Source organism: Pezoporus flaviventris, unplaced genomic scaffold, assembly GCF_033815535.1.
Source record: "Pezoporus flaviventris isolate CSIRO_AGI_PZ_B2104156 unplaced genomic scaffold, CSIRO_AGI_Pfla_v1 ptg000008l, whole genome shotgun sequence".
In the NCBI taxonomy this organism is placed as follows: domain Eukaryota; kingdom Metazoa; phylum Chordata; class Aves; order Psittaciformes; family Psittacidae; genus Pezoporus; species Pezoporus flaviventris.
In genome coordinates, this window is record NW_026892556.1 from 3735265 (window position 1) to 3805938 (window position 70674).

At 45.9% G+C, this 70674-nt stretch overlaps 2 protein-coding genes and 1 long non-coding RNA gene across 4 annotated transcripts; 1 reads left to right on the forward strand and 2 right to left on the reverse strand.

Moving 5' to 3' along the window:
* Positions 1-2987: 2987 nt before the first annotated feature.
* Positions 2988-22594, reverse strand: MATN1 (matrilin 1). Of its 2 annotated transcripts, XM_061449930.1 has the most exons (8): positions 22054-22594; positions 21075-21231; positions 16475-16821; positions 10786-11008; positions 8323-8448; positions 7654-8067; positions 5675-5827; positions 2988-3164 (listed from the first exon to the last, which is right to left on the reverse strand). In XM_061449930.1, exons 2-8 carry the CDS (start codon positions 21118-21120, stop codon positions 2998-3000), a joined length of 1476 nt encoding a protein of 491 aa, XP_061305914.1. In that variant the 5' UTR covers positions 21121-21231; positions 22054-22594; the 3' UTR covers positions 2988-2997. The 2 variants fall into 2 exon arrangements, with proteins under 2 accessions (XP_061305914.1, XP_061305915.1); XM_061449931.1 differs by lacking the exons at positions 21075-21231; positions 22054-22594 and adding an exon at positions 19909-19996.
* On the forward strand, positions 19189-24776 carry LOC133267576 (uncharacterized). Its single transcript, XR_009742803.1, has 3 exons — positions 19189-19300; positions 19845-20054; positions 24639-24776. It is a non-coding gene; the product is annotated as an uncharacterized LOC133267576 (long non-coding RNA).
* A 2643-nt stretch (positions 24777-27419) lies between these two features.
* LAPTM5 (lysosomal protein transmembrane 5) lies at positions 27420-48169 on the reverse strand. The gene is made up of 8 exons (XM_061449932.1): positions 47986-48169; positions 41033-41126; positions 33642-33718; positions 32810-32938; positions 32189-32314; positions 31539-31634; positions 28717-28809; positions 27420-28413 (listed from the first exon to the last, which is right to left on the reverse strand). The coding sequence occupies exons 1-8, from the start codon at positions 48070-48072 to the stop codon at positions 28339-28341; spliced, it is 777 nt and encodes a 258-aa protein (XP_061305916.1). The 5' UTR covers positions 48073-48169; the 3' UTR covers positions 27420-28338.
* Between the last annotated feature and the right edge of the window lie 22505 nt (positions 48170-70674).

Here is a 70674-nt window from a genome sequence, read left to right on the forward strand (position 1 = left end):
CTCTTCCCTGCGAGGGTGCTGAGGCGCTGGCACAGGGTGCCCAGAGAAGCTGTGGCTGCCCCATCCCTGGCAGTGTTCAAGGCCAGGTTGGACACAGGGGCTTGGAGCAAGCTGCTCTAGTGGAAGGGGTCCCTGCCCGTGGCAGGGGTTGGAGCTGGATGCTCTTAAGGTTCTTTCCAACCCAAACCATTCTATGAAATGAGATGGAGGATTTCCTACCCGCTGTGAAGCCGAAGGGGAGGTGGTGTTGTGAGGCAGCTGCCTCGACGCTTACACAAATAAGTTAAATTCCCTTTTACAGCTTTCAGCAGACGTTTATTGCTGACCCGTGCTGTGGTGACAGCTCTGACCAGGCCAAGTCATCCTCAGAAGCTGTTCACATGGCTCAAGTATAAATATTTTGATACAAAAAATAAGACAAACCCCCTCCAAACCCAAGCCCTTGTGCTTGCCATCAGTGATGCTCCATGGGGCCATGAATGAACACGGCCTCTTCCCTTCACCCTTAGCCAGGCTACAGCTGTAGGAGACAGGCAGCGTTGGATGCTTCCAGGCCACTTTGCTTTCTTGTCTTGCCAGTGCTGAGAATCCAGGAACAGAAGAAGAGTCTGGAAGTTCTTGAGGTGAGCTTACTGGCTTTGAAGGTGCTTAGAGGTGAGGGATGAAGAAGGAGCTAGGGAGCCTCAGGTCAACGCAGTGATGAAGGCACCACATCCACCGGCAGCAGTTCCCTGTGTTTTAGGTGCTCCTGATGCTTTTTAGCTCCAGTTGAGGATGTAGAGACCAGAGAGTTGAAGAGCAGGGGCACATCTCCTGGGGTTGCTGTTGACAGCACTGCCTTGTGCTATGCAGAGCCACGGCTGCTCGCCCATTGCACGTTATCAGGGCTTACCTAGAACAGTTTTAGCTCAGGTGCCAGCTCTCTGAGACCTTGTGAGGCCATTGGCAAGGGAAGCCGAGCTTTTCTTCTTCCTACATTGTGCAGCAGCTATGGATAAGCCCACCTAGCAGCAGCACCCTACCCTATGTTGTCTGCAATGCACACTTGGAGCTCGTTACTATATTTCACCTACAAATGCATCATGCTTACAATAAGAAGCTGATCAGCGGCTCTGGCATTTTACACTCAGCATCTGAGTTGATTTTAAAGTCACTTTGACTTTTAAATTAAATTATCTCATGCATAGAAACAAAAGATGCAGAAGAACACCGCAAGGATTCACAGAACTCGTAATCAAGTACTTATTAACACACATATATATATATTAAGCTTTAAATCAAAACCAAATCTTTCACTTTTTTCATATATGAATTTTGTATGATATAACACACATCAGCATGGTCTAGCTCTCAGTCACACACAGTGCTCTGCCTGTTATACAATGTCTGCTCTACTGTCCTACTTCTGCCCTTTTAAACAAATACAGGTAGACTAGACTCTCTAAAGGAATAGAAGCTGCCATAGCACTGTGGCTGTGCTGCTGCCCGTTATGACTTGAAGGAGTTCTAGTCTTCATCCGTTAGGAAGAGGGAAATAGAGTGTTTTGGGATCTTAGATGATCTTGTTCTCCAGGGCTTCGATCCTTTTTGACACAGCTTCCAGTGAGCAAGAGTTAAGGGATAAAAAGGACAGTGCACAGCAGTGATTCATTGCTTAAGTCATCCCCTGGCCCGCAGAGCAGGTAACCAATGGAGTTACCTTGCAGGTAGCAGGTAGCACAGGGATGCTGCCATCATCTGCTCTGGTATCTCCAGAGATGATGAGGCTGAACTTTTATTGAAGGTAGAAAAGGTTCCTGTGTGCACAAACACTCACTTGCACCTTTACATCTACTATGGAAGGAGGAGTAAAAATGGTGAGCCTGATTGGAATGTGTTTTGAGTGGCTGACAGAGGATTCCTGACCTTGAGCAGCATGGGTTGGGTGATGAGTGGAGCTTTTCTTAGAGCTCTATGGTGTGTCACAATTTTCTGCTCTTTTCACTAATTGCTGTTCTTGATGTGCCAGGGAGCAGCAACCCACTGGGTGAGAACTACTGATTTACTCTGACCTTTTGCATAACAGAAGTGGTGGTTTTCACTCAATTTGAGTAAAGAGGAGAAAATACACAGAAATGTGTGAATACATTAAAACATTGCTTTTAAAATCGTATTCTTCCCTTATTCTCAGTAATGCAAAATCTCGCCAGCCCTGTGTGAGCCACCCTGAGGGTTCACTAATTCCTCTCCCTGTGAGAACTTAGAATCTCATACTTGTTTAGTGGGAGGTGTCCCTGCCCATGGCAGGGGGGTTGGAACTGGATGATTTTAAGGTCCTTTCCAACCCTAACTATTCTATGATTCTATACACAATTTTTCCTCTTTTCCTTGTTTCTCTTTCAACCTCTTATTCATGGTCATTGTGCAATGTGACAGGACCCAACATGCAGAATGCAGCCCCACCAGCTCAGGTCAGATGGGATCCAACTCACCTCACTGGACCTCTCCACCTGCATCTATCCAGACCACCACCAGTCAGAGGTGGTTTGCTGTAGAAAACCCTCTTCCTCTCCAGTGTTGTGCAGGGATTTAGGCAGCCAGCTCAGATGTTTGCCTTGCAGACATTAACCATCATAAACAGGATCCCACCCATGGGGCTTTAATGACTGGGTGATCAGCTGCATGTGTGCACCAGTGGTTGGTCTGCTCACAGCCCAGTGTTAGCTCTCAGCTCTCACATTCCAGCCTGCTTCACAGGACCGGCAGCTTGCAGAGGGAGCAGCAGCATCCCATGCGTGATTAAGCATCTGCCTAGAGCCTGACCTAGGTCTTGGTGCCTACAGCTCATTGCTGCCTTTCAAGGATTTGCCATATTCTCCTTTGGGTCTGTTTCTTTTTGGTCTACTTATTCTGTGTCAGAGCATTCACTCTGGTGCAGGGACTCTTCTTGTAGGCATTCATAACCTAAGTAAGTGCCTTGTTTCCCAGCTTCCTGAACACGTACCCAACCCCCTTCCTTCATGAGTAGATTTCCCCCACTGGTCCCTCCAAAAGGCACATCCCAACCTGCTGAATTCTGACCAAACACAGCTTCCAAAGGATATATTTCCTCTGCAATGAATTTATGAGGTCTTCTACTTTTGTCTGGAACTTCACAATGGATTTACATTCACATGGATCTTCCTCTGTGGATCACAATATCAAGAAGATGAGTTAAGTGGCAGAGAAAAGGGCTTAGATCAAAATCACTGAGACATATGAAATAAATCAATTTGTATTTTCTTTATCAGAAGCAGGAAGGAAATCAAAAGGTTATTCCTGTTATTTGGGTGATCACTTCTGGCTTTAAGCTCAGATGACTAGAAAGAGCTCACATTTTCTTGTTGTATAGGCCAGAAATATTGCTATATTGTTATATAGTGCAGAAATCATCCTTCCTGGATTTCCATTTTCCCCAAATCCCACTGAGTTCTACCACTGATGTTTAACGTTTGCCCCCAGCATTTGAATCTGAGTAGACACAGTGCTCAAAGCAACCTCTGTCCTCTCAATAGCATCACCATGCTGGGCCATACCCTTAGTCCTGTTCGCCGTTTGACAGTCGAGACTTGTTTGAGCTTTGCTCTCAGTGCTCCATCTCTTTAGCAGGCAGAGCAATGTGCATGCATTGGTTTGCTAATCTAGGTCAATAATTTACATATGATCTTCAAGGCAAATTAACTTAAACTGGAATAGAAGTAAAAGAGGGTACGGAGATGACTGGGAAAGGAGAGGAGATGTTTACAAGACCACAGTGAGTCAGCTCAACTGCTTAGCAAATGGAAGGGGGAAATAGGAGAAGGACTTTTTGAGGGAAAGGACATGACTTGCACAAAAGCACAACAGGATTAAGCCAGCTATGAGTAAACTAAAGCTGGATATTAAGAGGAGATTTCTAGCCATCTGTTGATAAATACGAGCTGGCACTGGAAATCAAACACACACAAATATTTCCTTTCCTTCTCTTTTTTTAACTCAAATGTTAAGCTCGTCACCAAAACTGATCTTTTGGCAAACAAACACTTTCCCCGAACTTTATTTGAATTATTTATTCATTTATTTGTTTGGATGCTGAGTCTTTGAATGTATTTGCTTCCTCAAAAGAAGTTTCAATGCAATATGTTGGGGGTTTTCATTGAGCTTCCATCACCTTGTTCTTGGGTCCACTCCTACTCTTTAAAGTAGCCATGACAAAGCGAGGTTTTATCTTGCAAGCCTGGCTTCCAGGCTCTGCAGACACAGCACCCTGGAGGGAGTTCTCCCTCAGCATTCCCCAGGAAGAAAGGGAGGTCCCGTCTTTAGGGATCTGGAGAACAGGGGATGTGCCCAGCATGACCCAGAACATTTGTAAGGGTGTAAGGAGCAGGATCTTATTTTCCTGAGGCAAAGCCCTCAACTTCCCAAGTGTTTTTTCTCCCTAACATACACCTAAGGACAAACCCGGATGAGTCACCTACTGCTACCCACTAATATTTACTTGGATGTCTCTTGGGTTTGGCACAAATAACAATGTTAGAAATAGCAAAAAAATAGGGGGGAAAAGGGGAGTAACATTGGGCAATGTTTATCGTTGAATCCGGTTCATGTTGTGGAGTGTCTCCATATCCCATGCCAGCAGCTCATATGGGGCACTCAAGCAGGTCTACCCGCTCATGGGAGCTGGAGCTGAGCTTGGCAGAGCTCTCTTGGGAACTGAATGAGCCCCATCAGAGCTGGGTGCAATAAATCTCGTTGGAAACTGGAAGGCAACATTTGCCTTGTGGGATAAAACACTCGGAGCACCTGGACTTGACAAGTGAGTGCCAGCTTCCTGGTGGGCCTGGCAGTAGAGCTCTCAGACGTGCTGCAAGGTATTCAATGCCTGGCATGAAGCTGGGGTGTTTGGGATTCGCTATGATCTGCCTGGTGGAGCAGATGCATTGCAAAGGGCCAATATTTCATAGGAGGCATTTGATTCCTTCAGAACAAAAATATAACTGGTAGTTCTTTTCAAAACCATTTTTAGACTCAAGTTATTTACAGGTCAACACTCCTTAAATGTCAAGTTATTCTTTGCCTTCTCTTGTCACGCCTGGCTCCCACTCACTCCTCCCTCAGCCTTTGTTTCACGAGGCTGTCCAAACGCGAGCAAGGTAGAGTTCATGTTACCCAAATTTATACACCCACAAGTCATGTGGAAGATATTAGGTCTTATTGCAAGTTGAAATGTGTCACCCCTGGGGTGCCTGTTTGACTGCAGAAGCAGCCAGTGGCTGGTGAGCTTCAGCTCAGATGTCCAATTTCGTGATGATCTTCAAATTAAGCTGGAATAAATCAACCCTTAGCTTCTCTTTTAAGAGCATCTCTCCTTTCCTTATGTCATTTTTGGCTGTTCTCAGGCCCTGGTACATTCTGAATTCATAATTTCTGAGTAAGGTAGAGAGGGGAAGGAAAGGAGAGAAAAAGGGAAGGAGAAGGCAGTTTGTGAGAGGGGGAGAGGGTTGAGGTGCATGGTGGCTGTGGTTCAGGTATCCACCTGAACTGTTGATGTCTCATGGTTCCATGTACCCTGCCAACTGTACATCCATCTGAAGAGGCATTTTTGTCCTTCTGCTTCCAGCCTTTCCATACTGGGACTGACCCCCCCCCCCAGTTCTCCCCAGTCCCCCGCTCTCACCAATGCAGATTTCCATTTGTAGCTTCTTCCCGATGTTGCTGATGGTTCTGAAGTCAGCCGTGTAGAAGTAGTGCTCAGCTACTGGTTCTGAAGCGATTTCCCTCAGCTCATCCTCGACGGCATTGCCAACTCCCACAGCAAACATCCTAAAGCCTGGGAGCAATGGGAGCCTGTCAGCTGGACACCTATGGAGCATCTTGCTGCTGTGGTACCCAGTTTGTACATCCTTGCTCACCTTCTGGACCCCTGGTCTCCACAGAGCTCTGCAAATGTTAACTGGAAATCACCCCCTTACCCTCTACTATCATAGACTGCTTTCACCCGGGGTTTCAAAGTAGGTTTGCAGGCAAAGTCCTACCAGAATTATCCGGACAATGACCACTGTCAGCACAAGAACAGTGCTCTGGAGCTATGAGGAAGGACAGATGATCATAACGCCCTGACAGGATCATCCATCCAGCTCACATGGAAGCAATAACACAGCAAAAGTAAAGAGTGGAACTTTTCAAAGCAGCCTGCAGCCACCATTCATCAGCTCCATCCTCTGTGCCACAGAGACCTTTGGGTCAGCGAAACTGCAGCTGAATCTCCTTCTGAAATTGCAACTTATGGAGTATGTCAAGAGAGACCCAATACTGGGAGGTGAGAACATGCTTCACTGCCAGGAAACTGATTGGCTACCTCTGCCTTAAGCTTGTTTCTGTTGAGCTGAACTGCAGTTTTCCCATTGATTTGAATGGTGATACAGGTTAACCCCTGTTTTGAAATAGTTTCTCCACTTGTCCATGTCTAGACACGGGTAATGCTTTCCCCTCCTCCCCTTTTTGCCTTGTTTTTCTGCCTCTGGATATATACAACAGTTGTGTTTTTTTTCCCCTACTGTCCTACTTAATTAACATGTTTGGAGTCTTGTTATAAGCATCTTGTTATTTATCCCCCTTGAAGAACTTCTGAACACGTTGGAACAGGAGAGGAAGAATCAAGAAGGCATAAAGTTTTATCATCGGGGAGGACTAAATTCTATAGATACAGTTGATAAGGACCTTTTGTTTTATAAGAGCTGAACATCCACACAACACACCAGCTTGCTTCGTAAACAGCAGCTTTTCATGAGCTCTCACCTGAGCTTTATTATCACATGCTAGCCCTTAGTCCCATCTAGTGGCGGAGCCCAGAGTTAAAGGGAAAGAAAGGATTTAGCAATTCATGAGCCTGTTCACATGGGCTGCATCCATTTACCACAGAGATGTCAAGACTGGGAACTTGCTCAGCAGGTCAGCAAAGGGGCAGATCTCAAGCTATTTATACTTCACTCTGTTTAGACGTATACATATATCAATATATGGACACTGTGCTCTTTTAGTGTTCCAGCAGAAGCTGGAGAAAGTTCCTTATTAGTGTGCCTGGGATTTGAGCAGGGAGTGCATGGATACCCTCTTAATCCATGTTTCTGCTTTGTTTGTTGTTTCATCTCTTCTTTTCCTTCAGCTGATACAGCTGAGCCACTCTTGGCCCTACAACTCCCATTGTTCTCTAAGGGGTTCTCTGATGGTTGGCTTGGCCTCACCACGAGTGCCACTGCTGCTGACCTGACTTTCATTACCAACATCAGACAAACCCTCAGCTTCTCCCTGAGGTTTCCTTCACATCTGTGTGAGGCATGCTAGACCAGTCTGCATCCCGTACCAAATGTGTGAAACTCCATCCTGCCCAGCACAGAGACCTCCAGCAGGCTTGCATCGAAGACACAGAGGGGCTCTGGGAACAAAAACAGCTGCTGGCAAATCAAGATCACTCTGAACTGCAGGTAGAGTTGCTCCAAGTTCTATATGAACATGCAACCACAGTCAGGCAGCATCTCAACAAAGTCACTCTATAGTAACATGTTTCTACCCTACGACATATCTCCAGAGAAAGATGCATACCTAGGATTATGCTAGGTGCAGTACTTGATCCAAGGGAGAATTCAAGACACCTACCTAAGTCTTTGGCTTTCTTAGCAGCATCAGTGATGTAGTCTTGTGACCGTCCATCTGTGAAGACTATGCCCACCTTGGGGACCCCGGGCCTGGCTCCATTGATGATGGAAAAGGAGCTGTCAATGAGATACTTGAGAGCCTGGCCCGTCATCGTTCCTTTCTCCATGTAGGCCATTTTCTTGACTGCTGCTTTGATGTCCTTCTTGTTCTTGAACTGCCCCAGTGGGAACTCCTGTCTGACAGAACTGGAGTACTGAACCAGGCCAACCTGAGCCTGTTTGTCCGACACCTCCAGCGAGTCCACAATTTGGTTGATGAATTTCTTCACCAGCTCAAAGTTCTCAGGCCGCACGCTCTTGGAGCCATCGATGAGGAAAACGAGATCCAGAGCAGATCCTGACCCACCGCTGCAAGCTGAGAAGAGGGCAAAAGGAAACGGCAACCAAGACCCCAATTAATTATGCAGGAAGATGTTACCTGAGTGCCATTTTATTGCTAATGGAATAGGTTTCATGAATCAGAACTCAAACCACAGTTCACACTCAGGGTTTCAAAATAACTCTTGGCTTGCTTTTCTGAGCAGAACACATCTACCATGTCCCAGTCCTGTCCCCACCATGGCATTGCAGATCACAGCTCGGCTCCGTGCGCATGGAAAGGATTACATACCACTGCAGGTCTTCCCGTCACTGTTCAGTGTGAAACCTTCTTTACAGGCACAAGTGTATGCTCCTGGGGTGCTGATGCAGATCTGCTCACAGTCGTGGTCTCCAGTGGCGCACAGGTCTGACACCACTGTAAGCAAAGGTGGAGATTAAAATCAGAGGCCATGCCAAGGCTTCTCAACCCAGCTCCTGCACAAAGCATGGTATTTGTCCCGTACACCAAGCGTAACTCAATCCATTCTGCAGCAAGACAAGACAGCAGAGGATAATGACTGAGATACAAGGAGAAGTTTACACAAGGCTCAAAGGCACAGCCAGGACTCCGTTCTGAGGGCAAAACCCATCTGTCTGTTGAGAGCACCACAATATACTTCACTCTCCAGAGCTACTGGATGAGGTTTGCTACCTTCTGGGCTGGCCAATACCCATGTTTTCCAGCTGTCATACAAATATGACTGGTGAGATCAGCCCCATGTACACTTGTCTTTCCTGGCTGGGATCCACATGCATTCACTTCAGAGCCCCCCTCACGTGCAGCTTTCAGATTCACTCTACAAACACTTCTCCTGCTGATCTCAACCTGGATCCGACTCCTGAGATGCTGAGCAAGCAGAAGCTGGATCGCAGCAGTTTGAGCCAGCAGCATTCTGTGAGTGACAACACTGTCACAGCTACAGCAATGGCGATGGAAAACGAACTCAGCAGTAAACAGGCCTGGTTGAAGCAAGTTCATTTACACATACCAGGGAAATCTGTGCGGAAAACCAAGCATTGAGGCCTATCAAAAGTCAAGGGGCTTCCATTTGCTATTTCAAGTTGTTTGTGTTTTGCACTTCTGGCCTTCCCAATCCACATGTCTGCAGATTGTGCCAGGGCTGGTAGATCATTCCAGCATATATGGAGCTCGTATCATTGGGAATATCACTAACCATGCAGCTGGCTGTAACGCTGGACTCTCAGGTTGAGTTCTCTGAAGCCTACAGGGATCTTATTAGTCAAGCTAGTGGTTAGATTGTCCCTTTTCCCATGGGTTTTCTGAGCACTATGGGAAACAGCTCGGACACCGCAGCACAGTCCTTCCTGCTGTCAGTACCCACAAACCGTGCTTTGCAATAGCAGGTGGAGTTTGGGTACATCTCCAAGGATGGTTTCATGCAGCTGCTTGCATAGCACGATAACAGCCCACTTGGCAGCTAATGTGCTGCTCTTCTCTGTTAGCTGTAATAATCCTTAGTGCAGCTCTTCCCTTGGATGCACCTCTGAGGGTTCGTACCATGGGGAGCACTTTGTCATCTGCACGTTAGGAATTGGAAGAGCAAGGCACAGAAAGGGGCTTTTTCCTCTTTATCTTTTGGAATGGCATCAGTGCCAGAGCTTCAAAATGCTTTGTCAGCCCTCTCTGTGTCAGGCTGACTCCAGGGCAGCCAACACCAACTCCCGCAAGCATGGCCTGGATCCCACCTACTGAAACCTTGTCTCTGTCCCTTTAGCATGAAGTATTTGCTCCCCTCTTTCATGAGCTTCTGGTGCAGTGACACCTGATTACAACACAGGACTCTCTTTATAAGCAGAATTTTCCTCCTTCCTGCAGAGGAGGACATTTTCCTCCACAAGAAGCTGCTCTTCCCCCCATCATTTCCAGCCTGAGTCATGAAATCTTACACCTCTGGAAGGAACTGGAGTTTCACAGGTCCATCTGTATGTGTTTGCAATGCCTTGCCATAGGCACCGCGGCGTATCACACCTTTTAAAAGGTGTTGCCGCACGAGATGGGCGCGCGATCTCCCCCAGGCCTCTCTTGCTGACACAGTAAATGGATATTTATAGGCCACCTCCTACAGCCTTGTGGGTACATTTGAAAGTAATAAAGCTTTCTCACTCCATTCACTGGTTTATGTAGGAGTATGTGTTTGCAGGAGAGCCAGGCTCTTTATATGCCGTGCAGAAAGGCGTTGGATACCGCACCAGCCGGGAGAGCCTCCTGCCTCACAAGGCTTGCAAAGCCAATAGCGTAGTCAGCAAAGGCAGTTCAGCCTCTAGCAGGGTAATGAAACCATTCCTTGCTGAAGTGGGAATTCCAAAGACAATACTGGGGGGGGAAATTACAAAACCAGATTCTCAGAACTGCCCAGATAGGCTTAAACATAAGGCCAATTATTTTTACTCTATAAAGAACGTGTTTTCCAGGTTCTCTTTCAAGGCCTCAAGGAGCACGTAGGTCAAGTTTACAAACTGGAGGCTTCCTTAACTGAACCAGGCAATTCCCTAACCCAAACTTGAAATACTTCAAAGGCAACTTCAGAGGTCATCTGTCTTTCATACTGCTTCATGCTCCTGCAGACCCAAGTCCTTGGAACGAGGAAGCGGATGGATGAAGGATGCTCACACCTACAACACCCATGTGAAAAGCTTGCAGCCCCTCGCAGCTCTTGGCTAGGACCCCAAGGGTTGTGTGGCGAGGACTTACCACAGAAGGCTTCTTGAAACTTGTGGGTCAGCTTCTCTATGACGCTGTAGCTCTCCACGTAGTCCACGTGGTCATCCTGGGGCTGGCTGGCTATTTGCCGCAGCGTGTGCATGTCCACCCGGCCGACCCCGATGGCAAAGATCTCGATGCCGGCTGCTCTGGCCCTCGCTGCCACATCCCTCACTCCATCCTGGGGACGCCCATCGGTCACAACGATCGCCACCTATGCAGAGGAGGGCAGAGGCAAGGTGGGTGCTCGAGCAGGCGTCGGTGGCACTGTTGCTTGTGGAGCAGGCAGGGTTAGGAAAGAAGGTTTCTGTTTCTAAAATGAAGGAGGAAGGAAATGCCACCCTCTCCTCCTCCTCCTCTTCCAGTTCTGCCTGAGATCACACAAGTCATTCTTTTATGTGGGATTTGTTTCTTTTTGAGCTGGAAAGGTTAAGCTGCCAGGGACCCAGCTGATTTAGTCAAGGGATAACTGGTGCATCTCGCCCCTAAGGAAACTAAAGTAAAGGTTACGTTCTGCAATGGCAAACTAACGCTCAAGCCAAACTCAAACTATGTTCATGAACCCCCTGCTGACCTAAGGACAACTTTAACTCAGAGTGGGACTTTAAGGAGTCTCAGGAAATGTCATGGAAGCATCATGAGATGAGGACTTTTCCCTATTTTATACATGGAGAAGCTGAAGCAGATGAAGGGGAAGAGATCTGCTGAAGGTCCTGCTGTGTGTCAGTGCCCAGTTACCTTGTTCTGCAATAAACAGCAGCGATGGAATCCTACCTCTACTAACATCAGCATTAAAGTGACAGCTGATTTAAGTGGAAACTGGTTTTCACCTTGGATTAGATGGAGCCCTGAACCGGTGGAAAACCTCCAAGAGTCCTGCTTGTTTGTCCATTTTCCTCTTTATTTTTCTTCTGGTAGGTGACATTGTCACAAAACCTTAATTTTTGTTCTTTGCCTATTCGTCTGCTCCTGCCCCTTTTCCTTACAGCTGTTTTATTGTGACACCGCTGCCAACTCCAAAGGCAGTGATTGGGTTGTAATGCAGTGTGGAGAAATACAACCAGCAGGAGCAGGTGAGCTGCTAAGCAAAAAAAAAGCTTCACATTCCAGGCAAATGCCCTCAGAAATACAGAAAGTAAAGAAAGATGAGATGAAAAATCCAACTGGCAGCAACGGTGAGTTCAAATGAGCCATCATCTGGTCATTAAGGCAGTATTTGCTGTTCTCCTCTATCTAAATCAGACCCACCAGCTGCTCAGTGTGATGGCTATTATACATCCTCAGATGGATGGTCAGGAGTGGGGTTCCCTGCCCTACTCATCCAAGGGGTGCTGACCATGCAGATGAAGTGGCCTCTTTCCCTCTCTGCCTACCCTTCTGCTGAGGGAGTGATGGATGGATGGATGGGTGGGTGGAGGATGGATGGATGCTGCAGTCATCTGTCCCAGAGTAGCACTGCAATACTAATCTGTTGCCCTGTTCAGAGCTTTCCTTCTATGAAAAACTTGGGTGAAACAGCAATAACGTAGAGCTTTTCATTCTGGTGCAGGACTGTAAGTTCAGGTGTGTATCTGTGCTTCCTAAGGGCTACGAAATCAAAAATTCCTGGTAGCATCACAGTTCTGTAACTGCCTGATTCCAAGGGAATCAAGAAATAAATTCAAGTATTTCCCTTCTGCTTGTGGCAGAATAAGGAGAAGCGTCACCTGTGGCAGATGTGAGTGTGTGATGTGAAGGTGGAACGAACATGAGAATCGGAGACTAGAAGAAGTTCTCGGGTTGATCCTGGACCACCGGGCAAGCCAAGGAGCAGAGCCAGCCGTGCAATCATGCTTTCTGCCAGGAGAGAGAGCCCTCGACTCAGCAGCTCTGCTTCCTGCATGCACCCAGGAGCTCCGAGAGAGGAGCTGCCAATTAGAGCTTATCAAAAGCCAGCCTGTCAGGACACAAGATGTATTATCAAGCAGCTTCTGCGAGCAACACCACCCTGTGAGCAGGTTTCTGTCAGGAGCTGCGTGTCTTCCTTGTGGTGTTTGTCACAGGATGAGGTGTTGCGTGTCCTTCTGGTGTTCCTCTGTCTAAACAAAGTGATTCTCCAGGTTTAACCAGTTCCTTTCATTCTTCCCATCAGGGTGGCATCTTGGCATAGGCGTGAGCCTCAGGTATGACCCAGGGGTCTGCTAGCAGACGTGCATCGGATGGAAAAGATCTTCATAGTTCATCTATGTGAAAATCTGCTATCGAACACTCAGAATTCATGTTGCTGTTGGGGAAAACAAAACTTCTGGGTGCAGAGAGTCTGGACCAGGCATCAGGAATTCATCAGTGAACCCCTGGCTATAATGAATGGAATAGTGATGCAGAGCCAGCACCGACCAGCCAGGGAGCCTGTCTATGACCAGGCCCGGGTGCTTACAGAGTAAGGAACAGAACAAGGACAACGTGATCTTGCTGTAGTAATCTTGATAACCAGGAAATCCTGATTTTTCCCTTGCATTCCCCCTCCAGACGCCTGCCCTCCCTGCCAGCCTGAGGCAGGGAGTTCTAGTGTGGAAACCTCCAGCATCCTGGGGGTTTTTAACATACCTCTGCATCATTTGCGGTCACAGGATTTGTGTAGTTCTCTCTGTTGTGACCTTGTCTCATTTAAAAAGCTGGGAGTCCTGGAATGTGCCTTGTTTGGTAAAAGGAAAAGGAGCAACCGCTGCACCCTGGAGAGGCTGACACTGCTCTGCAGCAGAGGGCTTGTGCTGGCCTCAGCAGGAAGCCATGGGAGAAGAATCAAGAAAAGGTGAACACATTTGCTCCCTCAAAGGGCTGAACAGGATCTTCAGTTTTTTCCTAAGGGAACTCAGAGCATTTTGCTTTTCAAGGTCAAAACTTTGCTCACGTTAACCACCACCTTTCCGCTTCCCTTCAATCCCTATCTGGATCCTTCATGTGTTACTTCTGGCATAGAGAAATCCCCCCTGGTCTCATGACACAATTTATTCTTGGTTAACTAAGACACCAGAGTGTTCCCAGGCATCCCTAGGTATTCATATTTCAGGGTAGGCAACCCTGCAGCTAATGAGCTAGCTGTGTCTCATTATGCAGTGGGTAATGTGAATGGTGCAGCAGCACTGAAAGGAGAACTGGGCAGAAAGTTGAATAAGGCCTTGATTTTCTCAGCAATTTGACAATCTATTTGCTGTCCTTCCTAAAGAAAGATAAAAGTATTTGGGCACCCCTGTAGTTTTTGATGAGAGTGTAAACAGACTCTGCTCTGAGCTCCTGCAGAGGGAAATGGTGCTTTTCCTTGTCCTGGGGTGACATTGGCCACACAGAACACAGCAAGATCAGATGAGGATCTTGTGATGTTTTGACTGGTGTCCCACATGGTTGCAAACATAGCACAGATTTTCACAAGGTCTTGCTGCATTTCTGCTGTGTGAAGGAGCAAGAACCATGTCCAATGCTTCTGGAAGCTTCATCTCCCTCAATTACTGCATGACCCCAGGCAGGCAACTGAGTCACCTTGGGCAGCATGAGGATGACAGAAGGGAAAAGTTTGCTGGACTTCAAGACATCATAGAAAAAGGCAAAAAATAAGCAGGGAACCAAGGAATGCAAGTGGTTGTGGAGGCTTCCACCTTGGAGATACTCAAAAGCCATCTCAGCATCACCCTGGGCAACAGCTCTAGTTGGCCCTGCTTGAGCATGGTCACGATGACTTTAGAGGTCCCTTTCTGTGATTCTGCCTCTTGGATCAACTCCAAAGTGGAAGGGAAGAGGGAGAAGCAGATGGTGATTTTATTTGCTTCTTTTTTAACACCAGAGATAAATCAACCCCCCACTATTCTGCTTTTTTTGGATGTCCAGGAAGTAAGGTTTTAGGGAGGCAAAGCAACTTCAGAGGGCTTTGTACCGCCGTCCCCACAAGCACTGATGCTTTAGCCATCCACAGAATAAATGAGATTTGCTTTTTAAGAGTTCAAATACTTAAGCTAAAGGCTTGTTTAATATGTTAGTAGGACATAGCAGCTCTTATGTGCGTTGAGATGACAGGAAACAGCAAGGATTGCAGGAGCATGTTGGATGAGTTGTCTGGCAGCCCAGCTGCGGAGTAGACAAGAGCAGGAAGACAGTCCATGAGGAAATGGTTACTTAAATGGTGTGGAAGAGATGAGCTGGACAAAGATCCAGGCATTTGCACAGATGGCTCAGTGAAAATGTCTCTTCAGCCTAGAGTAATGGTCAGTGCTGCATGGAAGGGGTCAGACTGTAGTAAGAAAAGAAGTATTAAAAGAGTATTGTATAAATCAGGGCTGTGCCCAGTCCTGACCTAAACATGATCTCCTGGTCTTAAAATAGACATTGGGGAATTAGGTGGAGACAGGAGAGGATAAAGAAATATGGTGAGAGGGGCATGAAGGGATTGCATAGTGGTCTTAAAAGAAACTGGACCAAAAAGATCCCATTTGAACGATAAACAGTAAGAAAACCAGAGAAGTCAATGGGAGCAACAGGACTGGAAGTCAGGCCCCTCTTTTAGGATCCTTCATTCATAACCCAGGTACCATCCCAGGTGCAATGACTGGCCACAGGTTTCCCATTTCTTGACTTCCCTCATCTACTGATTTAGGGTATCAGCTTAGTTGAGGGTTCTGGGGGTGCTGCAGGAGCTGAGTCAGGGTTGTGATTGATGCGGGATGACTGCTGCCAGGGAGGCCACTGGAATTACTGGAATGCTGAAAAGAACAGCTGGTTTTCCCTACAAGTAAATCTATTGGATGGATGAGGGTGGAAGGGATGGAGCCTGGGAAAGAACTACCTGGAGGTGTCAGATCCCACTTACTGGCAAATTAGCAACTGCCTGAGATTTCTGCTGGTGTGCAGTCCTGCGACAACTCCCTGCTTCTGGAGTAAAGCCTTTGTGCACTAATTGGCACCCTTCAAGCACCTTTATCCACTGATTTCTTTCAGTGAACCTCAAAGAATTTGACTGAACAACTCAACGTTGCTCCTTTTGAATAAAACCCGTGGCAATTAGGTCTGAGTTCCCCTGCAAGAGCTGAGCTGGTAGGTTCTGCACCAGGTGACTCCTAAGCTAATGATGTGATCGTGATGGCTCCTCAGAAGAGCTTATCTTTCTGGACCTGATCGTCAGTGAGACTTAGTAGAAGTTTCTTGGAGTGTATTTTTCTTCTATTATTACTCTTGGTTTTCTTCCTATTGCATCAAACCAGATTCAGGCTAATATTCAGAGAATTTCCCCCACTGTGAGCTCTGCAATAAGAGACCATATGAGGACGGAATCATTCGTATTTGCAAGTTGCTGATAGTTCAACACGGTGAGGGGGCACACAAGACCTAGTATAGTGTGAGGTGTCCCTGCCCGTGGCAGGGAGGTTGGAACTGGATGTTCTTAAGGTCCTTTCCAACCTTAACCCTTCTATGATTCTAAGAAGTGCATTGATAACCCTGCATGTTCATGGTTAGCTTCTCCCCCAGGGAATGTTAAGCTTGGTTTTCAAGAAGAGTTGGGAGGTTTCCACCTTCCAAAGGTTTTCCACCTCTGTCAGGTACCCCCCCTCTTGTCCCCACACAACCAAAGCACAGAGAAAACCTCCTTTCCCCAGCTGCTCCACGATGAGGCACAATCAGAAAGGAGCTTCCAAGAAACAGATCATCTTCTCACCTTATTAAAATTGGGAGACCTCACCCTGGCCCCTTCGGAGTCACTAAAAGCCCGGCTGATGGCAAACTGGATAGCCAGGCCAGTCATAGTCCCAGTGGAGAGCGGCTCTATCCTTCGGACCGCCTGCAGGAGCGCGGCTTTGGTTTGGTAGGTCTTGAGGGAGAACTCGTTCTTGACGGCACTGGCATAGTTGATGACACCCACCCGAGTGGAGTTGGGGCCCACGTCCAGCCCCTCAATCACTCGGGACATGAAGACTTTGACCTTCTCAAACTCGTGCGGGCGCACGCTGCGGGAGCTGTCGATGATGAACACCAGGTCGGTGGGTTTGGTTCTGCACAGGGTGCCTGGAAAGGATAAGGAGGGAGGAGAAAAATGAAAGAAAAAAGAAGAGGAAAGGATCCCATGGGGGAAAGAATGGTGTTGTTAGAGGGTAGAGGACCTGCGAGCTTCAATCCTTTCTCTGCCTGTCTCAGAGAGGCCACTTTAACCTAATAATCCTAAATGTTCTTTTTCCTGTGATAGAAAAGCATCTGTAAGAAAAGCACGGTGACTGGTTGACAACGTGTGCTTCTGAGGGAGCGAGGTGATGAGACACTGGCACTGCACTTGCGGGAGCAGGTTACCCGCTTGTCACCCCAGGCCATTGCTAATGTCTACATGAAACTTAATTCACTTACAGCAGCACGGAGGGAGGAATAAAGCTGTGAACTGAAGCCTGTGTGTGCACTTTGGCATCAAACAGCGTCTAAAAAGGAGCTATCACATTGCAGACATGGATAAGCAATCCCCATGGATATTAATTAATGAGATTATATCTTCATCATGCATGACCAGAAGCAGGCATGGAACTCAGCAGTTCAGATTCGGCCGTGGATTGAGGTATCCAGATTAACTAACCACCATACCATGAACCGGTCTCATGCTGTTCAGCTGTGGACTAGTAAATACTGTAGCACAGCAAAGACCAGCACTGTTTTGTTTCTGTGAGCTGGTGAGGGACAATACAATAGAGAGACGTAGAACCATGTAATTGATAGTTAATCTCTGCAACCCCATAATAAGACTGTAAAAAGTAAATGGCACAAACAGGAAGCATTAGCATTGCAAAAAGCTGAGTGCTTTTATTTTGGTTTTAATTTCTCATTTTCATGCTGTTTCCATCTTAATTTTCAACTGTGACAAAACATAAAAAGGACTGGTGTTTTTTATGGTTTTCTAAATGAATTGCCCTATTCCCCCCCCCCCCAGATCTATAGCATTCTGTTCTTTTCATTTCTTTCTGTCATTTAGCTTGTCTCTGTAGGGGCATCAAGGGTTCTGTTACTATTTGATTTCTGCAGAGAGGGACGATATAGGTTAGATCATAAAGGAGATTTCTGCGGACAGATTTTTAAATGTGAGCTTTTGGGCCAACAAATCTGTTCCAAATGATGACATAAATATTACAGCTGGTCCTCGGTGTGAGATGTAATGGAGCTTTCGGTCTTTCAGACAGATAAAAATAAATACCCTGTGATAGATCCATAAAGGATATAATCAGGTTAGTTTCCTGAGAGACACTAACACCGAATGTGCTTCTGGCTCCCAGAAAGGTCTCTCTCAAAGATGCTGTGTGGGGAAGGGATGCAGGCAATGCTTACTTGGTCAGATGCTCTAGTTGCCCCTAAAATGCAATATAACCTTTTCCCATGCGGGTGACTTCCACTTTGCCACCATAATTCATTGCAGGGGAAGGAAAAACTCAGTTGGCAATCTATCTGCAGCATTGCAAATCCCTTTACCAAAGGTTGCTTATGCCTATTTTACAGGTGAGAAATGAAGGTACAGAGAAAGGCTCAAAGTCTTGCAATCAGTTCTGTCAGAAATAAAGGGCAGATTCCCCTTTGCCACTGTAACTAATGAATCTCCTCTGGTTTTAGTGACAAACCCAGTAAGAAAAGTTGGGTTTTTTTTCCTAGAAGCATTTGGATCCAATAGAAGTTTTCTAGATTTATTATTTTTCTTTACGGAAGCTCAGTGATTTTGCCTTAAATAACTTTTTTTAACCTCTTTTTATGAGAGTGAAGTATATTTCAGGGCAATGAAGAGAAAAGAAGAGATATCAGATGGGAGCTTTGGGATTTCAGCCTGCCTGTTCAGAGCCCCAGTGCACACATCAGGTCTGCAGGACAGGCCTTGGTTATCTCCAGGAGGTGACAGTCTTGCTCTGATTGACATCTTGACTCAGCAGAGTTGATCTTAAAGTTGAATTAAACCAGAAAGAAAATGCTCCTCTGTTTTTAACAACGTCCACACTTGGAGTAATTCAGGAGTAACTGAATTCCATGCACTGATTTAGCAGAAAATCTCTCCTAGGGCATCTTTGCCATATTCATTAAAAGAACAGGAAACCTGCCTGGTAAGTCAGAAGGTGCTTATTCTAGCAGCAGTGATTGCCCACGGTAGGGCTGACTTGAATGACTGGCCTGTTTAGTTTCCTGCCTTCTGTAGTGCTTAATGGCTCTGCAGCAAAGATAACTCTCCCTTTCCAAATTAGTGAGGAGAAACTGCTCAGTATGTCAGAAAACTCCCCTTCGTGAGCAACAGCTAACGCCGCAGTCCCTGTCATGCCTGTTTTACAGTTGTCAAGCTGCCCAGGTATATGCATTATGCATCATCATAAGATCATTCAAACAGTTTTAGAACCCAGCAGTAACTTTTGCCTTGGCCACCTCTCCTCCACTGAGTTCCCCAGGCTGGCTGGAGCGCCCGCAGCATCCTGCTCCTGGCAGAAGGGAGATGCTTCCTCACCACCAGACCCTCCAGCCTTTCCCTTTGTGTTTGGTACTTGCTGACACTAATTGCAGACTAGGAGTCAGAGACCGTGCAAACTAAAGAGCAGGCAGCTCCTCTCCCATCTGGCTGCTCCACACCCTGCTTGGAAAGGTGAACAGAGCAGGACTGTGCTCAAGAACGGATAAGGGGAAAGCCTCAGAAAGGCCCATCCTCAGCATCCTGACCCAGACCTTCCTGCTCAGCGAGGTTAACCAGAGCCTGGGATGTCTGGCCTCAAGCTCCAGGCAAAACCAGCCCTCTGCAGAGCTGTGTGGAGGAGAAGCAGTTTTGGAAGGCAGAGGAGAGCCCTTCTCCTGTCTAAGCCTCCTACAGCTCAGAGACTGCTGCTATGCTGGGGGCTAAGGCTGACCTGCTGCCACCTTTGCTGTGCCTCTGCATAGACCTCCCACTATATCCCTAAAGCAGTGTAAGGGGCAGAATCAAACCCATCTCCAGCCTTTGCTGCCTTGGGAAAGCACTTGAGAAAGCTCCTTTGCTTCCTTGACTGATGTTGGGTGTTTCTTCTTCCTTCACCTCCTTCTCTGTCCCAAAGCAGGCTGGTGGCAAGGAGGCAGAGGACTCACACCAAGCATCCCGCTGCTGAGCTCCCCACTTACCTCTCTGCTGTGGAGGTGTCCCACAAACTCCATAGCTCTGGAGGAGAAGCAGCAAAGAGAGCAGCAAGGCAGAGAAAATCCTGTCCATGGCTGCGGAGGAGCCAGTGCCTGGATGCAGAGTAGCAAGCACGAGCCTTGGCCCAGAGGTATTAACCTGCCCTTCCTCGGGGAGGCATGGGGCCGGCCCCTGACACGTGTGAAGGGCTGGGGGGGCACCGAGGGGAGAGGGACAAGCAAGGAGGACTAGGAAATATTGCATGAAGATGGGGAAAGGGGGGGGGATGTCCAGCTCTGCCGGCCCCCATCCCCTCCACAATGGCTTCATTGCTGGTGAAGGGGATGGGAAGCTATAAAGAGACCCGCAACAGCATGGTATGTGGGGAATCTGGGACCGTAACAGTGGGAGCAGTGAAACCAGCCCTGGGGAGCTGGGGTTAACCTGTCAATCACCAGCTCCCGCCTGCAAACCCTAGGCTTTGCCACTGTAAGCAAACTGCAGTGTGTCCTTCCTCCGGCAAAGCCCAGGGAGGGGTGATGGTGGGAATAGGGGGGGCACGGGAATAGCATCACACAAATCATCCCTTTGCCAAGAGCAGGGCTGGAAACCAGCCTGAGGGACCAGGGGACTTCGCTGCCTTGGCGTAGTTTGCAGGCAAATGGTTGTAGGAGAAGGGGAGAGGAAGAGGAGAGCAAGGCTTGGGGAAGAGGAATGAGCAACAGCATCGGATGCAGAGCAAATTCCTTCCTGCGGGAAACAGTTGCTTCTCTATGAGGCTGTGCCCCTGGGCAGCAGAGGAGGGAGGGAAAGAAAGAACTCAGTAGCCTAAACTAGATAAATAGACAAGAAACTCAGCATAGACAAACAGATTAGAAGTTTGATTTATTTCTTACAGTGTATCTTTTGGGTCTCTGCACATGAGGGAGATGCAGCTCCTGCCACAGAAAGCCAATAATCTAAACCAACAAATAAGACTGATGATGCTGCAAGTGAGCAGAAATCCAATGTTTTCTTTATGGCAGAGCAGCAGGGAGATTTGGTACCAGAGGAAGGGGAACTTAATGATGGGTTTGTCACAAAGCAGTGCATCTGTTTTTTTCCTAAGTACCATATTACAGTATTGTCAGTTGATTGAAGCCCTTCCAAAGATGGATTAGTCTTTGCTCACCTTTCCAGTCACACACCCTTGGAACACTCATCCATTTAATCTGCATTGTGTTAGTGCAGGGCTGTGGCAAACTACCTTTAATTCAAAGCCCAGTTTCTCTTTCCTTATCCAGATTCCCTCTTTACTCCCAAAGTGCTTCAACAGAGACTGAGAGCTCCTGTGGAGAAAAGCCCTTTGATTAGGAAAAAAAGGGACCTGTCCTTAGTGAAGCTGCCAGGTATTCTTAACTCTTTTAACATTAAAAGTGTTAATGAAAATATAAAATGTAGCTATGGTCTCATGCAAAATCAGCACAGATTTGCCCCACTGCTGTCTTCCCAGGTACCCACCATCAATCGCAGGCCTTCATCCTTCTCTGGAGCTAGCTGGACATTTTTAGCCAGAAGGAGAAAATGGTCCAGATGAGGCTTTTTGCTCCCATTTCACCTCTTTCTGTCTTTAAGCCCCTTTTCCCAAGCTTTGTGACATCTTATTTATTTGCTTATTATTTCAGAGCCCTGGGATTAAAAGGGCTGCCATGAATGATGTGAAAATCACAACTATGGTCACAGGGTAGTATAGAACACACACACACACACACACCCCTTCACATATACCTGTGCATGCACAAAGAAAGAGCTCAGTGCAAAAACTTTGTCTATAAATGCTTATGCCTGTGAATGGATGCATAAATATATACACATGTGACCATACATGCACGTAAACATGATTGCATATGTGTTTCTGTATATAAATATGTATGTGTGCACATACATGCAGACATATAACTCTCCTCTATACATGCTTTTCATGGGTGTGTTTCTACATGCATGGATGCAGATGGGTGCTAAGATGTATAAATACTATTCACTGATATCCTTGTGTGCTTATATGCACACAGATGCGTTTGCTCCCCCAGCACCTAGAACAGCCACACTGGTGCATTTACAACTCTTAGGAAACAACATGAACCAAAAACATAAAATCAGGGAGATTTTACCTCCAGCCCTGTCTGCGATGGGGTTTCTCCTGTTGCTCTGCCATGCATACAAGGATCTATTGGTGCAGACAGTACTCGCTTGCCATGAATAGGGATCATTCAGAGCTCTCCATAAATGAAGTCTCTATGGCTGTTCTCGCGGAGGAAAATATAAAGTTTCTCTGTGTCATTTTGCTGTTAATTAGCAAAGGAAGATAAATACATTTCAGGTGAATATTTTCTCTAGCAGAGCTTGTGGCACACAAGCAACATTAAAGCTTTGAGAAGGCGGCGAGAGGCGAAGGTGTGCTGGATCCCAGAGCCCTGCATTTATGCCTCTGTAAAAGCCCTGTTTGTTTTGAAAATATGAAACATAATTTTTCCCCAGGCCTCCAAAAATGAAAACACCAAATTCAATATTTCGAGAGGAAAATATGCATTTAAAGCTCTTCCCGAGCCTGCTTGCGCCGTAAACAGACAAACCGTTAACGGCTGATGCTGGCCCCAGAGCAGCCCTGTCATTCTGCAGAGCCACTATTGCTGGCTTCACATGCCCTGGCACAAGGAGGGTCTGCCTTTCCCTCCAGCACAGTCACATCCATGTCTCCTTACTAAAAAAGGGCTTGTTGTAAATACCAGATCCCCTTTTGATTCCACAGCAGGATGGTCAGCAGATGCAAGGAAGGACAGGACAAGGGGAATGGCTTTAACCTGCCAGAGGGGAGACTGAGACGAGCTCTTAGGCATCAGCTCTTCACTGTAATGGTGGTAAGGTGCTGGCACAGGGTGCCCAGAGAAGCTGTGGCTGCCCCATCCCTGGCAGTGTTCGAGGCCAGGTTGGACACAGGGGCTTGGAGCAAGCTGCTCTAGTGGAAGGGGTCCCTGCCCATGGCAGGGGTTGGAGCTGGAGGAGCTTTAAGGTTTCTCCAACCCATATGGTATTTCTGACCTGGGTTTGCACCCACAAATTATGACCACTGAGACTATTCTCAGGATGGAGCTGACAAATTACCATTTTTGGAGACACCTCCTGCACACGCTGTGATGATCTGCTCTGCTCTACCAACACTATGGGTAAAAAACCTTTGCCGATGGCTGCAGCCTCTCTGCTCCCACCGGCAGGAGCTGCTGGAGCCACCTCCTTGTTGCTGTTGTGAGACCATGGTGCTGATGCCTTTGTTGGCCAGTTTGGATGAATGAGCTTGGCTGCAGGGTCTGGATGTCACAGCACGGATGAGACACGTTTAACAGCATGGCAGCATGAAACTCACTGTCGAGTGCTTAAACTGCTGGGAGACTTCAGCTGGAATGTAATATCAAGTGCTTAGCAGGGCTGGAGAGCCTTTGCACTGCCCTAACCACCAACACACCTAACAGCAGCCAGAGCTTTTGCTTGTGGGTGAGGGACTGTATTAAAACAAAGAGCTTTCCAAATGCAGACAAGTCCAGCAGAATACTCCACTGTGAAGCCACTAGATGCAGTTTATCCTCCCCAGCATGACCAGTTGGGGAAGCATCATCCGTTGCCATCTGAGCAAGAGAGAGGTTTTCCTTGCTTACTGTGCTGCATCCTTCCTTGTCTTTCTAAAACCTTTTCCTGGTTTGTAATATCCCGATGTTAAAATGCCACTCTGCTGGATGCCTTCATTTCACGGATAATCGAATCTGCCAGCCTTGGGATGGGCCAAGAAAGAGCAAAGCCCAGTTTAAGTGTTAAAAGTACTAAAAATCAAGCACATCCATAATACGCTTACAGCTGGAAGAGGTGGTAACTTCTCATGTGTCATAAACCAAGCAAGTCTGATAGCATAAACTGTACAAATAGAGCTTATTTCTCTATCACTACGTGCATAACATCTCACAGGAATCAGATGGGAAAAGCCAAGAGAAATGACATTTTAATTTCAACAGCGCAGACATGCTTTGTTTTCATTTGGCATTTTCCTTTTCCAATTTGCTTTGCTCGAGTTTTATTTTAAACCAGTGTATTTGGTTTATATTTACATATTTCCAATGAACATGTCATTATTCCATCTAATAGCTTAGGCTACATTTCACACTGCAACTCAAATGATAACATCAAAATGAATCAGTCCCTCCGGCACATCCATGTAAATGACCCAGAAGAATGTGAAGGTTTTCTGGGGAAAAAAGGGAAATCAAACTTCAGAGGTCTCAAGACTTTTCCAGACTTCCAATAGAGCTCAAAATGAAGCACAGTGCTTGTATCTGTGGACCGTTCTTAGAAGCGATGGGAAGATGCTGGCCACGTTACACCAGTTGAGGCAGCAGAGCAAGAAGAGGTTTGGCATGGGACAAGCAGCCAAACGCTGAGTAGTTTGCTACTGTGTAAGATGTGTATTTCATTCTAAACACACCTGGTATAGCTCTAACAGCTTTCTCACCCTCCAGCCACCAGCAAACTCCAGAGTTTAGCAAAGTGCTCAGTAACTTTCTTGTCTTTCTCTTTGATGTTCCCAGGTGAGTGTTTTGGAGCTGGATTCGCAGCCTCCATTCGTCAAATGCTCAGAGAAATGGTGACAAAAGCTGCCATTTAGTCAAAGCTCCAATTCTCATATTTTATCCCCACGGTATTTCTATTTCAGGTTGTTACAGGGAGTGCAGGAGTCCCTCCCTGCCTGCTTCATTACCAGAAATGATATTTACTGCAGCACCACCATATAGCAAAAGTGGTATTTACAGCAGTGGGATAAGTGCAAAGCATAAAAGAAATGATGTAAAGGGAGAAAGACTGGGGAGGAATGAATGGCTTTAAGTATAACCTTTTTGACAACTCAGGATCAAAAGAACTGCTGTTTATCCTTTGAGCTGCAAATGGCTGGCAAATATCCTTGCGCTTTGATGCTGTAAATAGTAAATGCTGTTTATGGGTAGTCAGTGTTTATGCATTTTATGGGTCACATTTATTTCAGAGGGATCATTTTTTATTTGCTGTGTTAACCTTGCCCACATCTTCCCCTTGGGACTGAGTTGCCTCCTGGACACTATTCCTGGCTCTCCTGCTGACCACCTGCAAAACCTTGGGCAGCTCATGTCCTCCTTCTGTGTCTTGATTTCTCCACCAGCAACGTTGGTCTGGACCAGAAGTCCCTAAGGTTACATCTAACTTACTAAACCGCTTGAATGAAACAGCAGTATAAGGATTGCCACTTGCAAAGATCATGGGATCACAGCATCATAGAATGGCTGTGGTTGGAAGGGACCTTAAAGATGGTCCCTTGATTCCATCAAGAGATGAAGGTCACTATGCGGGCTGCTCTTTTCTCTAAGGTGAATGAGCCAACATACCTGCTGGATGTAGGCAGCCATACAAAAGGAGGTATGGGTAGGAAGATGCAGCAAGAAAGACTCTGGAATCATCCAAGAAGAGAACTTCTTTGTAAAATTGCTTCCACGAGCAGAAATGCTACAGGAATCCTGTGGGCAGACACAGGGATGAGAGATCCACAGCTGGAGTCCACGGGGGCATCTGGCCTGATGGATGGGTGTGCAGATGGAAAGCAAACAGGAACAAAAGGATTTGGGCTGATGCATGACCACCCTGCCAGTTTCTGTCATTCTGGGCTCACCACTGGGAACAGCGGTCGCAGTGACTTCATTTGAGTGGTACAAGTGAATAATCATCTTAATGAAGATGTCTGCAGGAGAGCTGAAATAAAACATGTCTTTTTTAATGATGTTTGATTTGTGCATTTATCATGGTGCCTGTCCCGGGCTCCAGGCACAGAATCCTGGAAGGTTTATAGGTGTCATTCAAACCAGCAGGAACCAAGGCAGGAGTCAAACCAAGAAAGGCAGCACGGTCCCTGTGGTGCAGGACAGCCTGCAGTGACAGGCTCCTGGAGCAACGCCACACATCCATCACCCGGGATTCCCTCTGCTGCTCCAGGGCCAGTCGGGATGTTGGCTTACGTCAGCTCAAGAAGATGCCAGGGAACGCTGCCAAGTTGCTGTCTTTGCCCTCTTCAAAGTCTATTTATACCCGGTCATGGACATCAGAATACCCTAGGGGTAGGAGAGACCTTTCCATCATAGCGGACGCTATGACTTGATCTGCCTGGTTTCGAGCACTGTTGCATTATGCATTCTTTTTGCCAAGTTGCCAGCAGCTCCATCATGTTTCTGGATGCCATTTCAAAGTCTGATAGAAGCCGGCACCAGAAAAATGCTTCCTATCCTCTCCGGGCTTTACTGACACTGTTCTCTGCCAGCTTCGGGGCTGTTTAACATCCAGGAAGATTTGTAGAATAAGGAATTTTGCGGAGTTTCCATGTCAAAAAGTGTCTTACAAAAAGGTCTGTCCTGGGTTGCTGGAGCAATCCATGCTGGTTACCTCCACCAGGAAACGTTGCCCATCAGTGAACAGGTTTATCTAACAGTTGACTAAAAGGCTGTGAATGGTGCACGGGAGCACTTCCAGCATGTAACTGGGGTTTGTAGCATTGCCCAAGGCTGAGGGAAGGAGCCTCAAGGAGGCTGTCCTGTGTCAATAAAATGAAACACTGCTGCAATGGCACAGAGCAAAACTCCATCTCATCCAGGTATGAGGACTACCTGCCAGTCCCTGGGGATTTACTTAGACCTTCAGAGGTTTTTCTTGCCTGGTTTTGAGACAAGACCCAGGATCATTCTCACCATTTGTGCCATTTCCTTCCCTTCTTTGACCGGTTCCATGATATTCCATGAGTTATTTCCTTTTTCTTCATGCCTCAGTTTCCCTTCATCAAAGAATAGCTGCTCATTTCTCATCTGCATTGCAAAAGTAAAAGCAATGTGTGGACCAGCATTAGGCATATTTGTGTGAATTGGTTTTCAGCCTGTAGTGGAGAAACTCACATCAGTAAATCAGTTTAGAGAAGAGAAAACAGTATAACAGTAGCATATTAAAAGAGTCTTTTATCAGTCTCAAAACCAGCATTGATAGCACCATCGTCTGACTTATTAACAGGCTTGGAACAGCTTGTGCTCAGTTTGTGTTGGCCAAAGCATCTAACATAGCAGAAAACCAAAACCACTTCCCGTCTAGAACTCGGCCCCTGACCTGGCTGGAAACTCACAATAAATCTATACATTTTATCGGATTTCAAGGGGTTTTGAGCCAAACTTCCACAGCAAACTGTTCTGAGTCCTGGAGAGAAAACACTGCACGAAGCAGAAGGATCGTCTGGCTTGAGAAACACGAAACATCAGGTTCATTTAAAAGATCAGGTGTGTACCCGAAGGCTTGACTCCTCATACACATTTAAACAAACCCCATCACTGCAAGCCATGTGTTGAAAGTACTTTAGCTGTATTATCATAGTCAATTAAAACAAGAGGCTTAAGGAATGTTTAACCCTGCTGCAGTAACTAAATAGCCAAGAGCGTTATTAATGGGAATTTAATAGGGGGTAGAATTTGAACCATTTATAAGAGAGGGAAATTGATTTTAAACACAATTCAATTGGCTTACACAGTGTAACCCTCTTCTGGTTAGAGGTGAACTAGATGCCCTCTAAGGTCCCTTTCAACCCAAACCTGCCTATGATTTTAAGGCAGCAAGGGCAGCATCGTTCAGAAATCACACAGCAAAGCATCGAAGCCATTAACTTCTTTTTAATTAAAACCCATCTTTCAAGTCACACTAAAAGCAAAAAAAAAAGGCAAACACTCAGGTATAAAATGGCAGAGCAATACTGTGACAATCCCAGCTCGCTGTTGTGTACTCTGGAGTACACACTATTAATCACCATCATAAGCAGACAGGATGAGAGCTGCATCATCATTCATTTGAAATCTTCATTCTTCAGCTGATCCATTTCCCATAGGGTCCTCATTAAAGGATGCTGGTTAGCGTAGCTTCAGGGTAGGACTGTCTCAGTGAAAAGCTTCTTGCTTGTTTTCCCCCCATTACACATCTTAAATGTCTCAGCTGCTGATTTAGATGTGAGACAGATGAGAAACAGCATCTTGCTGTCATAAAGTAAGCCTGATGAGGGATTCAGGCCAGTGCCTACACTTCACATTAGCCAGATGTCAGAGGCCAGTGATGGGAACCCCTGTGGTGCCTGGTGCCAAGTTAGTTAAAATTAGCACTGCAACTTGATAGTACCAAGTCAAAACTGCCAGTGTAGAACAAGTCACCAACTCCAGTGAGTCACCACCACTGTAGGCCCATAAAGAGAGCTGGACTGTAATAAGCATGATATTGCTATAAAGTGAGGACTTTTCAATGAGACTATCTGACAGAAGGGGTAAGGGCCACCAATAGCAATGCAGATGTCATCTTCTCTTCACGAGTGAAGCTTAGATTGCTACGTAGGGTGGTGGGGATTCCTTGGAAGGCAGCTCTAAGGCTTCCTCATACGATGGCAGCACAGCCTGAAAGAGAAGACCATTAGTTATGGGGATCACATGAAGGGATTCAACAAGTGATATATTCCCATTTATCTGCTTTGCCTGAAGCCTGAGTTTCAGGTTCCTGCAGATACCATTGGCACTGAAAGATCTTATACAAAAGTTAAAGGAATATAATACATTTGGAAAAGTAAACCTATTAATGCACATTTGAAGGGCTGAACAATCTCTCAGGCAGCTAAAGAAGCAAAAGTAAGGACCATCATGTATTTCATCAGCCTAAACCATGCCCTTTCATGATGTAGATCTGAAGCAGTCTTTACTCACCTTTTCAATTGCTTGCTGGTCAACTTTTACCTCCTCTCTCTTGCTGGCTTTAATATACTTAAAGCAGCTCAGGACACATTTGAACATACAGGCCTGGAAAGGAAAGGGAAGTCTGCCATCACATTGCACATCAACAAGAGCATTTCTACTTTGGCCATCAGCCTGCTATTGTCCTGCTCTCTTCTCTGGAGGTAGAAGCATGGGACCATGTGTCTCAGGACCTTAAGAGAGTTTCTCTTCATCCTTCATTAGAAGGGTGACAACTCCATCTATTCAGAACAATACACTGGTGTGGGAAGTCGAGAGGACTGGTAATACCATTAAGTATAAAGCACATGCTTAAGACCTCAAGGAGTGCAATGTCATCACGTAGGAAAGGAAAGCATGTCCTTCATGTTATTCGGATGTCTCAGAAAAGCACCTTGGGCACAACATCCACTTCCCAGAGATCCAAGGCTCCCTGGTCAACTAAGACTGACATGAAAGGTCAGCTCATTCAACAAAATCCTCTATATATATCCTACCTTATACTTGCAATAGTTACACTTTCCTGACAAGGCTGCTTTACACCTCCCTGATGCAATAAATAGAGCTTTTCTGAGAGAAATGAATCGATTGACAGGTTGTGGTAGAAGAAAATAAGCCAGGCCTGTGAAACACACCATATTAAATAAATATTTTCCCTACTCTGTGCAGCGAGGCAGAGTCGTGTGCCTCTTGTTTTCATTGGCCTAAGAGCCTGCTTTAAAAACAGTTGGCATTTTCAAAGGAACACAGGGAGTTATATGCCCCGAGAGCAAGCCATAAAGCTTAGGACTTCTTAGAACAATGAGGACTGTTTGTCTTGACACAAAGCCAAGATAAAGAATGAGAATAAGGAATGAAGTATCTGAGTTGAAGGAATCCGTCTCTCAAACAAACTTCCAGAGATAAGGAGGCAAATTCAAGCTTTGACCCCCACTAGGGAATACTGCAGAATCCTTCCTGTTCCAAAAGCCTCCCTATATGGAGGGCGAGCTATTTCAGAAGTAATTATGCTAAAGCCTTACTTTCATTTCTCGTCAGAAAATGTTTTATTCCCCTTGGTTTCTGCATTCTTACCACCATGGAGGGGCGTGGGTTTATGATACTCAAATGAGATAAGGATAATTTGTGGATACACAGATCAGAAAGGGAAACTGCCCTGAAGGTGCTTTGTAAGCATCACTCCATCACTCTCTCTGCCCTTTGAATACTTTGCATGTCCAAGGAGCTTAGACTTGAACAACTGATTGTATCACCATTGGGGGGTCTACAAGTATATATACACCCAGCTACCACACTGGTAAGGAGCTGTGAAGTTGCATGGAGAGACTTCCACTTTGCAAAAAGGGTGGTGTTACATGAAAGAAACGAGGAAGAGGAGCAGTACCATCCCTCTAGCATCATCAGAGAATCTTCTTCTAAAAGGGACAACCAAGCCTTGCAGGTCTCACACAAGGTCACTGGCAGGGGCACTCAGTGAGGCAGGTGCCCCATCACTTCTCCATCTGACAGACCACCTTCTAGCTGGATTATGCTATGGTACTGGATGCAGAGAACTACTTGGGGACAGTAATTGCCACTTGGCAGGCAAACAGCACCAGATACACAGAAACAGCAATTTAGTGTTAGAGCAATAAATGCTTGTGATAGGTCATTAAGCAAGTCAATTTATGCAAAGAGATCCTGGGCTAGTCCAACATATTTACATACCACCTTGGTGTGGGCATTGAATTGAAACCAATGTGCCCTAAATTGGCCAAATGGCCTTTTTAGGTCTCAAAATCTTTATCACTTGGAAAGAACTCTCCAATGAAAATGGTTTTGCTACACATGGAAGAGGGGAGGAATTGTCATTGAATTTAAGGGATGGGGTTCCTAATGACTTGTTTGAGGGAGCATTTATGCTTGTCCATTGTTTCTTTTATTATCCTCCCCTCATCCCTTCTCCTGCAAACTCCAGCACAAGAAGCCGTTGCGAGTTAAGCAGCCTTGTAGCTAATGCTGTGGAAAATGCAAATCAACCAATTTGCCAGGTCAGAGAGATTTGTGCTGAAGACCCGTGGTGCCAGCTGGGTTTCAGGGTTATCTCCACTCCTATTGCGCAGTTTATGCAAATATTAAAAGATGCTAAAGTAATGTCTGTAGTGCAATCATGCAAGACATTCCACTCCACCCTGCCTTGTCCAACCACCTGGGAAGAGTCTGAATAAAACTGCTTTCCAACTAACAAGTAGCATTTTTCACTGTGACAGAATCTGCTCAAGTACCTGGAAAGATCTGGTTTTCTTACCTGGTCTGAAAGCCCTCAGTGAAAACCCGGTTCTCTGACCCACTGAAGCAAGAAGAATAGAAACCATTTCACCAGTGGAGTTTTCAGAGGTGTAAGCAGAAGTCAGCAGCTCATGGGTTTTAATTAAATTTCAGGGTATCAGTGTGCATAACTCTGCTTACATCAGTGCAGGAACAGCGACTTATCCAAGTGGAAGATCTAACCTGCTGCTTAATGATCTAACTTATTTTGGCACATGACAGCAGAAGAGTTTCTTATATTTGTTTTCAAACATCCTTTTCGAGATGAATGGATGGGAACTTGCATCTGCAGAAGCATAAAACCAGTGATTTGAATATTAGACCTGCCTCACATAATATGCTGAGGCATAGCTCCTATTATACCCAGGGAGAGACCGACAAGGCTTTCCAATGCCCTGGTAGATTTAAGAGAGAAGGAAGACCAGTTCTTCCTACCCCCCAGGCAAGAGAGCTTCATTTCAGCCTCACCAGACCCTGCAGCCATTTACCTTCAGGAAGAGGACAGCAATGAATGCAACGGTGAAGGTGACCATCACTTTGGCATATTCCTCTGTTGGTAACTTCTCCACAGCTGGCAATAAGCTCTGTGAAAAGAAGGAGAGGGACTCAGTAATGAATGCTTGCTCCCTCTACCAGGGTTACACAACGCGGTGGAGGTCTCAGCAGGTTTCTCAGCCTGCCTCTCAGGAAGGTGGGACAGGCCACCTTCTTTTCCTCATTGGAAAAAGCAGGGATGTTTTTTTATCTCCTGCTGTTCACACTCCTTTGGCAAAGGTTTTCAGGAGACTATTTAAATGAGAACTCAAAGTATGACTGTTTAATAAAGATGAAAAGTTTATGCATTTTCAGTGCGGGCTTGCGGGCTCCATACAAATCATTTTGCTCTGCAATTTGCATCCATAAGATTCTTAAGAGAAAAACAAGGTGTACTTTTAAGAAACACTGGCATAAGCAAGCTGTCAGTCAAGAACACGGTGTTGGTGAGAATATACAGAAAAATCCTCTTTTGTCACCAAACAGAGCAGTTCTGGGTATACCGTTTAGATCAGAGAAAGTTTACCCTGTCTTCACAGCCGCTGAAAGGAGCTTCATAGGAGGTCTCAGCATGAAAACCCAGCTGAGCTTGCTCCTAACCTACCCCATTGTCTGAAGACTTGAGGCTGAGATAGGTGGGGACCTCCATGTAAGAGCTGCAGAGAGTGAGAATACTCAGGCAGAAGTCCAGCAGCTGCAGAGCCAGGAAAGGGATCTTCGAGTGTCCCTGCTGCAAGAAGGGAACAGGAATTTGGTTATCACTACGAGACTGTGACACTTCTATAGACCCTCCACATTTTACACAGGGCCTGTGCTTTGTTCACATTGAGCCTAACCTATTTAATTTACCCAAAATTATGGGCTGATTGAGGCAAGCTCCACAGGAGAGGCCTCTAGCTGGGTGGTGATAATCCCTACTTATCTTCAGAAATCCCTTCTTAGCATGGGCACATCCAGAACGACCTTCCCAAAGCCATGAGGCAGACAATAAAATCATCAGGAAGATCCCCAGACATGGGAAGCTGAACAATGCCCCAGCTGGCACTAGCTCTCCTTATGCACCCTGGAGCCCCCAAGGACTGAATCCTGCCTCCAGCCAGTATAGAAACTACCTTGCTGTGAAGAGCCATGGCCCAAGAAAATGATCCTTCATCCCTACATTATGCATTAGCTTCCATCTAATAGAGGACAGAGAAAACCACCCCAGAAGTGAGCTGTTACCTACCGCATGGCTAAGGGAGGACACAGAAATGATTGCAGGGACTTGTATGTAGGAACTGAACATTGTTAGGAGGCTGAGGAGAAAGTCCATGACTTGTAGAGCAAGGAATGGGATCAGGAGACGTTCCCTCTTCTGAGACAGAAAAGCAATGCCAGTTATTTCTATTCTGAATAGGAGAATGAGACCAGCTATCAATAGGTGAAAGGACATATATATTAAGGTACTCCAAAAATAAAGTTTCTTGGAATTCTGCACCTAATCCCACATACTGTGGTGGCAACAGATTAGGAAAAACTGAAGGCCACCAACACTGAATTTTTTAATCCCCTTGGAGAGTTTCTGTGAATTTTCACTGTATGACATTAGCAATTGATCCCATCAGCTGTCATTCAGCTGTCCCCAAAGTTTACTATGACAGAGAAGGCTGGGTTCCTACACCAGTGCAGGGTTGTTTCTTCTCCTGACACGGGGAAGGAATCCCCAGTGCGATAGGGGAGTTAGAGTGCTCCTGAAGGATCCAACTTGGATCTTGACAGCAAGGAAATGAGGCAATAAAGCGTCACTTCGAAATCATAACATTTCCATTCCTTAATGTGAAAAATAATCTTGATGGAAGCATCACTGAGATGTGGTCAATCTGGCAGCTAGCAGCCTTGTAGAGGAGCTTGAGACTGCAAACCAGCCGCCTTCCCCCTCTACAAGAGAGCAGATATATTACTTGCTTTTCTGATCATTCTTCAGCATTTCCATTGAGCATCCTCTAGTCCCCTCCTCTAACACCTCCTCCCTCAAAGAGCCCTCAGCCAGCAGCTAAATGCCATTGTGGAGAGCATACCTTCACCACACCGAGCAGGAGGTTGAAGCTGATGATAAACAGCATGATGATCAACAGGAAACTGGTGAGAACATCAGCTAAAAGTAATAAAAGCAATTAGCACATTACTAAAAGCTTATTATGACAATTTTACCACTAAGGAAGAGCTAAAGCGTGCTTGCATATGGAATCCTAGAATGGTTTGTGTTGGAAGGGACCTTAAAGCTCATCCAGTTCTAATCCCTCTGCCATGAGCAGGGACACCTTCCACTAGAGCAGGTTGCTCCCTCTTAGTATTGCAGACTGCCCCGATGATGACTACCAAAGCCTTGCGTGCACTGTGCTGTATGCATACACATTTGGTCTTTGTAGGGGCCTAGGCAGTGTGAGGAGTAGGGTAAAGTTGGTTTGCTGCTTAAGAAAAAGGAGCAGCTCACACCAAAGGCAAAATACTGCTATTTTCTTTATCTGCCTCTGCAGAGCATAGAGCCTGTCGCAGTGCCTCCTCCAGCTCGCTCTCCAATTTATTTCTTATTGCTTTACCTGAGCTTAAAATAGCAACTTGGGGGTCTCCAACTCTCAAGTGCTTGAATAAAGAGTATAATTTTATTAGAAAAAGAGCCAAGTTTTTAGCTTTTCTGATATTTTTTAAGGCAACCGATGCCTTCCATAGGTACATTTCTCAAACATCAGAAATATTTGATTACTGGCTTGCTCTCCCTCCCTGCCAGTTTATCCCATGGCTATTAAACAAATCTAGTGCCTGTTTTGTCCATTACCCCTTACACATGCTTTCATAGAGAAATTGTGCTTTAGCCTGTCGGGTCCCTGACATATTCCAGCTGCTCTGGTATCCACTGCTCAGCATTGCCCATTTTTTCCCCATGAAAGTGCCCCTCATTTCCCCAGCTTTGAGTGAGCACAAGAAGCCTCTTCCTTTCTGGGGCTCAAGGGAAAACCCCTTTGAGGAGGCTGCATCCTTCAAAGAAGATAGAGAACAGCTTATCTCAAGAGAGGGAGCAGCACTGCATGAGTTGCTGCACATGGAGGTGTCAGACATTCAAGACTTAAGGGAGTGACCAAAAGTACCCAACACTTGACATACATCAGGAAAAAAGATACTAGAAAATAGCTTGTACTTATAACCCCCACAAATACAGGATCCATTTAGCACAAAATAATGAGAATTGAAATGCAGGAGTGGAAGAACTCTTGGGCCACAGCAAAGAAAGAAACCCCAAATCCAGCAACCCCTGAATGAGAACAGAGAGGGCAACAGAGGTAGGGCTTTGTGGCAGAAGAGGCTGCTTTGCAGCTCATGGGGGTCATGGGAAGAGCCTGTTTCAAGGCAGACAAACCAAACCCACCTTTCAGAAGCAGGAGGGTAGAGGCAAGGCTGCGATCTGGCTCACAAAACCCCAAAGTTTAGTAACTCAAAATAAAAACAGAGCTTACAAAGACAGACCCAGCCTTTGTAGGAACCGCTATAAAGAGAAACACTCCCATTAAACCCCAAACTGCCCAAAGCCATTTTCCCTGCTTTTCCTCCCAGAACCAACCAGCAGAAACTTGCCCATGAGGGGATTTATCTGTTTAGCACAGTGTTTCCTCCAATTCAAGGCAGCTGTGTTTCTCTGCCTCTTCCTGCATGCTCTCCTGCTCCAGCTCTCTAGGCAGGCTTGCTAATTGATAGGGCAACAGGCTGTTGCTTCTGGAGGCTAATTGCAGCAGAACCCAGCTGAACTGTCCAAGCAGAACCTACATTAACCCCCCCCCCAACCAAGCTAACAAAGAAACAAAAGCCCACAACCCTTCAGACACAAAGGGATGGGGACAAAAGGAAAACCAAGGGCAAACAACTTTCCACGCTCTCTCTACCCCCATGAGTTCACAGCAATCACTGCCAGCCTTTCCGCTGGGATGTTCCATTCCAGGGATGTTTTAGTACCAATGGGTCTGATCTCAACAATCAAAGATTTCACTGAAACATAATGACTTCTTCCTTCATGGGAGCACAGTGAACAGATGGGCTAGAAGGGGTGACCCCCCTTCCATAGTGGGACCTTCTGGCTCTTTGCTCAAGCCTCCATGAGATGGGAATACAGTCCATGTTCTAGAGAGGCCAAATGCATACGTTTCAAGGGCTGGCAAAGTGGCAAGAAAGCTTCAAGAACCAGCAGTGCTCCCTAAAGTGGGAGGCCACAGCAGACCCTAGAGACTAGTACTGTGACTAACAGGCTCTTTCCATGCCCAGCATCTGCTGTTCAAATATATAAGAACTTAATTTTTAAGTCTCTTCAGTGTTTCCTTTCATGCTTAGTTGGCCTTTGTAGGATGAATGTTTCTCTCTTTTGGACTTAAAAACCCCCAGATAAGAGCAAAATTTAGGAATATGGAACCGAGCTTTAGCACCTGTATGATCTCAAACACAGGGGCATCATCCCACTGTTTTCCCCTCTGCTCTTCCTGCACATCCATCTGGGTTCCTGCCTCAGGATTTTTTCTTCTAGAACACCTTAAAAAGTACCAGAGTATTCAGGGTTTGTCTTTGTATAAGGGGTGTGTGCTCCTTAAGGGCTGTTATTTCAAGACAAGAGGCAATTGTTAGAATAAAGGAAATTCGACGTAGACGGAAGGAAAAATCATACAGTAATGATGCGGTCTTGAGCAGGGATGCAGAAAGGTTGTGGAATTCCAATTTGGAGGAATCTGCAAACAAAGCCCTGAGCAAACTGCCCCAGCTTTGGAGTCAACCCTGTTTCAAGCAGGAGGTTGGACTGGAGATCCCCAGAGATCCACCTTACCTTTGCTCAGTGATTACTGGACCAGGCAGGGAGGAAGCGTTGCTCCTCACAAGGCCTGTTTCACTCCCATAGCCCTGGAATGTCCTACCTACGAGAACAGTTCTGTTCCACAGCCCCCTCCATGCTGGCAGTGGTACTTTACTGCTGGCAGTGTGTGGTGAGATGTAGCCCCCTTTGAGGTGCACCTTTTCCTAAAAGCTTATAGGAATAAACAGGAGCAACAAATAAAGAAAGATGCTGGTTCTTAGGCTTTTTCTTACCCAATTCCTCTGAGACTACCTGAAGCTCCCAGGGAATTTAATGAGAGGAACATAGATGTGCTGTGAAGTAAATGCCGTTTTCCTTGGGGAGGTGGTGTAACCAGAATAGGGGCATATGACAGAGGCTCCGCAGAGCTGCACTAGACACTTGCAATGCTAGCAAGTAGTCCCCAAAAAACCCACCCATCCAACAGGAAAAGAGAGCATTTATTTGCCAAATGTCTATTTTTTATTAACTTCACACCAGGGTTTTTGCCCTGACTGTAGCCAGGAGGGACACTGAATGAGTTCTAGTATTTCTCATGAATGCAAAGAAACCCTTTCTGTTTTATAGCCCAATAAACTGGCATGGGGAATACAAACAGGGCTCATAAAGCTGCGGTGTAACAGTTGCATTCACAGATTGTCAAGCATGGCAGTGTCTGATTCAGTGCTGCTGATAAGCTGCAGGGAGTTATTTCTGGACAGCCGCATTCAAAGGATGGGCAGGACCAGCAAGGGAATGAAGCATCCCAGTCCCTTCAACCAGATTTGGTTTTCAGCAGAGAAGGAGGCAGTATCTTTTGCATAGGCAATAGTATGCATAGGATATGGTGTATGCTGTGCACACAGGTCTTCAGGCATTAATGAGTTGTTGTTCTTGGCTGGCTGGGCAGAAACTGGAACAACTTTTCCAGTTGTACTTTGTCCACAGCCTCTATTTTTATAGTCATTAATGAAAAATAAAAGTGATTAACATTGTGCACGGACATGAATTGAAGACATCCTAAAGATCTGACCTACGGCAAGCAGTGGGGTGTAACGTTTTCAAGGCAGAAACCCATTCACATTAGCAGCTTAGAACTGGTAAGGAAGTGTTACTTGAAGTGTTTTTGAGGGGATTGCTCTTGGGGTTTATTTTTTCAGCAGGAAAAACTAGTCTGTCAAAGCTCAGGGGCTTTAGGAATGAAGCACTGCCAGGAAGGCTTTTGCTACGAAGACTTCTCACCTTCTCAGGATGGGATTTGTAATGGGCTGGAAATGGGGGAGGCTGCATGGCAAATGCTCATCCAAATTCCTGCTGTACATGAGATACAGCTTAGAGATGTGAACTGAATGCTTTCGGATTGCAACAGAATGCCCCCGGTTACCATGCAGCAGAGTCTGCCTCCTGCTCTCTCTGCCTGGCCAAACTAGTCTTGTGTTATTTCTTAAACAGCAGTTAGGTAATAAATTCTGATCAACTTTAGATCAGCCAGCACCTTGGCATTGACCCCACGAGGGGTGGGTAAATCATCTTCAAGGCTCCCAGAGACAAAGAAGAACATGGGTCATCTTCCCAATTTAATCCAGCTTTTTCAGCAGGCCTTATGTTCATTTCTTGGTCAACTTTCATTGAGAAGCAGATTTCAGAGGAGCACTCTCAGTCCTGCGCTGCCTACGGCATCTTGTAAGCCAAGATGTGAGGAGAAGCAGGCTGCAAGAGACAGAGCATCCCTCTTCTGCTCTTCCAGTCACCCTTCCCATTACCCCAGCAATCCCCAAAACCTACAATCCCAATTCTTCTTCCCATCCCTGACCATACCTGTGGAAGTCGAGGCGCATCCCGTACCCTCTTTTAAAGGCAGCAAAACTTACTGCTGAGAAACCTTGAGGGAGCTCTGATTCCTTATAAAGAACTCCCACATGTATTCTTTCCCTACTGTATCACGTGCAAAGCATTTTCCCACAAACCTTGTCTTGTTTATGCTCCTGGGCCATGATTACAGTGTTAGCATTCTGTATTCTGAGAGGTTCTTTAATCTGGCAGGAGCTACAAATAGAGCAGCAGATGCTGAGGGCATCGACAGAACCTCTCCCCGAATTGTTCTCCAACTCATCCATCTGGGTTTTGAAGTCAAATTGAACTTTTTCTACTGATTTGCTGTATTGCCTCCCTGCTAGCTGCTGGAAATAGAAGGGTTGCACTGTGCTTATTCCAGCTATAATCAGAAAATACAATCTCCCGAGCAGAGCCTTTTGAAATGCTTGGGAAGAGAAGCCAAGTGGAAGTGCTGGGGATTTCATTAGAAAATGTTCCTTGTTGTGTAGGAGGCAATGGAAGAGGGGGAGGGGGAAGACCTGTCATTTTGATTGTGTGGGAAGGGGGGGGTGGGGTGGTGTGTGTTTAAAAATGAGGCCAATTTCATTCCCAACAGTTTTATTCTTAAAGAAAACCTTCCAGATTCACACGTCTTGCTTAGAAAGAGTGTAATGGATTTGTATGGAAATGATCTGAAAAATCTGTCTCAACAATTGGGTTTCTTTTTAGTTTAAAGAAGATTTTACTCAGATACCTATAGAAAAGTGAAAATTATTGCCCTTGGATGATCTTTCTGCAGAAAAATAATGAAAAACAATTGTCATTTTTACATAACTGCTTCTGCGGGCAAGTAGACTGATTTGCAAATGTAATGGCTGGTTTTCAGCAGTTCAGATCTGTGCAGTAGTCAGAATGCATGTGCAGACTCCACCACCAGGAAAAACTATTTCCAGCTATGCCCATGGCCCAGTCAGGTACCAGCAAAAAGCCAACCCCAAAAGAAGGGAGGAAGACCTCAAGGTCCCATTTGAATCATGTTCTTCGGTTTTCATCTGTAAAATTCAAACTAGAAATGTATTTTACAGGAATGGAAAAGTGGGTTCTCCGATGTTGTGATGATTCCAGACACCTGGAAAACAGCCACGTTCTAGAGCCTGTGTGTTGCATGTTGCCCTAATGGGACTGCCCCACAGAAAGCATTTTCCAAAGCAGTCATCATGGTTGCTGAGTTGAGCCACAGCTGCAGAAGGACCTCTGTGGACCACACCTAAGCAAAGTAACCTCCAGCCCACCCAGACTGGAATACTTTGGAAGAAATGCCCCATGTGAAAGATGACGGCAGATCCTTGCTTGCTGTCCTACTAGGAGGACTCACCCAGATTTCCATCTTCTGCTCACTGTTGATGCCTTTAGAAACAGCCTTGGTGGATCACAGTGGTGCCTCCTAAAACCCAGCTGGGCTCTTTGTGAACCCATCTGTTAGCAATAACATCACCCAGACAGTGCCTGGTTTGGTTCTTTCTGCTATGTCTAACTCCTACCCTGCAGACGAGTGAGATCTGCTGTTCTTGGTTTCCTTTTCCTCCACTTACAGGTCTCTTTGTGCATCCTAAAAGCCTGGGGAAGAACACATTGAGAAAGCAGGGAACAGGCAAGTCTTTGCTGCTGTGAGTTGCATTTTTCTCTATGAGCCTTCTCTGCAGGGCAGAGACAATGCAGGGTGTGGGAGCCTGGTTTCCTCCTTTCTGCACTCAGCAGAGAAGGGTTGTCTCAACTTGTGGTTTTATACCGAAAAGTGACTCAGAAAAGGGAAAAGTACCCCGTGTTTGTTGCTTCCAAACAGCTTCACGCAGAATTAGCCTGCTTAAGTAATATTTGAGGTCTGGGGAGTTATGTTATTTTAAGTGGCACCCCACGTGAGCTATCTGCCAGGTCTATGAAAGCTAAGCTAGATCCTTCCAAACTCAAGCCATAGGAATTCAATCAACCATGAAGAATGTGATGCCTGTGACTGTTTATGGGCTATGAAACAGCCTGGCTGCTTCATTCAGACAAGCAACGCTCTGCAAAAACACCAGGGGTTGGGAAAATCTGGGATGGGAGCCAAAGGGACAAGGGGGAAAAGGAGGTGGGTTGGTGGAATTCTCTGAAGTGCCTTCAGCTGTGAGGTGAGAGACCCCTGCATGGCATGATGGATGAGAGGATGGCTCTACGGCATAGAGGGCAGGGCAGTGGCAACGTCAGGCAGCCCATTCACCTATGGGATGTAGTGTGGGGCTGTGATTTCTCCTCAATCCAGGACTCTTGGGTCACTGGTCAGACTCAGACCATTGAGGAGCTGGTCAGAAACTTCTGTGTTTTGCTGGAAAATGCCCAATATGTGAAGGAAGCCATCAGTGTGTGCAAGGCTTAAATGGTCTACAGTTGGTGAAAAGAAAGAGAAGGGAAAATAAAGATTGTCAGGTTAATGCAAAATGCATTGCAGAGAGAGTGGGAAACTGAAGGAGTATGAGGATACTGGAGAGTTTGGAGTCAGGACCTGATCCACTGAATGAAAGACACCTCCTCTGGGCTCCACACTGGTCTCCAAAAAGCCAACACAGCCAAAGCCTAAAACAAAATCCAGGTCTTTAGAGCCTAAATTTTGTCTCTGGGTCTGAGCTTTTGCCCATCTATTGTGAAGAGCAGTTTCCAATTTTCTTTGATGAAAGAGGGACCAACGCAGGACCTTGGGTTCCCTCTCAACCCCACAGACCCTTGCTGCTTTCCAGCATCCCAGTGACCTACCAATTCTGTAGTAATCCTTGTCCAGGTCTTTGCAAAAGCCTTTTCCACTCGCCACCTCCAGGGAGTACTCAATCAGCAGCAAAACACTCATAACCTAGGAGGACAAAAGCAAAAGACACAATTCAGTGGGCCTTGGGCCAGCTTCCTATCATCAGGTTTGTTTCCAGGGAGCACGCGGTGGCCACAGTCCTAAATGCAGGATGGGTTTCCAAGTGAGGCAGACACGAAGGGTTTCAAATCCTGTACAAGAAAATATTGAGGCAAAAGTTATCAGGTTATGAATGGTTTGGTTTAACTGTCTTTTTCTGCCAGCTTCTGAATGAGAAAATACAGAGTTAATGAGTTTTGCTTCAACATTTCATATCCAGAAAGTCCTGGGTTTACATTTTGAACATGCATTTTGTTTCAGAATTGAACTAAATGTAACATTAGTATTTTAAAGTGTAAAAAGAAACAAAAAGAATGAAGATCTCTCTAAGGTTAGCCATGCATTGACAAAAATATAATCCTCCTTCTTTTCTTTATTTGAGAAAAATCTCCAAATGTGCTTTTTGTTTTTTTTTCACATTGAGCCACAATGATTTCCTCCAAGTTTCTCATTTGGACAATCAAACCCAGACCCTGTTCATTCCATGCTGAGTTTAGCAAGCTGTGAGATGGAGTGAGATAGAGCTGTGGTCTCAGTCCTAGCACTGGGAGCTGCTCTCAGGTCTCCCCTTCAGGAGCCTTCTCTTCTCCAGGCTGACCCAGCCCAGCTCTCTCAGCCTGGCTCCAGAGCAGAGCTGCTCCAGCCCTCGCAGCATCTCCATGGCCTCCTCTGGACTCGCTCCAACAGCTCCATGTCCTCACCAACACCAGGACCAGCACTGGGAGAACCCTTTCTGCAGATTACCAGGGACAGGAGCCACCAACAGAAGTACCATCAACAAACAAGAGGTTGCTGTGAAGAGATGAATGAGAGAAGCCATTTCATCTGGACTGCACAACCTCTGTTTGTGAGTCATCTGAACCCCACACTGATGGAGGAAGCAAGTTTGTGTCTGGTCTGCCACTAAGATCAACACAAGCGCAGGTACCACAGAGCTGAAGCCACTTTCCCACAACAGCTACATCAGCTTTTCATTTCAACAACCGCTTAAAGAAGTGACGCAGGCAAGCAGGAACTGGAACTGTTGTGGTCTGTGCTTGTGTTTGCACTCCTTCTGTATGGGAAACAGCAAACCTGGCTGAGAAGGGAGCAGAAGAGAGAATGGCTCTCGTCTCTGGATGGAGATGCCATACAAGATCCAGACAGAGCTCAGGAAGGAGTAATGTATAGTCAGATGTGCTGAGGCTGACATTGCATGCAAACAAAAAAACATAGAGGCATGGAAAGGAAGGTTTTGCATTGCCCCAGAAATGAGGAAGCATGGCTGGGACTGCAGCAAAGACAGGAACTGAATGCAGACTCTCCCACTGTCTCTGTGTGAGCTGCAGAAGTCCTAGAAACTGTTTTTGTCACCAAATTGATGGACTTTCTGCGCCACGAGCTGCAAGTACAGCTTCCAAAAGAGCTGTAGCACATCCCTCAGAGCCCTTTGCTTCTAGGCTATCATCCACCAAACCACACTCTTGCTGCAATGGCGACTGGGACCGTGTCCCACCATGAGCCTTCCCTTTGAGCTTTAAGTCATGCTTTCTCCTGGCCTGTCTGGTACCAGGTTGTTCAACAGCTACATGACACACACAGCTTTTGGTTTTCATTTATTTGCCCTGCAGTAAATGAACTTGGCAATCTCTAGATCTCATTACATAGGGACACAAGAAACTTAAAGGGGATTCAGTTTAATGTAACAGCATTTAAAGCCCCATGGAAGCACTGAAACTTGTCAAGGATGAAATTGTATTGATCTGAAGTTTCCTTACACCTGATGGACACCCCCGGGGATGTGAAGGAGCTCTTAACTAACTCCACATGGAGATCACATGCTGACTTCAAGTGCTCTAACTCATCTGAGAGATTTCATGTACAGGCTCCCAAAGAGATTTCACTTCCCTTGTGGCTGTTGTTGGTCAAATCCCTCAACTTGCAACATGGAGAAATATAGGAAGAAATTCCTTTTTCAGGTTTCTATTAAATGGAGGCCTGAGCCAAAGGGATGATATGAGCACTAAATACCAGTTTCATTCCTGAAAGACAAGTGAGTTAAAGTAGGGTATCAGATCACAAATAGTCCCAGATTTACAGCCAGAGGCTAAACTTCAGTATTGAGAACCCCTCTAGTATCTTATCAAAGAGGGGAACAGCAGAATAAAAGAGGCTGTGGTTTCCTTGCAGGTGTTGAAATGAGCCACACAACCAGACCCTCTGCAGTCACACAGAATAAGTACACATCAGATAGAAAACCCAAGCCTCAACTGAAATTTAGGGAGAAGGCTTTTAAAGTGATAGCTGGGGTTTAAACTTGCTGTTTAAAAGAGTTTTTGCATGGAAAGAATGAGCCACTGAACTGCAACAAGACAAAACAGGCAATGATCTCTGGGCCTTTCCCTTGGCTCTCCATCACAAGTGCCACGTGAGGACATCTCCATCACCTGCCTTTGCCTTTGACATGCTGCTGCCTGGCACGTGACAATCTCATTTATTCCTGCAGAGAACAGACATGCGAGGTGATGAAACCTCTGCGGTGGGCTGCTCACCTCAATGTGAGAAGAAGGTAGAGGAAGATTGATGTGCTGATTGCTCCGCAAGGCTGTGTAAATTCTCACTCAAGATTCACCCTTCAGCTCCAGAAGAAACTGAAAAGTTCACATGTCAGCGACAGGACTGCTCAGACAAGCATCCAGTTCCCTTTCTTATTGCTATGTCACGACAGGGGAGAGGCAGGTTTAGGATTGGAAGTTTCACCTTCCAGCTAGCCCTTATTTTATCCCCTACAGCCACAACTTTTGAAGGACACCTCTCATCTTGTAGCTGCCTCTATGTAAAATGAGTGCTTCACATTTATTGATAAAAGATCTATAACACCAGAAAACGGTGTAGGACTGAGGTAGTCATTAAATCAAGGCTGCTGCACTGGAGGTGTCTTGCAAAGCAGACTCTTACCAGCATGATGCATGCAGCCCCTGTTCCCTGGTGAGTAACTGCTGCAGCTGCAGTAGGGTTAAACTGCTTTTAGTGATCCTCCTGTGCTTTTTGCTCTCTGAAATATGTGCATCTTGACTAATCCAAATAATTTCTCTTTATGCACATGGCCTTGGTTCTTCTTTCTTTTTCCTCTGCAAGAAGAGCTTGAAACCACAAGGAGCAGGGGTCATCTGGGACAGTGACACGCTGCTCTGGCAGTGCATTGCGGTGCTGTGAAGGTTTCTGACAGCGGTCCACGCTGACAGGTAACATCCAGCACTCTAAGGGCAAATAGCACCACAGATAAATGCTGGTACTTTGAGAGCTTAGTTTAATTTACAAGCGGTTGTTGTGGCAGGGTAGGATGAAGTGAGGAGTGCTTTTAGCTCCCAGTTGGTTTCCTTTCAAAACATTTTATCTTTTCCTGCCCACTGCCTCCTTTTCCCTGCCTTGTTTGTGCCACAGAGATGCTCCAGGAGGATGAGGGAGCAGCACAAGGTGTTCTGAACATCTTGGGCCAGTCACAGCCTGGTGAAATCGCAATGTATTGCAGCTCTGTAACAACACGAGTCACATCCACAGGTGAGGACTGGACCTGAGGAACGTCCCAGAGGTGAGACTGCTTTCTCAGACCTCCTCTGGCTCTAAGCAAGGACTGGTAGCAAATGAATTGCAGGTTTTCCACCCATTCTGTATGCACAGAAGCAACTTTCCAGCCTAATTCTTGAAGCTAATGTCACATAACCTGAGGTCTGTCTGTGCTGGGAGGAGCTGATAAGCAGAAAGACAAGGTCCTCTATGCTTTCTCTGAAGTCACCTCACAACACCCAGTGAAGCTTTGCTGAGCACACAACTCTCTCCTGCTCATTCACTTCCTTCGCCTCCCTGTTTGAGAATGCCCACAATTTACTTCAACTGTCTATGGAGAGATCAGCAGTGAGACAAATCTAATTTATAGGAGGACAAGACATCGCCACAAAGCCCCAGAGCTTCTGTTTGATGGTATTACTATCACCCAGCATCACTATGATTCATCCCTAGGACCCACAGCAATAACTTATACTGATACAAACCAACACTATTGATATAACAAATCACCCAAGTCACTGCCCAGTTATAAATCCCCTTTTCTTTTCACTCCCCCTGCCCAGCTGCAGCTACATGATCAAAAAGGTGGAGAAGATGCAGGGGAAAAAATGGTTGCTATTCTGTGTCATCTCTTAAAGAAAAGACAATCTTCTCCGAAAATGAATCCGTTTTCCAAGGGGTTCTGTGTGAAAGAAGCCCACAGAGATGTTAAACTACAATTTGCCAAACATGGAAAGAACCGTTTAAGAAGGAAATGTGAGCAGAACAGAGCTGGAGGTTATTAAACACCATGAACACGAGAGTGTTCATGTAACTTCAAGCTCAAGAAGTCCTGACTGCAGGGGATGCACAGGCCAGGGATCATTTGGTGCCTGTCCTACTCCCAATATCTTCTTCTCTGAGCACCTGCTAATGGCTGCTGTTGGAAACAGGCTGGGACATTGGGGCTGACTCAGGACATCCATCCTATGACTTCTGCCTTCACCATCTTGCAGAGACAAGCAGCTTCTCTTGCCCACCTCAGTGGACCTCTAAACCTCCTCTGCAGGCTCTTTCCCGTGAGCACTGTGAAGGCTCACTCCAAGGCTCTCTGCCTTTTGCTGTTCAACACTCACCTGGTGCCTTCCACAGACCCACAAACCCTTGAATAACGCATTCTTCATGCGATGTCACTGGTAATGAGGCATTCCCTGCTGGCCACCAGCACTGAACGGAGGTGTCTCACCCTCCTCCATCACACCTGGTGCAAATCAGGAACCTCCACTGTTACTGGCATCACAGTGGAAGAAAAATGTGCCTCAGTTCAAAGCATTTACTGACTTCTGAGGAAGACAAAGGAGGCTGTTTTATGATCCACCCTCCCAGCTAGGAAAAACCATATTCATTTTCTGTCCTGTCTCACCACTGATAACACATCGCTCACATCGCATGGCGCGCTCATAGCTCCCTGGAGACAACGCGTTGTAGTTCCATGTCTTGTGTTTCCCACCTTTGCACAGCCCTTTAATTTTGTCAGCGCCTCTTCAGATCTTGGCAATAATTCCTCCCAGGGTTCCATTTCTGAACAGCTCATGAGCATCCCTCTGTGATAGGTGTATGTTTAATTGCTTGTCAAGAATTGCTTGTGCTTGTGCAGAAATCAGCTTTGATCTGATTGATTTTTTTGTGTCTTGGGGTCATAAGAATGCACAAGAAAGGCAGCAATTTCTCTTTCTTTAAAGCACTGAGATGGTAAGATGTGAGCTCGTGGCAAAAGAGGTCTAGCCTGCCTAGGGTGTAATCTAGATGCTCAAAAAGCAGAAGGCAAAAAAACCTATAAAATTGCATGATTCTTTTAACCAACCTTACAATGTTTGTGAGGTCCCCAAATGATTGAAATGTGGCATGGAAATGCTACTGCAGGGCCTGGCTTTCAGGTAATGCCAGGGCAAAGATGGTGGTGGTTACATTGCATGAAGATGCAGCGCAGACCCATGTTTCTCTCTTCTGCTCTGGGCTGGCATAGGACCATTTCCTATGGCGATGCAGAGAGGCTGCATTGTGCTCAAGCACAGCCACCTGCCTGGGTCACTGCCTCCAGCAGCTCACAGTGCTGCTGATTCCTGGTGTGCTCATGAAATCCTGTCATTCATGGGATAATTTCCCTTTATCTAACTACCCCCCCAAAAGCAACCAGCCGATCTTCAGATTTCTTTGCCTTTCTTTTCATGAGCTGAATCCTCCACCAATGTATGCAGGCAATGGCATCACGGAATCCAAACCCATTAAACCAGGGGGTCACATTGCTGCCTTGGCTTTGTATGACTGAGATGGGGGCTATGGTGCAACAAGGGTTTTCCCCGGCAGCTTGGATGGCTCCTGCTGCCCCAGGAATCAGACTGGTACTGCAGGGAGACCACGGCATGTCCTACCCATGCATGGCATGGCTGTTACGGCTGCCATGCTCAGCATGTATTTGCAGGCTACAGCTCCACTTCTCCCATACAAGGACTGGATTGGGAGCCCCTGTTAACGTTATCACCCTGCAGCCTCCCAACCCATGACTCTGCACGCTGAGCGTAACACATGGGGTTATTTTAAGTGCCTCTGCCGTGCGAGAAACCACATCCTCAGCGTGACTTAAAGCCACCTGAAAGCAACCAGGCGGTGTGGAAGAAACGTCCCCCATGCTCCTCTGCCTCTGCTTGATGCCATCTGTGCCCACCCCAGAGCGGTTACACCAGCTGCCTGGCTGCTGAACACAGCCACGAGCTCCAAATGGAAACCGAAATGGTGCATATAGTGTCCAGAAATGAGGCAGCTTCATCGACCCACCCTTTGCTTGCCTGGAGCCCAAATCCCTCCTCCCTGCAGTGATTCCTAATTGCAGTTCTCCCATTGCCGATGTGCTGCCCAGTTTTGTAACGACAGGTCCAGGGAGCCACGCTGAGCCCTGGCCAAGCTGCACACCCCTGCGTGGGTAAGAGCTCTTGCATTTAGCTGCGAGGGAAAAACAGGAAGCAGAGTGAATTTCCATGAGCTCCAGTTGGTAGAGCCAGGGAAAAAGCAGTTGAAAAGCCCTCCCAGTGCAATAGATTTCTTCCTGCTCCCCCTTTCCAGCACCTCTTTTGCCCATCCCTCTGCAATCGTTGTGTTTTCTCTTTTGGGAACACAGAAAAGTCAACAGCCAGTGAAGACATCTTCTGCAAAGCTCACACCTCCGCCTCTCTTTTCTTGTCTCCCTCTTCCTATGCCCCCCCCTTTCAGTCCTATGACTTACCATGTGGAAGATCCCTAGAGCCACTGTTGCTGTCTTGATGTTGAAGAAGCAACATTTGGGGGGCTCGGTGGTCGTTTGGGCACTCATTTTCTGCTCCCTCTGCACAGCTGTGAGTTAAGGAGGTTGAACTCGCAGCAACCGCCCCACAGAAAAGCGAAGCGAGTAGTTCAGCTCCACTTCCTTCCTGGTCTATAAATGTGTTAAGTCATCTACAAAGTCACATGAGGGCTTTGATTTCTCAATAATAAAGCAAGCAAAATCGTGTTGCTTTTCTAAGAGATCTTTAACTGCTTGCATAGTCCAGATGGCAAATACAAGCACAAACGCTGCTTTGGGCAGGTGGTGTCCAGCAAGTGAGGTATAGGGGCAGAGGAGGGATCTGAAGCAGGACATAGCTTTGTCCTACAAAAATCATCAGAAACAAAAGCAGGGGGCCAAGAATCTCACCTTAAACTTGACCCGCTGTGTTTGCAGAGCAGCATCCAAGTGCCTCAGCTTGAAGCAGCTTGCTCCCTGCCAGCAAAGTCACCATTCCTTGGAATTGCTCCTGGGAGCTGCTGCTTGAGCAGCTCCGGACTCTGGGACTGGAAGAATGGTGAAGGGTTGTTGGCTGAGGCATGTGCAGGTTTGCTCCTGGTTCATGAGACAGCTGATGTGATTTATGTCCATCAGCTCCTGGAAAAGAGGCACCAGAGAGATGTGAGCCTGGTGACTTGGCCACTGTGTAAGGTGTCTGTCTACCCCTGCTTGAACCCCCTGAAATCTGCTCCTTGCTACATATTAATGGCCATTCTCATAAACCCCATGCTTCCTGGGAAAGGTCTGGAATGCCACAGCAGGGTGAAGGCTCTCCAGCAGCCAGGTAAATGTGATGAGAGTGCTGGGCACACTCAAACAAGCTCTCAGGTGACTTGTGTGCCAGCATACCTGGTCTCAGCCTCCCAGACGTACTCACTGAGTTGCTTCATGCTTCCAGGACGCTTCCCAGCCAACATGAGAGCCCTGCAGTGTTTAGGCAGAGAGTTTTCTTGGTTGCCCTCATCAAACTAAATGCACGAGTTCTACCTCGATGCCAGGAACTGGCTGTTTTGTAGCCCTCCAAATCGGCACCGAGCACTCCATGTCCAGCTATGTTATGGGAGCGTGCTGGAAAGCTTCAGTCTGGCTGGGTGGATGTTCCCAAATGCCACAGAACTTCCACAGGGATGTGCTTTTAGAGAAAGTCAGGAGTTCTGGGCAGCAATGGTAGGAAACAGAAGTAGCTGAAAGCCCCTGGAGACACTGCAGCCAAGACAGGGTCAACTTGTGACTTAAATCAGATGGTCCACAAGAGATTGGCCATGCCTTTATGTCCAGGATGCCCTTCCAGAGCCAGGGATCTCTGCAGCACAGCCGTTTCACAGCAGGGCAAGGTCAGTGCAGTTGGGTCCTGTTGCATATTCCCATGGTTTTCTTTGGAATCTCACCAAATCCGACAGTTTATTACTGCAGTCCCAAGTTTTGGAGTCACATGGTTCTCTCTTTATTTTTTCTCCCTTTAAGGATGCCTTTGTGTTTTTCAGTCTTGGATTTCTGGGAAACTGCTTGCAAACAAGAGCAAAGAGTAGCTGAACAGAAGAAGATAAGGGATTCTCTCCCTTTTTATTGCACTGTTTGGTGATTTCACTGCATTTTAGCCAATCTCATAACAAGCTAGGGAAGAAGATGGACGCATATGCTTCAAAGCCCTGAGGACTGCAGTACAACTCCTGCCCTGTGGTGGGCAGGAGGCTGAAAGCAGCTTGAGGAAGGAATGGGAGATAAATGATGAACAGTTGTTGTAAGTTTTGGTGGACTTCAGACTAGGTTTAGATTAAATCCTACCACTTTGGGGTCACTTCTGCACCAAATCAGGTCACTTTTGAACCAAATCACTCGTGGCTTATGACTGGTAAAATTCTGACATCACTGTTGGTTGCCACCTTTATGACCTGTGCTTTTCAGGCAGAAAATGAGGTGGGGTCAGCACATTATTCAACATAGCCTCTAACTACTATTGAAAAACATAAACCAGCTGCAAAAGTTCACTGGTGGATCCATAGTAAAACATGGAATTGAAACCTCTTCTCAAGCAGGGAAAGCACAAAGCCATAGATGAGCACTAAAGGCAGCACAAGTGAGAAGCCCTGCATCTATCAAGACCCCTGGGGTAGCTAGAGCTACATCACGCCGCAGTAACCATAGACTCCCAGACTGGTTTGGGTTGGAAAGGACATTAAGATCATGCAGTTCCAACCCCCTGCCATGGGCAGGGACACCTCCCACTAGACCAGGTTGCTCAAGGCCCTGTTCGACCTGGTCTTGAGCACTGCAAGTCTGGAGCACCTTTAACAGGGTTAAAAATAATATATGGTTTTAGAAACCGATCGGTTTAAGCATCTTTCATTTACAAATCTCTTGCAAATACAGGTTTTGCTTTACCTTCTCCACATGAAATGTGCTTTCTTTGGGGTTTGCTTCCCCTCAAAGCCATGTTGTGGACCCAGCCCGATGAAGGTGCAGGGGGATCAAGTATTTCCTGCTAATATGAAAAGCTGGTTTATAATTTGAATCTGATTTGCTTGGAAAGTGTACTTTCCCTTTGCAATCCCCCCTGTCCTTTTAGAGGCAGACAGAAGCTTGCTTGTGCGAGCGTACCATACCCAAACTTAGCTCACAACATGTAAAAACAAATAGAAAGTGTGGCCCAGGCTGGGCTGTTGGCTTCAAATAGACCTGTGCTGCCTGAATGCCACTGCGTATTTGCCTGACAGCATTATCCTGAGTGGCCCCTTTCAGTGGTCTGCATACCAGCCTCTTCAGACACCCAGACTGTTGCTGAAAGATCAGCGTTGTAGGAAGTTGGTCTGCTCTAAGGAACACAGCCTGGGCTTTTTCATGAAGCTATGGGCATGTATTTTATATGCAGAGCCTTGCCCTGATTCCTTCCTGGAAGCAATCCCATGTGGGACCCATGGTGTTTGAGGGGTGTTGGTCCTTCAGCTTGATTCACAGCGTGCTGCCATTGGAAGGCATCTCCCATCAAGACACCTCCTTCAAAGAAAGCCCGAGGAGAGGCTGGAATGAGCCGTGCACTGCTCTCCTTTGCATCTGCAGCAGCAAAATGCTTCCTGGGTTTGGGTGTGCTACTCCTTGAGGAAAGCAGAGTTGAATGGGAGTGTAGGACAGCCACTGTGAATAAATCAGAGCTGCCAAATTGCCTGCGTTGCTCAGAAGGGTATTAACACAGCTGTATGCTCCCTGTCTAAATCGTTATGCCTAATTCCAACATCATTTCAGGCATGCGCTGTTCTATAGAGGGACAAATATGGAAGAGGTTGGGTTAGGAAGACAAAGCTTTTAGTCCGAAAAGCCTGTGCTGACTTCACAGATGAGGAAACAAAGTACAAGGAAATTAAGGAGCTTTCCCCAGAGAAACAACCAGCCAAGAACAGAGCTGACTTGAGCTTAAGCTTCCTGCACACAAACTTCTAACACCCTCCTTGTAACAGGCTCCCAGTTTCCATGCAGCCCTGATCCTGCTTAGTCCTAGGTCTGGCCCCCGCCAGTGGGAAATGTTGCTTCTGTCCTTCCTAATTGGCTTCCTCCAAAGCATTGCTTCATGTATTTGCACTTCAGAAGAAGCCAAACAACAATGTGAGAGCCTTAATGAGGGAAGTGCTGCATGCCAGCAGAGCAATAAATCTCTGGCAGAGGCTGGCATTGGGTCTGCTACCGCAAATTCCTGTTGCAAACCAGTTGGGCTCAGGCATCGGCTGCTGCCAGGAAAAAGGGAGAGTTTGGTTAAGTGGCTGACAAATGGCTTCTGCTTCTGGAGTCTCCTAATTAAACTGAATGCACTTGCCTGTCAAATGCATTTACAAAGGGAGGTTTGTAAAGATGCAGCCACTAAAGGATGAAACAGAAGCAAGAACACGTGTACTCATTGAATCCTCACTGCCTCGTGCCAGATCACATATGAAAGCCCACATAGGAGCACATAGGGCTTTCTCCACAAGTCAGTGGGTCATGGGCATTTGCACTTGCTTGTGAGCTGTGATGAGAGCTCTGTGTCATGGGGTCCTGCCTTGGGTTGAGGTGAAGAGTCCTTGTAAGCCAAAGTACTCCTCAATCAGTGCGTTTTACAGGCCAGTGCTTTGTTATCATCTCTGCCTCAGTCCATTCATCTGAACCCCACTGCAGCCCCATTGAACTCTCTGTAGCAGGGGGTTGGAACTGGATGAGCTTTAAGGTCCCTTCCGAAACAAACCATTCTATGAGTCTCACAGAGGGACTGTTTTGTGCTTTTCAGAGGCAATCACTTGGGTTCCTCTGTTCCCCCTGTAAAGCCTGCTGTCTCCAAACAGCAGTGAAAAGGTGAAACCTTGAATTCAAAAACAGTCATGATACAGCATGGGAATTACATCACCATGAGTCAAAAAAATACTTCCAAATATGGTTTCAAACAAAGGTAAAAACCAATATTCCAGAGAAACTTAGCCCATGATGCTCTCTACCTATACCTTCTTGAGCTGACTGCTTCAGCAGGGGTATTTTGGGGAGCAAGTGCAAGTGGGTACCAAGGAGACGCGACTGTGGATGGGGTTATTGCAATAGCAGCACAGCTGGGTTTTGTGATACTCCCAGCCTCACTCCCCCAGGATCTGAGGGCCATGCTGACCGGTCTTTCTCCTGCGTCTCCAGCCTATGCCTCCTTCATGCAAACCCTCACCAAGCCCAGCAAGGAAGGTTTTCAACCTGCCAGCATTTTAGACTTGATGATAATAGTGAAAAGTGTCAGAAATGATTATTTTCTGAGTAAGAAAACTAAAAATCCCCTCCCCATAGCCCTGTGCAGTCAGAAGCTCTCTAAGGGCTCAGAAGAGAAAAATGATCATTTTGCTTATTCTGAGTGACAAGAGCAATCTATTCATTAATGTGAGTTTTGACCATCAGTTCATAATGCTTTATGTCTATGCTGATGTGTGTTTTGCCATTTGCTACTTCTTTTATTGCCATTATGTGACGTGCTTTATTCATTGCACTGGGATTTTTATCTGCCCTGTTACCTGCTTTATTCCTTCATTATATTTTATATCAGGTTTCCTATGCTTGATGTCCATACAGCCTCACTCTAGATATGCTTTACTGTATTTTATACATTACTTTACATGCCTGCTGCTTTACTCAGACATAAAAAATAATAATCTGGAGTATATTTAAGTGCTCACAAAGGTAAAAGTCTGTTGTTTTCATTCAGCCGGGTAGAGGAAGCTGCTGCGTTAGCTTTTACTCACAAAGCTAAGCAAGAACAAGGCTTTGGTGTAAAATAAGGCAGCATTTTCATCTAAATAGTCATCCGACAAGGATAAATTCATAAACCACTACTTCTGTTTAATTTTATGCTTATGAATGGTTCATGGATAAAATGGTTAATGGTCCCACTTTGACCTAGCCTTGGAAAATTAAACATGGGATTAAATTTCCCATTAAGACACTTAAAATTAGGTGTCTACTTGTGTGCCCAGTATATAACTTGCCAATACATTTCCTGCAGATCTGGCCCACCAATGGAATCTGCAAGCTCTTTAGGTCACCTTAGAGCAGACACACATAAAGGATCAGCTCCATCCCCCTCTTGGCTCTGAGGGCCACAGATCCACTGCTTCCCCTAACAACTTCCACCATCAGTGCCCAGAGATATCCCCATCTAACACCAAAATGCTGCTCCCTAACCTGGAGCTAGATGCCATCCTGGGTATCCAGTCTGAGATACGCGAGATGATTCCCTCTCCTGAATGGAGGGGCCTGGATAAGCAACTTGGACTAGGTACCTTGCTCATAAATAGCTTGTTACCAGAGGGGAATCCTTTTAGCAAGGCAGCTGGAGCTGCCTCCACATCATTGAGGAAACCATGACCCACATGGACTCCAAAGCGGGGTACACAAGAACTTTGAGGTGTCCTACAAAGAACTTGAGTCCTACAAAGCCTCTTGCCTTAGAGCTCCTGTGGCTTTGGGAGGTTGTGCTTGAGAGGTGGCTGAGGCATGGGGGATCCACCTTACGTGCAGGTACAAGCACCAGCAATGTGCCACTGGAACAACACGTCTCTAGACTCCTGCATCATCAGCAGCGTACGTACTTGTGAGTGTCCATTGAACTCCAAAGGACTGAAGGTGCTGGTAAGTGCTGGTCCTCTTCCAACACAGAGGCCAACCCAGGACCAGGTCAGGCCAGGAGAGAGAGGCACACTCCACAAGAGCAGTTCACATCCAGAGCCAAATTCACCTTATTTGAGGGCAAAGGAGAGCCCTGTCCCACAGTTCAGACCTGGACCCTGCCCATTGCAAACCGTGGGAGATTTGCCCTGTTAGCTGCTTGGCACAACAGGAAAACAGCATATTTCTGAAACTTAGTCACCATATCTTACCCTTTCACGTTCTCCACCCCCAGGTTTGTTCAGAACCTGCTCACTGTGAGCATCTGCAATTACATTTTTTGTCCCTAGGCCTGATTTACTCAGGAAACAACAAAGCCCCCAAGCAAACAACAGATTATTTCGCTGCAAAAGGACTGCCTGCTGCTACATGTGCAAACCCAACAGATTTATTAGGAGACACCCAAAAAAGGTGAGTGTTTTCTGCACAAAGCTTGGCAGAACATGCTGTATGAGTAACTGAATGACCTTTCAAATATTTACATGTGCACAGGAGCCTGTATGGAGGCTGCTTCTGCTCCTTCACCCCCTCTCAAGCTTTCCACCCAAACTGACTTGCAGCAGATAGAGAAATGCTGAATATGGGTTGTTTTTTAACAAACCAGCCATGGCCAACACCAATAGTCAAGAAATGTAGGAAAACATGGACATGTAGGAGGCACAGCAGAGGGAAGCCTCCTTCAGCATCAGGAAAGTCAACTGAAGGCTAAATGGAGCTTAGGAAAGCTAAGGAATCAGTCGTGCTGATGAAGGATTGTTCATCACTCCTGACGAAGGAGTTGTAGGGACAAGGGCAAATTGGGACCATAAGGCTCCCGCTGTCTTGATTGGAAAGGAACATTTGCGTGTTAAACACAAGCTTCGTAGTAAAACTTCACTGCTCAGACTCCCAGTTTCAGGGACTGCTGCTCTAAAGCAGAACATACACCTTCTAAAGTCAACAGAAGGGCTGTCCAGGGGAAACTCTTGAGAGAGCGTGCCAGAAGGGATGAGCCCCAGTCAGGAGCAGTGCGTTGCCGTACTAGTGCTATCCTCAAGATAGGTGGCCTGTACCCAAAACCCCCTTGCAAAAAAGCAGGATAGGGAGGAAGTGCAGACAGCTTTTGCTGATGAACTGCAAATCCCAGCTCTGGAAATGTCACTGCTTCAAGGGATTTCCCAATTTTGACTCCTCGATTCATTTTCATGGATACAACTATGATTAAAATTAAATCACCTCTCAAATGAGCAACCTCACAGGAATTTATTGTGGCATTCTTGGCTTCTGGTATCCTTTTTATTCTTTAGTCATAAGATGAAGCCTTTGCTTGGCAAGGAAAGATGTGCAAAGCTATTCCTTCCCCTTAAGCATACATGGACGTGAGAGGCACCAGACTATGTCTCAAACTTAGATAATGAGCATTCAACCCAAGCTGGTCCTCCCTGGAGCACGTGGAGAGTGGGAGAAAGCTGTTCTGGCAAAATGATCAGATATAATAGAATCGTATCATAGAATCACAGGCTGGTTTGGATGGAACCTTAAAGCTCCTCCAGCCTCAACCCCTGCCACAGGCCAGGGACACCTTCCACTAGAGCAGCTTGACTCCAAGCCCATGTCCAACCTGGCCTTGAGCACTGCCAGGGATGGGGCAGCCACAGCTTCTCTGGGCACCCTGTGCCAGCGCCTCAGCACCCTCACAGGGAAGAGCTTCTGCCTAAGAGCTCATCTCAGTCTCCCCTCTGGCAGCTTAAAGCCATTGCCAAAGCAGGGAAGGATTTTAGCTGGTGCCAGGTAGGGATCATCAGGGCTGAGGGCCAGACCCCGTCCTGCATCTCAGGACACACAGGAGGGCAGAGGCCACCGTGCTTTGGCAGGAGAGGTTTAGCAATGCTACAGCTAAAGAGTATATTTTCATGCCTTGCAAAAAGCTTTGGGAGATGAAGAGATGGCAGAGAGGGATGGTGGGGTAGAGGAGGAGGAGACCTTGCCAATCAGTCGTTGCACTATCACTGCTCTCATCTCCCAGGAAACAGAAAGAAGAACAATCTGGTGCTGTTGTGCAGTCTGCAGCAGCAACACCTGCCTGTTTTTCTCCGAAAGCCCCCTGTGAAGGCATTCCTCCAAGGTTGTGAGACCCCTGCTCTGCTCACTTGGTCCAGGCACGCCTGACTCCAGATCCCACTAATCCCAGCCTCGCAGGCTGCTCTCAGGTTCCCCTCAGCAGGCCATGACCCATCCTCTGCAGGACCCAGTAAATTGCAGCTTCTGGGTGAGTTTTTCCAGCAAAATCCCATCGCAGCTCTGCAGCTTGCTCCTTAAGCCTCCCAAATCTGCCTCTGATGCAGACAAAGCAGCAAGTGCTGGGCAGTTCAGGATTGGGATTGGGCATATCTGGGACATATCTCAGCTGTGCTCTGACCACTGATGTGTCCTTGAGCAAATCACTGCTCTCCTCAATCTCCTGCCTCCTCCTGAGAGATGAGCTCTGCAGAGCACTTGTGTCTCCAGCACAGCAGTGGCCTCTTGATGTCACCATAATACAAGTGATCAGTTTGCTGCCTCAGATGGCTTTGGATCAGGCTGGGAGGCTTTTTTAAGGCAGTGGAGAGAAATCTTCCCAGTGTTCTTCCCCTGTTCCTGAGAGGAAGAATCCATCTTACAGCGTTGCAAATGTGACTGTGCTCAGTATCATTGATCTTAAACTATCACTGCAGTTTGTGTGCATAAATCACACAAACATTCATCTTTTCTGCCAAAACAAGAACAATCCATTTTCTCCATACATGTCCACTATAACTATCAATAGAGACTGAACTATCTATAGGGACAGAACTACCTACAGAGACAGACCCTCTTGTGCAGGTGCTTCATCCATAGCTTTAAGACAGGAAAAGGATTCTTTGTCAAGGGGGGCAGAAAGGTGAAGTCTGAGATGCTTTTGAACCCCACAACACATCTGGGTGTCAGCTGGAACCTTACACAGAAGTATTCAGACTTAGCAGAGTTTTAAACAATATCCTCCACCCACAAATTACAGTCTAAAACCAGGAACGTTTTCTTTTGCCATTTTCAAAAGGAAACGTTTCATCTTCTCAGGTTGAGAAGGCATTTGGCCTCAAAATGTGTTTCAGTGTTATGGGTGGTAAAAAAAGAACCTGTAGCAATCAAATCATTTCACTTGACCAAATTCGGACAGTCTGATCTTTCAAGACACCACTTTTTTCAAGACTTCCCTTTCAGATTCATTGTGTTTTTTCCTTCCAGCTTTTCCAACTGCCTAAGGACCAAGCCCACAGTTATTCACAGATGTACTGTAATTAGCCAGAGCTTCTCTGTATCTCTTAAGAATCCAATCAATGATTACTCAAGTGAACTACAGAGGCCTTGCAGGAATTTAAGTAGAGTCGAGTCCTTAAGCTGATTTTCTGCATGGAGATTAATTTCATCTTGGTTAGAAAAAGATGGAATACATCCTGCTGTCTCTGTCCCCTTGTGACTGTCCTTATTAAGGGTCTAAGCTTGAAATTCTTGGTCAGACCAGGCTCCCACTGAGTTAATGAGGTCTTTGAATGGGATTTTGAGTTCCTTATGAATACAGTGTTTGGGGTTCTGTGGTGTGCACAAAGAGCCCTTCTTTGTCCTCCTTGCAGAAGACCCTCGCCTTGAATTGCACCCATCTGCCACCCTGTAACTCTGACATTAACGTCCCACTGCAAAACCCTGCAAGGAAACTCAGATTTAGGCAGCTGGTTGAAAGTGTCACCCTTCCTTGGGCTGGAGGGCACAGACTCTACTGACTCAGCCCACGTCAATTAGAAAGATAAAGGCCATTCTGGCACTCATTTTGAGAGGCTTTGCTGACTCTTGGGTGAAATTATCTGACCCAGCAGCTGAGCAATGTTACTCCAATAATAGGAAGTTCTTCAGCAGAGTCAATAACTGTATGGGACTGCTTAAGAGCAGTCATCACATTGGTGTCTTTATCCATGATGTTTTAGTTCATTCACCTAAGACAGCAAGGTGAGTACGAGGAAAACACGGTTTGGTGGTGAATCTTGGGACAGGTCCTGTTCAAACACCAGCTGGAGCCAGGCAAAGTGAGCATATCAGCTTAGATACAGATCTCAGCTAGACAAGGGATGCTGTTGGAGCAAGTTCAGAGGAGGCCATGAAGACTATCAGAGGCTGGAGCACCTCCTGTATGAAGACAGGCTGAGAACATTGGGGCTGTTCAGCCTGAAGAAGCTGTGTGGAGACCTCAGAGCAGCTTCCAGTGTCTGAAGGGGGCTACAAGGATGCTGGAGAAGGACTCTTCATCAGGGACTGTAGCGATAGGACAAGGGGTGATGGGTTCAAACTGAAACAGGGGAAGTTCAGGTGAGATGTAAGGCAGAAGCTCTTTGCTGTGAGGGTGCTGAGGCGCTGGCACAGGGTGCCCAGAGAAGCTGTGGCTGCCCCATCCCTGGCAGTGTTCAAGGCCAGGTTGGACACAGGGGCTTGGAGCAAGCTGCTCTAGTGGAAGGTGTCCCTGCCCGTGGCAGGGATTGGAACTGGATGCTCTTAAGGTCCTTAAATTTTTGATCAAAAGTTCTTTAAAATGTACAACAATTTTCTGCAATGGTTTCCCAATGGAGCTGTTGAACTATTTGGTTGATTGGATATTTTTTAAGATTTCAGAGGAGGAGAAGGAGGAAAATAGCTGAAAATGTTTAGCAATTACTGAACCATTCTTCTCAAGCTTTAGAACAGTACAAAATACAAAGCAACCACTTCCTCTCCTTTCTGCATTCCAAGAAAAATGATCTAAGCAGAGTTTTATATAACCCAGTAGAAGAAAAGAGCAGAGATTCCATTAAATTCACTGGTGACTTCATCTATTTTATACAGATACAGTTTGGCTGGCCTTGTGATAGGTCTCAATGGGGAAATTTCTCTGACAAATAAAAAGATACATTCTTTACATATTCATTTGCTGTTCCCACGGATTTTAAAAGCACTATGTGGGTAGCAGCCACGTATGTTTGATGGTAACTATAGAAGAACCCTATCAGCTGGGAGTTTCTTTGATCCTGGTAGCTGTCCAACACATTACATTTATTTCCAAGTTTTCTTTTATGTCTTTGAAAGTCAGCCCAGAAGCCTCAGAAGAATTCCATTCTGGCCATACATGCTCTTTCAGGTCCCCTTTGGATCTGAAGAGGGGTCTGGATTTAGCCAACACTTGGCATCACAGCCCAGCCTCTACGTCTGTTCCCTTCCCTGCTGGATTCATAGAACGATGGGAAAAGAAAAGTTGGGCAAAGTTCTCTTTAAACTTTGGATAAAAATTTTTGTAGGGAAAAAGATTTTTCCCTCTAAACCAGCTGTGTCATGTAAAAATGGGTTTTTTATTATTTTCTGGTTTGGACTATTGGACTTCAGATCAGAGAAAACTCCCTAAAATGATCCTCCTGCCACCATTTATACATCTGACTGCCTCTGTTTGGGATAGTGCCTCAGGATCCCAAAGGAATGGGTTTTTCTTGTTTGTATGCATCAACCCTTTGAGATCTGATCCCACCAGACCATTGCTCTGCTGGCACTGGTTACGTAGTGCAATACCCTGGATGCATATCCATCATACCAGCTTGGACAGCATCTGCTGAAGGTATATATCATCCTTACAAGTGTGTTACTGTCTATGAATTATGGAGTGAACTGTGTGGTCCAGTGGTGGAGGTCATCAAGCCAGCTTTTCCCATCATGAATCAGCAGCAGCTCCACCAGCTCCAGCAAGGGGGCAGGTGTAACTTGCAGCTTTCCTTGGAGGAAATCCTTGTTTACACCTGTATGAGTCAGAGGAGCATCTGCTCTGTGAGCTCCACCTCTGCCAAGTCAAAGAGTCAGTATGTGAGCGCAGGGAATCCTTGACCTCTTCCTGCTCATGGGGCCACCCATCTAGAAGCTGCTCTCCAGAACCCAAGAAGAGGACACTCCTGAAAAGTCCCACTGACACCTCAGAGAGAGGATTAGAAAACCACATTGTATGTACTCAGGGAGAAGCCTTGGCCTCACCCAGAGCAGTGGTTTCCCGTGAAACACGAGCAATAGCTCCTTGCAAGGAAGACTCTACCACTTATGCTGTCCTTGCTGGCCTCAGGTTTACCTTGCTTGCTGCACACAGCCACGATTTATACCTCAAACTTGTCTAAGAGGTGCTTTTGAAGGGCCAGATTCTGCTTATTTCTTATTGATGTGCTTATGGTGCTTTTATTGGTGTTATTCTACCTCCATTGAATCCAGGATTGTGAACACAAAGCAACCTCATTAAGTCAATGGTGTAAATCCTCCACTAAGAGTTGTTTTACGCCAGAATAACTACAAACTCAATATGAATGCGAGAAAAAGTCATTTGTATTCCTGGCCAGCTTGACTTTCCCAGCTCTTGCCCAGAACAATTTCATATCTATAATGTTCTTCTGCAGCTGTGGGGAATAACAGAAAAACCTACTTCAAGGTATCAATGATATTGGCTCCACAGTGTTAGATTTTTAAGTGAAGAAATTAAAGACTGGCACTCTTTTCATGCTGACACAGAGAAGCAACCTGAACTTTCTCCAAAGCTAAATTGGCCTGGTAGAAAGTTGGGAAATTAAGAGAGCTTATTTGCCTATGCTAATAAAAAGACACAGGATTTGTTTCCAATCAGCCTTCCTAATTACAGGTAGGAGTCTACAAAGGAAATCTCCAAATAAAGCAGTAAAGAATAATCTTACCATACTGAATGCTTGATGTTTTGCAGAACTGCTGCTCTTCCCCTTTGCTTCACTTAGCAGATGAGTTGGGGGGAAAAAAGAAAGTTAAAGCATGTAACCTGTAGAGAAGCTTTGATGTTCTGGATGATAAGAAACAGCTTCATTAGGTGAAATTAATTATACCTGCAGAGAATGGGATTCACCTGTCCTAGTTCTTAAAAGACAATTGTGCAACTCATCCTAGCAGTCACCTAAGTGCTGGGGAAAGGTATGGAGATGTTTTACCAGGAGGTGATCTGTCCCAGCAGTACAGAGCTCAATTTTGACCAATGATGGGGCAAGTGCCATAGGTTTGACCTTGCATCAGATGAAAAAGGTCCAATTCTTACTAAATCGCCCCAACTTTCTGTAGCTTCATTAATCATTCATTTTCAACTTTATCTTGCCTTTTTGTTAGTGCTATGTTCTAACTGCACCAGGACACAGAAAGGATCAAAGGAAACATTATACCCTCTAGGGAGTGACTGTAATAGGTTCCCTACCCTTGGAGCATCGGCTCAAGTTGCTCCGTATAGACAGGTATTTGGGATTCCTTTTTCCCAAGAAAATACTGCTTTTTCTAGTTTGCCCACCTCCACTTGTTAGCACTGCTGTGTGGCCTTGAAAAGATTTGGGCTTTGTAACTGACAGCCTGCAAATGAGATCTGTGCCTTTTGATAGCACAAAGCTGGAAATCTCATCACTGCATCTAGTTTGGAGTTCCATTTGCAGACAACTCATTGTGCAGGGGAGCCGAACAAAGGAGATGCAATAAGCCAGGTTCTTTGTTTAGGAAGAAGGGTGGGGATATTTATTGCTGTAGCATTTTTTTTTGACTGAAGAAATGGAACTTCAGGAAAATCCTTAAATCCAAGCACATGGTTCAGTGTAACCTGTTCCATTGTTGGCTGGTAGGAAACACAGGCCTGTAAAATACCAGCTTTGCTCAACAGACACATGAAAATTATTAGATCTATTGTAATAAAAGCAGTAAGGAAAGGGCAGACAGGACAGAAGTTCAGTACCTGCTGTACTTGGAGCATGTAAGGATTCTAACAGAGCAAAATCTTTGGTAACTTCTCTTACAGGCTGATTTGACAGCAAAAGGACCATGGTGGTTGTCGGTGACCTTATCTTGGGAGAGCAGCTCTTGGAGTACACCCCTTGAATATGCCCCTTTATCTCCTAAAACTACCCCAATTTACATACTAATTTATTACTTATGCAGTCTTGCATCCCATACGACACACTTAGCAAGACCTCATTCTACTGGCTAAGATTACATTCATATCACTTCGACCTTGACAGCAGCGTTAAGACCACCTAATGCATCACTTTCAGAATTCACAAATATATCACAAAATGCTTGGTTCATCACAGCCTCACTTCACTAATGTCTCATAAGGACGCTTGATGCTAAAATAGCATGTTATCTCCTTTCCACACGCACTCTAAATTTACTAGCTAGTATAATACAAGATTAATTGCTTTCATTATTCCACTATATTCATTTTCTGATGTTACAGTAAACATAATATACTTATTTCAACTCTATTTTCTAAGGAATTTAGCAAATGGTTTGGTTAGGTCAATTAAGATTTTCCTTGTTTAATGCATATTCCTTTGTCACCCTTGTTTTTAAAAGACTTTATCTAAACAGACAATGCCACAATTCCATGGTCTATGCTGGGATTAGGGAGTTTCTTTACAGTGAGGCTGAGAGGTGGGAGATGGAGGAGGCAGTGTAAGGCAGGCAGAGCACGGGGTCTTTTCTGTGTCCTACAGCATAGCAGAAACCTGGCTGCTTTCAAGGCACTGGATCCTTGCTGCAAGGCGCCAGATGATAATTCAGCTCTCCAACTCCAGCTGTGCCAGACACACTTCATTTTTATAACCAGTTACATCAGAGCACCGGCAAGTTTAGAAAGACTGAATATAGAGGTTGTATGTCTATGATAGACAGCGTCTGGGACCAAAGTGTGGTTGTGTTCACATTAAACCAGCCTTACACTGCTGCACACATGAGGCCATCCTGCCGGTTCAGATGGAGTTACATCCCGTTTGCACCACTGCAGCTCCAGGCAGAGTCTGCCTCCCAAAATCCAGGCCATGGAGGAGAGGTGCAGAGCTTTAACTCCAAAGTTTCTTTAGCTGTGAAGGTAACGAGCCAGCCAGCGGCATGACGGCTCCTTCCTCACCTTCTGTTCCCTGTCATCTCTCAATATGTCTTCATCTCTTCTGCTCTTTTACTCGTAGTCACATCTCCAACAAGCAAACAGTGGGAATCGCTGTCGTTCCTATGTGCCAGCGCCAGTTTTCAACTCAGGACTTCGATCTGCAGCACAAGCGGCCACAGAGCCACTCACAATGAGTGTTCTGGACACCGTGAACCTGACAGCACAAGCCAAAACAAGCACTGCCCCAACGTGCGTTGTCCCCATCAGTAAATGTTTCCTAATTGCACTATCCTGAAACCACAGTGGGGATTTAAGAATTAGGAGCTGCAGCAGCAGGAATGGTGCAGCTGGCTGTGGGCAAGCAGCATGCAATGGTAAGTGCTGCAACCAAACTGCTTACTGTACCAGCGCTCAATCCAAAATGTCCAGCAACTGATGATGGAGAGGCACTGAGCAGTAGGTGTTGTTTCTCACTTTACACATTGATCCCTGTGGAGAGGCTCTGGGAGTTTGTAGGGTGATGAGAACAAGCTTTGCAGTGTAAATAAAAATCAGAGTGTTTGAGGTGCTGGTTTTCATTAACTCCAAACACATCTCCTGCCTGGAGGCACTGCTGAGATGCTGTCCATGTTACACTTACCTCAGCCAGGCCCTGGAAACACAGACAGTGTGTGGGTGAGCAAGCTGCCATGTGTGAGTGAGGAGAGATGTTCTTCTCTCCAGATTGAGGAAACCAAAGATCTAACAAAAAAAAATCAGCTCATTTGCTTTCTTATTTGCTCTACTTTTATCTCTAACCATGCTCAGAAATCACAGAACCATGGAATGGTTTGGGTTGGAAGGGACCTTGCAGCTCATCCAAGATTTAATATTAGGCTTTGAAAATGCCAGCACGACCCTATCGCATAGCTCATACTTTCATTCCCTTTACTGGGCACCTTCATGGACCAAAATGCCTGCAACACCCCACAATGCCTTTTTCCTAAAAGATGGGAGGCCATACATCTTGGGATTTGCATGGGGGCGATTCAAGGAACATACAAACTCAGCTGCAGAATGCAGGAAAGCAATGGTTCTCTAGGAAAAGCATATTTAGTTCATTGAAAACCTGCTTGACTTGTGATGGAGCATTTGTGAAACAAGAGGCAGAGTAATGCAAAGGGTGATGCTTCTTCAGCTTTTTGGGGCATCTTACATTCCTTTTCTCTCAGAATACTCCTTCTATTCATCCTCTTCAATAGACTAATCCTACTGTTGCTTTTAATCCTATTAAAAGTGCACATTTATTGTGGCAGAACTGGCTGCATTTTAAATGGTATCATAGCACCTGAATGTCAAACCAACAGGCTGAAACAGAATCTTGGGAACACTGCGTGTGCTTGTGCATCCCTGTAATGACAAACCAGCTTTTGGTACCCAATTGCTAAGTTCCACGATTGTGTTTTTTTGTCTAGAACTGAAAGTCTCTTGCAACAATCCTCAGGAGCACAGTGTGTCTGTCACCCTCAGCCTCCAGCAGTTTAACTGTAAAAAGGCAGGATCTGTTTCATACCAGGCTAAATGCTGGAATTCCATAAATCCCACCACACACCTTTATAAAAACAGGGGGATTTTGGGTTTTTTTGGATGCTCCCATGGGTTGGGTACCATAGACACCAGCGTTGTGCTGGGGACCCTTGTGAGACTTCATGGCAGCCTCCCTGGTGAAGTCTTCATCCTCAAGAAGTGATTCTGACCCCTCTAACCCTGCCCACTCAAAGCCCCCCTCATAAGGCATGGTTGTGCACTGGCTTTCAAGGCTTTTCATTCATTACTTTCCTTATTTCCATCCAATGACTGGATGTTTCTTCTCTAGCAGAGGAAGCGGAGAGAAATGCTTTGAGGGTGGAAACAGCTCAGAACATCTGACTGATTGTGATTTATTCGGATTCTACCCCCATAGCGCAGATCACCCGTATCCTGAAGCACGCTGGGGACTTTGCCTTGGGGCAGGCTGTGATGTTCTACCTCAAAACGTTATTGATTTCTCAGGTCTCTGGATGGCTGAGGAGTTTCTAGTTTCTCTACACCTCTGTTTCCCAATTTCAGAGGTTTTTTGCAGAGGTTTTTGCCAGGCATGAAACTTCCACAAGGGAATGAGGGGATGTGGGTAGCAGGTACTGAATGGTTTCATTACTTCTACTCTAAATTTCTGTGCAACCAACAAACATCATTTTTCCCTCAAGTTAGATGACAAGAGATTTAGATGAAAAAAAAAGAAATAAAAAGCAATTAACTGAAAGGTGAAAACAAGTCAGACATTTCAGGCTATAATCACATCCGAAATGATTCATCTCACACAGGTTTTATCAGAGCGAAGCGTACCATTCATCTTGAAACAAAGGATTTCACATCCTTTTCCAGCTATTTTATGGTTTTCTTTGCTCGGTATAGGACTTTTTAAGGGACAGAAGCACATTTTCAGTGGATAACGTTACCCAGCTCCTTCTAGAAATGGAGCACTCTGTTTTCATTGTTTTCAGTGAGCAGTTTGAACAATCCAGGTCTCAAATTCTAAGGTCCTGCCTCTTTATTCTCATGCTTCCTTTCATGCTGTGCAGCAGAACGCAGGTGAGGCACAACCTGAGGGTCTGACTTTGACACTTTCTTGGAATGAACTATTTTGATTTATGGCAGCATAAAAGAGACTAGATCTTCCCCTTCAAACTCCTCTTTATTTCGGCGTGAAATGAACTGAAAGCAGCAGCATTAAAGGCTAGTGTTTTTAAATATGTCACTTCATATATATTCATGCAATTTGCACTCTGAGGAGCTGCTGTGTCTGGATATAGCTTTCATGACTATTCAGTAGATTCTAATCACTTAAACCTTCACATCCTTCCATGTGGATATGTGTTTGTTTAAATGAACCAGTATTAAAAATATCCAAGGAAGCTATCGCTCTCCAAATTAGGAACTCTGTTCCCTCAATGGGGGCAGTGCCGAGCACAAAAGGGCTTTCGTCTACTCTGAAACCCAAACTGCATCTGCTCCGTAAATAGCAACTCCATAATGCTGCCTGTGTCCAGGCCTTTATGCTGTGTTTATTGCTGCAGTGGCTGATAGAGAATGCAGGAAAACTACTCTGGAACAAAGGCTTTATGGGTTGGATCTCAAAATATCCCCACCTACAAATCCTGGGCTCCCAAACTTGCCCATTGCTAAGAGGAAAACAGGCTAAATGTCTATGTAAGCTGTGAAATGGATCCCAAAGAGATGAAAGCCAACAGCTTGATTTTCAGGTAGTTGAAGTGAGTGTATTTCTGGCAGCACAAGCTATCCCATGCTGAAAGCAGCTGGAAGCAGAGCACGTGCTCCATCTTCTCTGCATCATCCTCACATGCCTCATATTGCTGGCCACAGATCCCTCTGCAGCACTGCCCTGGGCATGCTGTTATGTCAGGCATATTTCAGGATGCTGCGTTCATGAGAGGGCATTCCAGTGATGTGAAAGCCAGGTGACTATGTGGAAACCCACTCTCCAGAAGCAGCATAGATACATCCATTGATGTGCCAATGGTCCCAACAACAGGGCCAATCTGGGGCCCTTGAGATAGCTATGAACACAGTCTCTGCAGCATTTGAGTTCGTGAATCAAATCACCAATGTAGGTGGTCCTCCAGGCTCCAAGGGCTGTATGTATGCTGGGGTGGATAGAGTTGCTCACATATAGTTCTCCAAGTGCATAGTCACCAAGTCATTCCCAAGGAAATCACATTTGTTTCCCAACTGTTTTCCAGTTTGTTTCTGCTGCTCCAGAAAGGCTGAATCATAAGCGTTGAATCATTCTTATCAGTCTCGTGTAGATGCCTTGGATGCTCTAGGGCATCTGAATTTGTAGTAAATAACTATCTGTCAGCTACTGAAAGAGTCTTGGGTCTTCATAAACTATAATAAAGTCTTTAGATTCCTAGGTTATGTACAGACACCTATATGTAGGTGTCTTATTCTGGACTTGAATCTTTAGATGGATGTGAGTTAAATATAGAAGTCTGAGCTAATCACTGTTGTCTTTCTTCATCACCAGTGGAGAGGAACAGATAACTCCTGGCAATTCCACCTATGACAGTGTCTGATTTAGGAAGAGTTTCAAAGGCTGGCTGGCTGCATCTCAGCATTGAGGATGGATTCTCTCCCCATGTGTTTTGGTGACTACCCATCATTCACTACCTCTGGATCAGACATGCCTGGAGATTAGAGGTCATTCTCATCCTACATTTGCAGAATACCTAGCAAAATGTTCTCCCTGTGACTATCAGATCACAAACTGTAGAACACAGTGCTTGGACTTTTCTCCAGATACATGCTTTCTTTCATTATTAAATGAAGTAAAGACCATTAAAATACGATACAGGTGAATGCTCTGATAAGCCACCATGGCCATCAGCTGCATGTGAAAGCTTTCTGCACCTGGGCTGTACCTTCAAAGCTCCTTTATCAGCAGCTGTGTTGAAGGAGTAGGATTCAGATCTAGACATCAAGGTCACCAAGGTTTTGGCCTGGTGGGAATGGTTCAGAGTAAGAAAACATCTCTCTCTTCATGTGTCCCAGTTCTGTATTCCCTAAACATCTTTCTGTATGTGTCAATATTTATTTAGCTATGTTTCTCTGTGGTTGAGGAGAGAGCGTAGAAATGCATCAAACCCACCAAATAATGTTGGAGTTAGTATAGGACTAGTCAGTTCTCGGCTCTATGATACAGACTTGGGATTCATTTATGTATTTATGTGTTCAGATCTCAACCAGTTGAGATGAGAACAAAAAACAGATGCTTAATACTGGCAGAAAACCACCTATGGTGACTTTGGCAAATGCTTCATACAATAACTTTGGTCATGTTCTGCTGCTTTACTTTATCAGAGCTGTGTTCTGCAGAGCTTTCAAACCATACAGGATTAAATATATTTTGAGAGTCCAGAGCAAACCCATTCAAACATGTACATGAGACATATTTAGATGTGTAACAGTGACGAGGCTGGACCTGAGAACTTTCACATCTTTGTAGAAGATACAAGGATGCTGGACAAAAGCAGCAGAAATCTGTGAGAGGGTTTGTGACAAAAAGCTGGTCAGCAGAGGTGACTACTCAGAATTCAGGATTCAAAAAGACCAGATGGTCAAATCTCCAAACTCCAGGCAAAATGTCAAAGGAGCAAAGGGAGCTGCTAAAACCAGCAAGGTGGTGCATCAGAAGCTTCCTTGGAAAGTGGAAAATGAACAGTGGACAGAAGTGATGCTTACTCAACACCTGCCAAAGGAAAATGCTGCAGGGAACAGCAGAGCAAAACTCCAGACCTGTAGAGATTGACATTGCCAAAGGGGAGGATTCTAGGGAACAAGGATGAGGGGAAAAAAGGTAAGTTTTGATTTAATTAAAGAGAACAGGCTGGATTCACGAATGGGAGATCATGTGTAGCAAGCCAGGGGAAGTGTTTTTGGCAGAGGGAGCCATAGAGATTGCTTAATGAAATTTTAGGAGTGCAATGCAGTGAAAGCAAACTTCCAAGGTCACCACGTTACCGGAGTTAAGCTTGAGAAACAGGACTGATGTAGAACAGATGCCTGGTGTGGTGGTTTGGAGGAAGCTGGGAACCTGAAAAAGACATTTTGGCACCCTATTTGGATTCATGGTTTTCCTAGGTTTGTAGTACTTGAGATTACTTCTAAAACAGTCCAAGATGCTGAACCTGTCTTTCAGGTGGGCAACATGCCAAGTAAGGGTTTATCCTGGTAAAACAAAGGTGTAAAATCGTATCAGAGTGTGAGGAAATAGCAATAATGTGATCTTTGTACCCATTTTTGTATCCAGTCATTGCCAGGACTTCCTTAGGTTCTCAGTCTTGGGAATAATACAGAGAAAGTAGATGTGTGTTTGCAGTGTTCCACCTGTGGAAAGAAGCAAAGACACTTTGGAGGCAGTTTCGGTAAGCTCTCCAGTTTTCCCTGTCACCAATCCCTGGCTATCCATCAATGATCCCATCATCTGTGTCATCTCCCCAGCATCTCTGGTACTGTTGTCGTCAGCTATGGCCAACTTTTCTCCTTTGTTCCGTTTTCTGATGCTACCCAAAGGCTTCTCCCATTTACTCATGCAGAGGTTAGAGATCGACAGACACTTCTCCCAAGGGCTCCTTCCTCATCCGTTCCCAGGCTGTTGATTCCTTCTAATTGCAGGAATCTTAAATTTAGATACTGTCTTTTGGAGGGCTGCTGAGTTGATCTCCTTCTTGTTCTCCCCTCACATTCCCTTCTATGCCCCTCCATGTTCATGTGACTTGGCATCCCATGGGGATGCAACACTTTCATGCTGGGCAAAACATGTTTAATGCACTGGAAAGGGAGAAGTAAAGCACTTGATTTACAGCGTAGTGCACAGGTTTACAGACACACTTCGATGTTTCACCAAAGCCATCTCATTTCCATGCTTAAATTATGCTTTGCAAGTAGGAGAGGTGAGAACTCTGGCTGCAGACTCTCCTGAGCGACTGACAGGGGTTGGAGTATTGAGGTTTTGAAATCAGCTCTTGGCCTTGCTGTGAATTCTCACAGCTTTTATTGCTTCTGTATCTCTAGCTGAAAATTCAGCTTGCATTCCCGGAATGCAACAACGCTAAGACAACAGGAGAGTTAACTCTGTGGGCATAGATACAGCACCGACTGAACAAGAACTTTGCAGGAGTCTGTTTGTGGGCAAAACATGATCAGAATTGAGGCAGATAGTCCTGAACTGACTCGAGTGCTTGTTTTTGCCTTGCCTTTTACTCCTGATCTCACTCACTTTGGCTTAGATCGCGTTTCATTCTGCTGGCATCAACATCCCTGATCAAAACAGGGCTCTGTGCAGAGATTTAGGCTGACACAGAAATTTGGATTTGACTTCTGCTGGAGCTATCCCACTGACTTTAACAGCCAAATTTACAGCAGTTCTTACCAGAGGTTCCTGTACTTGCTGGCAAGCAATGGTCTGTATTATTAGATGCTCTACCATCTCCTGTGATGCAAAGCAGAGATTTTCTGATTCAGTAGTTCAGGCACAGGGGACCTGGGTATGTTTTAAATATGATGTACTTTGGATACATTTGGAGTCAGTGTTTTTTCTATGCTTCTCATGAGCCCACAAAGCACTACTGGTCACAAAGGGATCTCTCTCTACTGCAGAAAGACTTCAGGGTTTGTTTGGTCCTTTGGAATAAACTAGAATTGGCTTATAACACCTCATATTTTGTGTTCAAAACTACTAAGATAAAAAATTATCTGTGAATTGTGTTGTTTCACAGGGGTGGAAATAGTGTGAAAAAATCTGCCCATTTTGAATTGACTTCTTCTCTTCTCCCCTGAGCGTTAAATATAGAAAAGGATAACATCTAAAGTAAACAGGTAGAATGGAAGTGAGGGAGAGAAATGTACATAATTTCTAGAGAAAAAGCTTTAAGTATTAGACAAGGACTCAGGAATCATCATCAAATGCAAGCTGTGGTCAAGCT

Coding starts and splice junctions, on each gene's coding strand:
- LAPTM5 (XM_061449932.1), bottom strand. CDS start 48,072: ATGAGTGCCCAAACGACCACCGAGCCCCCCAAATGTTGCTTCTTCAAC. Junction 41,127..47,985: donor CTCTAGGGATCTTCCACATG/GTAAGTCATAGG, acceptor TTGTCCTCCTAG/GTTATGAGTGTTTTGCTGCT. Junction 31,635..32,188: donor TCAAGTCTTCAGACAATGGG/GTAGGTTAGGAG, acceptor TTCTTTTCACAG/AGCTTATTGCCAGCTGTGGA.
- MATN1 (XM_061449931.1), bottom strand. CDS start 19,996: ATGGACAGGATTTTCTCTGCCTTGCTGCTCTCTTTGCTGCTTCTCCTC. Junction 5,828..7,653: donor TAAGAAAGCCAAAGACTTAG/GTAGGTGTCTTG, acceptor CATTGCTCCCAG/GCTTTAGGATGTTTGCTGTG. Junction 3,165..5,674: donor ACAAATGGAAATCTGCATTG/GTGAGAGCGGGG, acceptor TGTGATCCACAG/AGGAAGATCCATGTGAATGT.